The 72,089-nt window shown below is 44.8% G+C and overlaps 1 protein-coding gene and 1 pseudogene across 1 annotated transcript; one reads left to right on the forward strand and one right to left on the reverse strand.

Moving 5' to 3' along the window:
- The first annotated feature begins 10,847 nt into the window (after window positions 1-10,847).
- On the forward strand, window positions 10,848-16,951 carry LOC132832383 (nuclear factor 7, ovary-like). The gene is made up of 6 exons (XM_060850333.1): window positions 10,848-12,044; window positions 12,184-12,279; window positions 12,371-12,604; window positions 14,896-14,918; window positions 15,015-15,130; window positions 16,068-16,951. Exons 1-6 carry the CDS (start codon window positions 11,634-11,636, stop codon window positions 16,610-16,612), a joined length of 1,425 nt encoding a protein of 474 aa, XP_060706316.1. The 5' UTR covers window positions 10,848-11,633; the 3' UTR covers window positions 16,613-16,951.
- A 23,097-nt stretch (window positions 16,952-40,048) lies between these two features.
- Window positions 40,049-58,262, reverse strand: LOC132832930 (zinc-binding protein A33-like; annotated as a pseudogene).
- Between the last annotated feature and the right edge of the window lie 13,827 nt (window positions 58,263-72,089).

Here is a 72,089-nt window from a genome sequence, read left to right on the forward strand (position 1 = left end):
AAAGCCACCCAGAGAAGGGGGAAGCGACACCTATAAGTCGAATACGCATGCAGCTCTTCCGATGGTGAGGACGGGCGCAAGAAGGGTCGTCATCAGAGGAAGAGACAGAGCGCCCTGGGGAGAAAGGAGGGCAGCACCGCCCAGGAAGGAAAGGACAATCCCTCTGAGGGGACGGGTAAAAGCCTCCCCCTACCCAGTGAGAACCAGGAGGTACCCACCGGCCCACAGCTCCAGGTAACTGGAAGCAGCGGTCCTATGACAGCCCTGCTGTCAGACGGAGAACTGGTCAGTGCGGACCCTGGGCCCGATACGAAGACACCAGAGTGGGGTAATGGCCCCAGTGCGGAGCCAGACAGCTACCTCAGCCCTGGCAAGGTCCAGCAGTTTGCCTTCACCACGGGGATGCACACAGCTACCCCAGAGGGACAAGACCAGCAGCAAATGGACACTGTTAACCTTGTAAACTGTTAAAATGGGGTTAAAAATTGCCAGCATCAATGTGTGTAGCATCAAATCGGCTATGCGATGTGTTTCTACGATGGCCTTCCTGGCCAGCGTTAAAGCCGACCTCCTGTTTCTGCAGGAGTGTGGGATACCGCACCTCAGCAGCTACAGGAGATGGTCGAGCTTGTGGGCCCATGGGCAGTCAGTGTGGTCGGGGGGCAACAATAACCACTCCTCAGGCCTAGGGATCCTGTTGCGAGGAGGCAACTTCACCATCTCCGAGGTAAAGGAGCTGGTGGGCGGGCGCCTCCCCGTCGCGGACGTTAAATACAGAAATGCTCCCGTAAGACTAATCAACGTGTACGCCCCAGCGGATAAGAGTGAATGGTTGGCCGTCCTGCAACAGCTTCCACTGTTGCTGGCTCCGTCCAGGCCGGTCATTTTGGCCGGAGACTTCAACTGTATCATTGATGCAGATGGACGATCTGGCGGGGGGGACAGTAAACTGGACGCCACGGCCAGAGCCCTGATGGACACGGTAAAAGATGCCAAGCTGCCCGATGTCTTCAGCACCCGTGCAGATGGAGCGCAGCGTAGATACACCTGGTCACGGGCAGACGGGTCTATCTGCTCAAGGATAAATTACCTGTTTGTGTCCCGAATGCTCTTGGTCAGATCCACTGACGTCAAGCCGGTGTTCTCCTCTGACCACTGCCTCCTGCTGGCCGACTGTCACCTACAGGGTAAGGGAACGTGGAAGCTGAACACTAAGCTGTTGACCCCGGGAAACATTGAGGAGCTCAAGAGGGATTACGCAGGTTGGAGAACCGTGAAGCGTCTCTTTGAGTCTCCAGCAGACTGGTGGGAAACAGTAAAAGGGAACATCAAGAGGTTCTTCATCCTCAAAGGTGTTCAGGAGGTGAGAGAGAGTCGGGGAAAACTGTCCCAACTCCAGAAAAGTATGCAGAACCTGCTCCTGCTGCAGACGATGGGGGTCGATGTCACGGAGGACCTCAAGGAGGTGAAGGGCCAGCAAGCCTCGCTCTTTGCCTCGGAGGCCTCCAAGATAATCTTCCGGTCCAGGGTCCGCTCGGTGGAGCAGGACGAGACGTGCTCACATTTCTTCTTCCAGAAGGTGCACAAAGAGAGCTCTGTGCTCAGCAGCCTGAAGGAAGAAGACGGCTCGGTAACGTCATCTCAGGCTGACGTCATGAGGATCAGCAAATCCTTCTATGCCAGCCTGTATGACGCGAAGCCAACCGATAGCGCGGCCTCCCAGTCGTTCCTGTCCTCTATCACGGAGGTCCTAGATGTCGGAACACGAGAGAGGCTGGACCAGCCGCTATCTCTGGACGAGCTGACCAAGGCCCTTGAGTCCTTCGAAAAGAATAAAACTCCCGGAAGCGACGGCTTACCGGTCAATCACTATTCTGCTCTGTGGGATTTGATTGGTCAGGACCTGCTGGAGGTGTATGTCAGTATGCTTTGGGCAGGTACCATGAGTGAATCCATGAGGAAAGGCATCATCACCCTCATCTACAAGCGGAAGGGGGAGAGGGACGAAATTAGAAATTGGAGACCGATCTCACTGTTAAACACAGACTACAAAATCTTGTCAAAGGTCATCGCAAACCGGGTCAGGTCTGCTCTGGGAGCGGTGATCCACCCCAACCAAACCTGTGCTGTACCGGGCAGGAAGATCTCTGAGAGTCTCGCACTCCTCAGGGATACGATTGCCTACGTGCAGGACAGGGGCGCGGACATCTGCCTCATCAGCCTGGACTAGGAGAAAGCCTTTGACAGGATATCGCATACATATATGAGGGATGTCCTCTCCAAAATGGGCTTTGGGGAGGGAATCTGCAATTAGATCAGACTGCTCTACACCAACATTGTCAGTGCAGTCTCAATCAATGGGTGGGAATCAGATAGCTTCCCAGTCAGATCTGGAGTCAGGCAGGGCTGCCCTCTCTCTCCTGCCTTGTTTGTGTGTTGCATCGAGCCATTTGCCGAATCCATCAGGAAGGATGCGAGCCTGAGAGGGGTGACTATTCCTGGCAGCGGGGGCCTGCAGGTTAAGGCCTCCCTGTACATGGATGACGTTGCCGTCTTCTGCTCGGATCCGCTGTCCGTGCGCAGACTCATGTGCATTTGTGACCAGTTCGAACGGGCCTCGGGGGCCAAGGTAAACCGAGGGAAGAGCGAGGCCATGCTCTTCGGGAACTGGGCCGACCAATCCTCGATCCCCTTCACCGTCAGGACCGACCACCTGAAGGTGCTGGGTATTTGGTTCGGGGGGGCTGGGGCGTGCGCCAAGACCTGGGAGGAGTGGATCAGGAAGATGAGACAGAAACTAGGCAGATGGGAGCAACGGTCGCTCTCCATCGCGGGAAGATACCTGGTCATCAGGTGCGAGGTACTCTCAGTATTGTTGTATGTGGCACAGGCCTGGCCTATCCCCAGAACCTGTGCCGCTGCAGTCACCCGGGCCATCTTCCACTTCATGTGGAGATCAAAGATGGACCACGTCTGAAGAGACACCATGTACAAAGACCGGTGCAATGGGGGAAAAAACACTCCCAATGCCACCCTCGTCCTGGTGGCCACCTTTGTGTGTGGCTGCATCAAGCTGTGCATGGATCCCCGGTACGCAAACACCAAGTGTCACTACGTACTGAGGTTCTACCTGTCCCCGGTGTTGCGAAGGATGGGCCTGGTCTTGCTGCCGCGGAACGCTCCGAGTAGTTGGACCGTTCCGTACCACCTGTCTTTCGTGGAGAAATTTCTGAACAAAAACACCTTTGACCACAAGTCCATCAGGAAGTGGTCAGCACGTAGCGTCCTTGAGACCCTTCGGGAAAAGGAGAGGGCAGATCCTGTTGAGTGGTTCCCTGAGCAGACTGTCAAAGCAATTTGGCAGAATGCCTCATCGCCAGAACTTTCCAACAAGCACCAAGACATGGCTTGGTTGGTGGTGAGAAGGGCTCTGCCTGTGAGATCCTTTATGCACACCCGGACTCTCAGCCACACCGCACGCTGCTCTCGGGGCCGAGACTGTCACACACCTCCTTCTGGAATGTGCCTATGCAGAGGAAGTCTGGAGAGGAATGCAGTGGTATTTGTCGAGGTTTGTCCCGAGCAGTGCCGTGACGCGGGACTCCGTGCTCTATGGCCTGTTCCCCGGGACGCACACCGAGACGAACATCAACTGCGCCTGGAGGATCATCAACACGGTGAAGGACGCTCTCTGGGTGGTCCGAAACCTGTTGATCTTCCAGCTGAAGGAGTTGACCCCGACTGAGTGTTGCAGACTGGCACTTTCCAAGGTCCAGGACTACGTGTTGAGGGACGCGCTGAAGCTTGGGGCAGCTGCCGCCAAGGCGCGGTGGGGAAAGACCACCGTGTAAGGTCTGCCTGTCGAAAGAAGATCAGGGGGCCCATGCAGTCATTTGGGCTCTGCTGGCACCTCAGCTCAATATATGAGTGAGAAATGCACAGATCTGTATGTAATAATGAAAATTCTGAGCTGTGTATGTAAATGTGGAAATATGTATGGCATTACCTAATGTACAGTGTATCAAATTATTTAATGAATATTTTATGAATAAAGTATATTTTTCAAATAAAAAAAAATCTCCACCCCAGATCTCTCCTGCTCTCTCTGAAAAACAGCTTCTTCATCTCGCTCCCAAATGGTTTAGTGCTAATTGAAGTTTACCACCACCACCACCCCCCCATTCTGGACCCCTTCCCACTCCACCAATGGAGTCAGTCTCTCTGTATTTATCTGAATGAATCCTTTGAACAGTTAAACCGCATCAATTAGATCAGCCCTCCAATATTAAGCAGCGTTAATGCTCTTTATCCTCATTATTTAACTCTGCTTCCTTGGACCATGCTGATGACTTTGCCCCACAACCCTTCTTTCCTGATGAACTGTGCCCTGAACTGCACCTCATATTCCAGGTTGGCTCGAACTGAAGCATGGCTTCCTCAGCTGGTGCCAATGTGGGTGAAGGGCCACCAAATGTCACCACAACAGACTCACTGCAGCATTAACTCCCCCAGAGTCTGAGTGGACTCGGTTGATAGGCAGCTGCGGTGTGCTCAGTCACTGACCACTTCCTGCAAAACCAGCATTCGTCACTTTCAGAGAGTCAGGATCCTGCTGTGAGGATATACACAGCACACCAGAATCAGATCCATGATTACAGTATTAAAATTATTGAGTAGTTTGTAAACTTCCCTGTTGATTATGTGAAATATATTTGATGTGACAGTCCATGTTAGTTACATTCGGTAAAAGCATGGACAGTCCTTTCTGTTTAGGTTGACTCCTCTGGAAGTATTGTCGATATAATCGGGTGGAGACATTCAGCAGTGCTGAATCTGATCGTCTCGGCCTTGGATATCTTGAATGCGAAGCCTCTACAGCCTTCTGTGGTAAAGACTTTACAAATAAACACATAGAAAAAAGGAACGAGAGTCCTGAAAGCCTTCTCTGCCATTCAATGTGATGCTGGCTAGTCAGAGTTTGACCTTTATGCTACATTCCTGTATAACCCTGATATCAAGAACCTCTGACCGAAAAATATTTAAAGATTCTGCAGCCTCTGGCTTCTGAGAGAAGGAATTCCAAAATTTCAATCTTCTGAGAGGAAAAAAAAACAATGTTTTCTTGTCTCTGTTTTAAATGATAAACCCCTTATTTTTAAGCTATCACCCCTCATTCTTGATTCCCCGACAAGAAGAAACATCCTTTCAACATCCACCTGGTCACATCCCGGCTGGATCTTAGAGGAACTGAAGCATAACATCCACAATTTTTTATTCATTTCCTCTCACAGTGAATGATAATATTCCATTCGATTTCCTAAGTGCTTGTTGTATTTTGTTACACAGGCTTCAGCTAAATATCTCTTTGAGCATTTGAGTTTGGAAGGATTGTGGAAGAATGGTTGTATTTGAATCATGTAGCAACACCTAGATTTTGTTAAAGGTATCTCTGTGGAATACATTACTTTTTATAATAAATCAATAGTTTTCTATTTGTTAAAAGAACCTGGTTGATTGATCTTTTTATGTTAAATCTAACATGAACAGAGCATATGAGCGACACATTGGGAATTGGTTTCACAATTACATTGATTTTGTGACCTATGGAACAGAGTGATAAAGTATGGCCAGTGGCACTCCCCAACTTCAGTCACAGTAATCAACAGACTCATGCACAAGGCTACACAATTCCCTCTGCATCCCAGAGCTCTGCTTTCTCTGACCATTTAGATCATATGCTTTTTTCTCCCAATAAGGGAACAGTGTTATCATGGAAAAGTCACTAGGCTTGTAATCGAGAACCCCCAGCCAATGTTCTGGGACATAGCTTTGAATCCCGCCATGACAGCTAGTGGATTTTCATATTTTTTTAAAACAACATCTGGTCTTAGATAAAGCCCGTCTTCTGGTGACCATGAAAGCATTGTGGATTGCTGTGAAAGCCCATCTGATTAATTCGGAGATCTGCTGTCTTTACCTGGTTTGGCTTACATGTAATGCTAGATCACAGCAATGTGGTTGATTCTTAACCACTGTCTGGGCAATTGGGGAGAGAACGAAAATACAGGACTCACTAGTTATGGCCACATCCCATGAAAACATTTTAAAAATGGACCACTAGATCTTTAGCCACTCACTTTAACCTGTCTGCATTAGTTTGCAGCCTCCTGTATCCTCTTCACAACTTACTTTCTGATGTAATTTTGTGTCATTAGCAAATTTAGTAACCACATCTCTTGTCCTTTCATCTAATTAATTATATTAATTGTAAACAGTTGACATCCAAGCCCTGATCCCTGTGGCCCACCACTTCTTATACCTTGCCAGCAGAAAATAGGCCTATTTATGTCTACACCCTGCTTTATGATCATGAGTTAATCTTTGATCAATGTGTATATAAACCCTCTATACCAGGTAATAACCTGCAATAACCTTTGACGAGGCCCCTTACCAAATACCTTCTAGAAAGCTAAATATGCTTGATCCATTGTCCCTCTTTGATTATGATTAGATTCGATTAGATTACTTACAATGTGGAAACAGGCCCTTCGGCCCAACAACTCTACACCGACCCACCAAAGCTCAACTCACCTAGACCCATTCCCCTACATTTACCCCTTCACCTAACACGATGGGCAATTTCCCATGGACAATCCACCTAACCTGCACATTTTCGGAATGTGGGAGGAAACCGGAGCACCCGGAGGAAACCTACGCAGACACGAGGAGAATGTGCAAACTCCACACAGAGAGTCATCTGAGGCGGGAATTGAACCTGGGTCCCTGGCGTTGTGAGGCAGCAGCGCTAACCACTGTGCGCCATTATAACACATGTTGCCTCTTCAATGATCTCCAACAAATTGGATAATTAGGATTTATCTTTAAGAAAATGCTGTTGCCTTTCCATGAATTTTCCTAAGTTCCCCTCATAACATTGATAATTAGAAGTTTCAACATGAACCCTATCATAGCTATCAAACCAGCTGACCTGTAGTTTCCTGTTTTCTGTCTCCCTCCATTTACTATTTTCCAACCTAATGGAAACTTCTCTGAAAGTAGGGAATTTTCGGAAATTTAAACCAATCCACTAACCATATCACTCAGTCCTTCTTTTCAGACTTAAGAGAAAAGTCTAACAAGGCCTCGGCACACCGCTGTCTGCAGCTCCAATACTTTGCTGAGTATGTGTTTCCCAGCTGCAATTGCAATTTTCCTGAAATTCTATCTTCAATCCATTTCCTGATTTACAGCTTTCTTGGCACTGTATGTTGGCCCAACCAGCACAGCCATATCCTCTGAATGAATAAAAACGTCCATTTTGACGATGGTCCCCATATCTTCCCTACCAGAAGAAAGATATAAAACACTTCCAACTCTTCATTTTCCTTTATTAGCTCCCGAAATGTAAGTTCCTGAAGACAGGCATTCATTTTGTTTCTCTATATTTTAATATCTGTAGAAACTCTTACTATCTGCGTTTATATTGCTTATAGCAGCTGTGCTACAACATAGACAGTGAAGAGGAACGCTCGGCTGTCAGGCCTGTTGTGCATTTTGACAAGGAGGGCCACTGATATGATACATCTGGCCACTCTGTGGCTCCCACTTCATTAATCTTTCAGTCACAGTGGCAAAAACCTGTTGAGCAAGTGCAAAGGCTAAGGACCCTGTGCTTCCATTCCCTGGGTCACCTTCACTACCTCACTTGCAGCTTTACCCTCTTGTTCCTGAGCATTGACAACTCAGAAGACACTGCCCTGAGGGGTGTGACTGCCTCCTCATACAAATAACTCATTGCCCCAGCTTGATGTATCACCGCCATGACACAGGACCGATCCTGCCATATTTAATGTGTTTTGATTAGACAGATACAAACGTATGTACAAAATAGGAGTGGAAGTAAACCATTTGTTCCCCTGCTCCACCATTTAATGAGACCATGGCTGATCTGTTTGTGTTTCAATGTCACATTCCCATCTTCCCCAACCAGCCATGAATCCCTGCCGAACAAGAATCTATCCACCTCAGTTTTTGAGATATTTAATAATCCCACCTCCATAGTGTTCTGAGGCAGAGAGTTCTAAGGTCATACAATCCTCTGAGAGAAAAATATTGCCTTCATCTCAGAGGGTGAGCCCTAATTATAATGCAGTGACCTCTAGTTCTGGATTGACCTAGAAGGGGAAACATCCTTGTCCCCTTCACCTCGTCAAGATCATTCAGAGCCTGACATGCTTCAACTAATTCACTCCTCACTCTTCCTATCTCGAGTGGAAATAAGCTCAGTCTGTCTAACCTATCCTCAAAACTCACTCATTCCAGGTATCAATCCAGTAAACCTCCTCTGTATTGTCTCTAACAGATTTAAACTTCCTTTAAACAAGGAACCAAAGTTACACACAAAGGCTGAATCTCATCATATTTTGGCAAAGTGTTATTCTCAGTGGGTTTTCTTGGAGGGATTCTCTCTCTGTGAGCTCCAGCAGGTTTTCTCACACTACCATCCCAAATGTGCCTCATTAACTCCCTGCCCTGCCCATGAGGCACTGCACTTGTCTGGTATAAACTGGGCTCTGACACTCACTGTGGCCGGAAGAACTGGTCATTGCTGTTGTGTCTTCGGATACACTGGCGTCACTGTCGGCAGCACAATCTTGAGACCCCCAAAGTGACCCCCAAAAGGATGCCATCTTGTGAGCCACAAAATCCCCAGATCTGTCATTGCGTGGCCCTCCTTGTCAGAATGCATGATGGGTGTGACAGTCGAGAGTTCCCCTTCACTGTCTATGTCATGGCACAGCAGCTATTACCCAGAGCTTCCCACAGCACAGAGGTGACATGGTTAAAGCTGCCTGGTACCAACTGCATATCCCCCTCCCAATCACTGTTTCAGCATCAGGCCACACACCTCAATGGCCTGTACTCACAGCTTACAGGTTCCTGACGCTGCTGCATCCCCAGTGCCCACTGGAGGTCACATTCATCATGGGTCACTTTGGGGCTCAATGATGTATATCATTGATTATTTATGAATATTTTAATATGCTAAATTCATTGATGGAAAGGAACCTCTCGTATTGATGAACTCCGCAGTGTTGTGATGCAGCTGTCTCAGTTTGAGATGTGTGCAGTTGATGGTGCCCACACCTGGGCAATGCCAGCTGTGTTGTTGAACCCTCCTGCTCAGGCTGCAGCACTGGGGAAAGGAGGTGAAGTGGTGTAATCTGTCAGAGATGGCACCAGTCGCAGTCTTGGGACTTTTGTGGGTGGGCAGTTGGGAAACCCCACACAAGACCCTGTGGCCCCCTGGATGGGGCCAGTCACATGACTGTCCAACACAGCTGTTACCATGATGGCCACTGGGAGGTCCCAGGTCTCAGTCCAGCTGCTGGGTATAGTCCCGGGACATCCCCATCCAGCTCTGATACTGTGTCTCACTCATCCGGAGGAGATGGTATCGAGGACAAAGACTCTGGCCCTCCTCGGTCTGTGATGTATCCTGAGGAGCCCTTCAACAGTAACCTTTTCATGTGGTGGAGGCTATTCAGCCTCTGCCGCAGGCTGCTACTGGCCCAGGGTGCATCTGTCCCGTTGTTACATGTTAGCAACCACTGGGATGATACCGGCTGTAGCTGGCTCCATTGGTCACACTGGCAATGACTCTATGTCAGGAACATAGGAACAGAATAGGTTCTTAGCAATGGGTACAGTCAACAGTCCCATCTCAGAGAAATGGAAGCTGAACATGTTCCTCTATCAAGTGAGACAATTAGATTACTTACAGTGTGGAAACAGGCCCTTCGGCCCAACAAGTCCACACCGACCCGCCGAAGCACAACCCATCCAGACCCATTCCCCGACATTTACCAGTTCACCTAACACTATGGGCAATTTAGCATGGCCAATTCACCTAACCTGCACATTTTTGGATTGTGGGTGGAACCTGAGCACCCGGAGGAAACCCACGCAGACACGGGGAGAGTGTGCAAACTCCACACAGAGAGTCACCTGAGGCAGGAACTGAACTTGGGTCTCTGGCACTGTGAGGCAACAGTACTAACTACTGTGCCACCGTCCTGCCCCAATGTAGTGTCTGACAAGGAGGGCCACGGAATGACACATCTTGCCACTTTGACATGGGACCTTATTTCGAGGAGTGTTCCCCTGGTCAGACTGAAGAGAGGCAGCAGCTGCATGAGCCTGGTACCCTTCTCCCCCAGACCCACATCACCCACACAAACCATCATTGTATCTCAGAGAGTCTTCCATTATCCTGACAGTTCAGGTGGAGAAGGAATCAGCTCTGTGCCCCTTTGCACCCTCCCCTTCCCCACTGAGGCCATGTTGGTAGTGACTGACCATGAACCCCCTCCCACAGCATCCCAGGTCCTCCCATGCCTTACCGTCTCCTCCCTTGACAAATCAACAGTCCCCCCATCATTGTCCTTGACCCTTCTGCATCTCAGGCTGCAGCCTACAATTCCCAGCATTGATCCCTCCAGCTCCCTTCACTGACAGAACTCCATGTTAAGCCCTCCATGCCCCTCCCCATTGGCCATTCCCCCTGTGTGCAGGACTGACCAGGGCCCACTCCTCAGGCTACACAGAGACTGACCCCTAACCATGATCGCTCCAAGCGGCTGACTGACCATGGCCCAGCCCCTGGACTGTGATTGGACACTGTCCATGACTGACTGCACTGGGACACCCTGACTGACAGTGGCCTCACTGGACTCGACTGAGGACCACTCCCCGTCGACTTGGGGATGTGGTTGAGGCATATGCAGTCTGTCTGCTGTCCGGGCAGATGGGACATGCTCTCGGTGGGAGATTGACGTTGCACTGTACTGTACATTAGCATGTCCAGCCCCTTGACTGACTCCTGATGACAAGCTGCCTGGCTCTGTGTCTGCACCAGACTGTAAGGCAAGGCAGCAGGACTGGGAGCTTTAAAGTAGGACTGAGGGGGCAGAGCGCTGAAAGGGCAGGGAGAGGCTGGGATGCTGTGAGCATCCAGGGAGGTGCAGAGTGAGTGTGCACTGAGAGCTGGCAAACAGCCCTGAGGGAGCCTGGACCAATCCGCGAGCTGGGTGCCTGTCCCTGTGAGCAGTGTCCGTCTGCCACTCCTCGGCCGACAATCCCCACAGTTAGGGTGATGAATGGAGATCTGACACACTGTTTCCCCCAGTGAATTGTACATGTCTGCGTGTTCAGTCTGGAGCTGAGTGCAATGGAATCTCAGTGCCCACCCTCAGAACCTTTCCCTCCCCTGTATCCAACCCTCTCCCTCCAGACCAGCCTTAAATATGCTCACTCTTCAGGTATCTGCAAATTTCCTCACCTGGGTACAGTGATTCACAAACAAAAACAGGAATTACTGCAGTTTTGACATCCTCTGTGGAGAGAAAGCAGAGGTCCCATCTTGGATTCAGTGACTCTCCTTCACTAAACCTGTTTGTTCTTCATGTCGCTGTCTGTTTTGTTGTTTGTGTAAACATCGATGGAACTGAGGCACCCACAATGTCTTGAGTGTTGCAGAAACCACATTGTGAAGGAACTGAACTCCGGGTGTTCAGCTGCGCAGAAACATTGAAACTGAAAGGGATTTGAATCAGGAAGTGCTGAAGGTGAACATGGCTTCCAAACGGCAGGCCCAGAGTTTAACCGAGGACATAATGTGTCCCATTTGTGTGGATTTCTTCACCGATCCCGTCACACTGGATTGTGGACACAACTTCTGCCGCTCCTGTATCACCCAGAGTTGGGAAAAGCAGGCGAGCAACTCCTGCCCGGAATGCAGAGAGCAGTTTCCAGACAGAAACCTCAGGGTAAATCGGGCCTTTGCGAATCTGGCTGAGAAAGTTCGAAAATTAAGTGGGAAGCTGCAAGAGAAGGAAAGTAAATGTCTCTGTGAGCAACATCAGGAAGAACTGAAGCTGTTTTGTGAAACTGACAAGAAATTGATCTGTGTGATTTGTAGAGATTCCCAGGAACATACAGAACATCACTTCATTTCAATGGAAGAAGCTGTTGGAATCTACAAGGTAAAAGGAAACAGGTTTCACCCCCTGATTATTTCATCATATTTTCATGCTCTAACACGTCTACTCTGCTGCTACTTTTATTATAATCACAATAACTTTTATTAAACTTTTATTATTTTCGTTTCTCTCCCAACTTCAGGAGAAGGTGAAATGTTCCTTTGACTCTCTCACAAACAAGAAAGCAGCTGTTCTAGAAACGGAACAGAAACAAGGACAGAAGATTTCTGAAATTAGGGTAAGGTTTTCCTTTGTTGGTCTCTGGAATCTGGGTTAGTTCGGTTCATTAACCTTGGGACATTAATTATGTTCCCCATGTCATTTCACAGAAACAGGCAGGCAGTCTACAGGCCCACATCACATCTGAGTTTGCTAAAATGCACCAGTTTCTCACTGAGAAAGAGCAGTGTTTACTCCAAGATCTCAGGGAAGAAGAGGAGAAGGTTCTCAAACCTATGGAAAAAAATCTTCGACAACTTCAGGCGAATTTAAATTCCATTCAGGAGAATCTCTCAAAGTTGCAGAAACAGATGGAACAGAAAGATGAAATGTTATTTCTGAAGGTAAGTTTAGTTTGATTCAAAGTTCTCTGTCACTGCACGATGGGCCTGGATTGGGGAATAAATGCAGCATTTTCCCAGTAATTCAGAACTGAGTGAATAGAATCAAATGTTTTGTCTTTCCTGAGGCAGTTCAGCTGATTTTACTGAATGAATCAGCCTCCTGCAACATCAACAGATTAGCGGGAATATCTGCATTCCCCTGGGATGGGTTAGTGTGATCTTGAGACTGTGTTTGTCATGATTTCAGTTCTGCCCCAGTGTAATATTCTCCTGAAATTCACTTTGCAGACCAAAGTTCCCTGAAGTGAGTGTCTGTGTGTATCTGATGGAGTGGGTCTGAGAGACTTTGAGGGGATTTTAACATCAAAATGAGTAGGTTTGTGTTGGTTGGGAAATTAAAGGGTTAAAATTCTGAACCTAGCCTCTTGGATTAGCTCTGGCACTGCCCAATCATTAGTTGGATGATCTACGTACTGGCACAAAAACTCCCCAATGTGCACTTTTAAAAAATCCACGCCATCTAATCCTTTCACTCAGGCAATCCCAGTTAATGTCAGCAACCTGGAAATAACTCACAAGGATAATCCTGTTTATCTCCCGCCTCTCTGTAAAAACAAATTTTTTCCCTGTCCCCTCATATTCTAATTTTGTGAGTAGTACCAAGGGAGTGATGCACTGTCAGAGAGTCAGTACAGAGGGAGTGCTGCACTGTCAGAGGGTCAGTACAGAGAGAGGGCTGTACTGTTGGAGGGTCAGTGCTGAGGGAGTGCTGGATCAGTGGTGCTGGAAGAGCACAGCAGTTCAGGCAGCATCCAACGAGCAGCGAAATCGACGTTTCGGACAAAAGCCCTTCATGATGAAGGGCTTTTGCCCGAAACGTTGATTTCGCTGCTTGTTGGATGCTGCTTGAACTGCTGTGCTCTTCCAGCACCACTGATCCAGAATCTGGTTTCCAGCATCTGCAGTCATTGTTTTTACCTACCTGAGGGAGTACTGCACTGTCAGAGGGTCAGTGCTGAGGGGGTGCTGCATTGTCAGAGGGTCAGTACTGAGGGAGTGCTGCACTGTTGGAGGGTCAGTGCTGAGGGAGTGCTGCTTTCCAGAGATCTAGTCTTTCAAATGCAACAGAAGACTGACTTCCCAATTTCCTGGTATAGTTGATGTTGAAGATTTCCTGTCACTCTTTTTCAAGAAGGGAGAGGATTTATCCCCTTATTCTGAACCATATTTATTTCTCTGTAAACCTCACCATGGCAACGATACTCTTTGTTTGGACTGCTATTTGTGGGAGCTTCCTGTGCACAATTGACTCTGTATTTCCCACATTCTAGCAATGGGTACACTTCAAGTAGCACCTCATTGGCTGCAAAGTGCATTGAGGTGTCTACTGATGGTGAAAGGTGGGGAATAAAATGTATGCCATTCTTTCCAATCTCTGACTCAATCCAGTGTCTCAGCCCCTCTGATCCCCAAATCTCATCCATATCCTGCCACATGAGCTCTCCAGTTGAGAATTGCATTTTCCAGAATTCAGACTTCCTCTTTCAGTGGTCTAATTTCATCCTAATCGCGACATCTGAACATCCCTCCAACCACAAGCTCACCAGACCCAAACTCTGGTCTCCACATCCCAGCACCCACCCCCTCCCCAAAAGTGAGTCTCAAACACATTCCCTCTGATCCTTCCAGTCTCCCCTTTCCTTCCCCCTCAATCCCAGCCTCTGATCCCTCAGGCCTCTGATTTGACTGTCACTCCTTTGATCTCTCCCACCCTGCTATCCCCTGCCCCGCTGTAAGCTGTTGCTGAAACTCTCGCCACCTCACAGCCTCCCAATGTGCCTGGCAGTGCCCAGAAACAGAGACTGAAAATAAGGCAGGTCCATCTGTGGCATTTAGCAGTGTCAGAATTAAACCTGTTCTGCTGGGATTCCTGACCATAATCCAATCCCCTGTCCCCATTCCCAGTCCCAATGTCTGCCTAGCCCCATTCCCAAGAAAATTCCAGCCCATTGTGTGTCGCACTGAGATTTATGGGAATATTCAGTGTTTGGCAAACCAATCAGAAGTTTCAGTCTTTCCGGATGGTTCCACCCAGTCAGTTCTGGGATCATCCTCGTAATAGTTTTGCAGCATCTCCAGTCTCCCTGCCATTTTAGTCACAGCATCGTTCTGCCTGTGTGTCCGCAGTGGGGAGAATGGGCCATTCTCAGCAGCTTGTAACACGCATTGTTACTGTCTGGATGGAAACAGTCAGTCTCTCTCAACTCAGATTTGTGTTTGATTTATTTCAGGAGGAAACATCTCGGAAGAGGAGGTAGGACATGCTCTTTTCTGAAACTCTGCACAGTTTATAAAAGTAACACAGCGGCGCTGTTTGCTCGATTTCTAAACTGCTGTTTGATATTTGCAGCATTAGCGATGGAGGGAACGTGCTGTCATTAGCAGATGGTGCCCTGTCTATCGGAAAATTCACTGGCCTTTTCCAGTACACGGTGTGGAGAGAAATGATTGATGTCATTAAACCTGGTAAACCTGAGATTGCTTTACTTGGCCTGATGAATAATGAGGCCTGGGAATGAAGCTTTGTCTGTCCCTGCTGAGGGAGGGGAGGTGCTGGGGAATATGGAGTCAGCTGGTTGTCACAGTGGACATGGGGAGCAAGCTCTGGATTGGAACCCAATTCCTGAAAGTGTCCCCAAGGATTATTCTCAATTGTCCTGAGGAAATATTCCACTCCCCTGGACAAATGTCTTTTCTCCATGCAGGGAGAGTTTCAGGGAAGGGGGGTGTGTGTGTGTGAGGGATGGTGGGACATTACATTGAGATGCTGCTGATGATATTCCTCTGCAGATTGGTTTATGTTCCCATTCTCTCTGCTGAGAGTTTGAAATATTTTTTTTCCTCCTCTCTCTCGTTTCTCTTTCCCTCTCTGCAGTAGTTCCTTGCTTTTTAAAACCCTTCTTCCTCTCTCTCCTTCCCATGTGGAGTCTGTCCCTGTCCCCCTCTCCCCCATCGATCACACTGATTGGGGATGTGGGATATCGGAGCTGACACCTCCAGAGTTGAGATGGTCTCTCTTTGCCATATCAGAGCCTCTCGGCCCTGGTTCCTGGAGGGTTTGTAAAGGTCTGGTCCTCATTCTACAATCACTGAGAAGCCCAGGGCTCTGAGGGACACAGGATTCCTTATATTGGGTCAGGATTGAAGCAGGAAGCAGGATTGGGCGGCTGAGGGAAGGTAAAAATAAAACACAACGTGCTCCCGGTCCCTGCTCAGCTCTCACCGGGTTAGACGAGCAGAGTGATCCCGGAGGGTAAACCCTGATTCCAATGACACAACCTGGAGTCATTTACATACACCCGAATTCCCGGGAATGCCCCCAGTGAGCTCTTTATAAAGGAAATGATTTGAATAAAACTCAGTGAGAAACTCAGTTACTGACTGTTGTTTGTATTTCTCCCAGTTGCAGCCTCTCTGACCCTGGATCAGGACACAGCCCATCCCGAGTTCATCGTGAATGAGGACCGGACCAGTGTGAGACTCCGAGACAGTGCCTGTTCCTACATCAGAGACCACTATATGTTTGAGAGATTTGATCCCTCTCTCTATGTCTGGGGCTCAGAGGGATTCACCTCAGGGAAACATTACTGGGAGGTGGAGGTAGGAAAAGGGAGGGATTGGGCTCTGGGAGTGACCCGAGAGTCTACGAAGAGAAAACCGGGAACCATCCCTGATCCTGAGCCTGGTTTCTGGTGTTTGTGGAAAGGTCGCTCCGGTCGTTATTTTGCTGGTTCTTCCCCCTCATGGATCCTGCTCCCCCTGCCAATGCATCCCCAGAAGATCGGGGTTTTCCTGGACTGTGAGGTTGGAGAGGTGTCATTTTACAATGTGGACAACATGTCCCATCTCCACACTCTCACCCAGACTTTCACTGAGAAAATGTTTCCTGTTTTCAGTCCAGGATTTGATAGTGAACCGCTGAGAATCTGTGATATTGAAAATCACTGAAAGATCCATCTCATAATTTCACAGCAGAACAGACCTTCCAGTCTCCAGAGAGTCAGAGACCGGACTTATCCGAAAGATACACACAATACATCCCACCAAGATCCCCCCCCCCCTCCGAGAGTAAAACCCCAGTCTCCTGACCGTCCAACTGCACTCTCTGTCACAGGACCAGCATCCACCTGACCCCTGATCTTCAACAGGACCTGATCACACCCCCCAACATTGGCTTCACCCCCCCCCCCCCAGACACTGACTTCACCCTTCCCAACCCTGACTTTACCCCCTGATCCTGACTTCACCCACTGACCTTGACTTCATCCCCTGAGCTGAAAATGTGTTGCTGGAAAAGCGCAGCAGGTCAAGCAGCATTCAAGGAACAGGAGATTCGACGTTTCAGGCATAAGCCCTACTTCAGGAATTCCTGAAAAAGGGCTTATGCCTGAAACGTCGAAATTCCTGAAGAAGGGCTTATGCCCGAAACGTCGAATCTCCTGTTCCTTGGATGCTGCCTGACCTGCTGCGCTTTTCCAGCAACACATTTTCAGCTCTGATCTCCAGCATCTGCAGACCTCACTTTCATCCCCTGACCTTGACTTCACCCCAAACCTGACTTCACCCTTCACCTTGACTTCACCCCTGACCTTGACTTCACCCCCGATCCTGACTTCATCCCTGACCCTGATTTCACCCCCCGATCCTGACTTCACCCCCCGATCCTGACTTCATCCCTGACCTTGACTTCACCCCGACCCTGACTTCACCCCCCGACCCTGACTTCATCCTGACCCTGACTTCACCCCCAACCCTGACTTCATCCTGACCTTGACTTCACCCCCGACCCTGACATCACCCTCCCGACACTGACTTCATTCCCAGATGTTGACTTCACCCCCAGACTCTGACTTTACCCCCCGACCCTGACTTCACCCCCAAACAATGACTTCACCCCCCCGACCCTGACATCTCCTCTCGACACTGACTTCACCCACTGACCCGGGGTTCACACCCCGACCCCTGGACTCGCCCCCCTAACCACATCTTCTCCCTTGAGCCTGACTTCACTCCTGACCCCAGCTTCACCCCCCTCGACCACGACTTCACCTCCTGACCCTGACTTCACCCACCGACCTGGGCTTTAACCCTGACCCCAATTTCATCCCTGGACCCTGACTTCACCCCCTGACCCCTGATGATGACATGAAGTGTTAGTGAGCGCTTCCCTCAGTCTCCCTCCATCTTCCCTGCTCCGTCTTCAATCTGAAGAAGGCGGCTGCCTGGTGAGGATTGCCCCCTATATCCGAGCTCCCGTTAGTGGATTTTATTTCCAGGGGCTGGGAGGTCGCCCAGTGTCAGCATCACTTGGTGGAACCTTCTCCCCAGTGAATACAGGACAGCTACCCCAGATGTCAGGGTGGTCACCTCTCTCCTTGTCCATCATTTCAGTTCGATCACGCCTCTGAGCTTATCTCCTGCTGAGGGTCATTGGTTAGTTCCAAGGGGACAAAGCACTGTCCTACCGGCTCAGGGATGTCAATATGGAAATCGGAATCAGGGAGTGTGTATTTCTCGGGAGAGTGTGTATTTTCCAGAGAGAGAAAGGAAACAGTTTCTCTGCCAAAGTGGCCTCATGCTGTGTCCAGTAATTCCATGAGAATTGAATATTCATTCTGGGGAAGTCTTATTTGTTAATGACCCTACATTTTTTTTTACACAGGGACTAGCTTCATATAAATATTGCCTTTACAGATGTATTTCATTCCCAGCAATGTCTCAGTGAGTGTATCAAGGAGATAATGTATTTTCTCCAATTTTAGCTGATCAGAAAAGCAGGTCTTACATACACTTTACACAGAGAAGTATCACATACACTTCACACAGAGTAATGTCATTGAATAACATCAGGAATGCTTTTCCTGTCATTTATTACATTGTCTCAGTTGTATGAATAAATGTGTCATTATTATTTTATTATTGTTAATTAGAAACGTAGGCATTTCAGCAACAATGCAGTTTTAAAAGAGAATTATGTTAACTTTCTACTGTTTTCGTGAAGTGCATCTTTATCTTTGAATAAGGCGATCCCACTTAACTGTAGCAAGGTTATATTTTTCAAGCTGTTTGGGATCTTGAACATCCAGGTTTAGATATTCAATCTAGCACAGGTGACATGTACCAAGGTTAGTGACAGGTAGACTGTAACTGTATGTTGTGTGACTGTAGGGTTGTATTTAAAGGCTGTGACTGTTTGTAATTCAGTGGAGGGCCTTTGAGCTGCTCCCCACAGACATGTGAATAAACCGTTTATATCTTAGACTTGGGCTGTTAATCGTTGGTTCTGTTATTTAACACTGTCCACTGGGCCTTTCAAATGTTGTCATGAACAGGATCTAAAGGACAGAGGAGACAGAGAGGGAATTGAGACGGGTCACTGTGTGAGTATTGTTTTATTCACATGGAATCCGACTCGGTCCCATCCCAGCAAGTGTCAGGCTCCTGGGAATCAAAGTACCAATGGATCAACAAGAGGATAAAGGTGACGGGTAAACATTAGGGTGAAACAGTGATCTTGATGTGATTGCTGTGATAACGTAATTGATATCAGTTTTAAGTAACAGGTTCAGTCTCGGGAGAGACCAAAATAAGACTTGCATCACTGACACCAAATATCCTGAACAGAGCTGTGCAGATCGCTGAGAAAAGAGAATTCAAGTGGGGACCAGACAGTGACTAATTCCACATCAAAGAGCCATCAATTCCCCAAGTGCTACATGAACCGTGGGCAGGGACATTACCAGCTGGCCACTAGATCCCCTCTTCCCTGGGATAATTCCAGAAATAAAATAAAACTGTTAGAAATTTGAATGAGAAATAGAAACTCAGCAGCTCTGGCAGCGTCTGGAGGGAGAAACAGAGATAACCTTTTCAGTCCAGTCACTCTTCTTCAGAACCGATAGCAGCTGGGAAATGGTTATCCTTATGCTGATAGCAGGGGATGGGTGGAGTAAGCAGATAGGCACAGACGGAGCCCAGAGATACAGAGAGAGAAAGTGACGCAGACCAAAGGATGTTTAATAGCAAGACTGCAGTAGTTCTTACTTTTCCCCAGCACCCATGTCGTGTGTGTGCAGATGTGAGACACAGTGAATGAGGGGGAGTCGCATAGAAACCAAGAAATTACAAACAGGCCTGAACAGGTTAGAAACAGGAAGGATGTTCCTGATGCTGGGGGTGACCAGACCAGGGTTCATCGGTTAAGGATCAGGGATAACCTTTCATAGCGGAATGAGGAGAAATGTGTTCACCCAGAGAGTGATGAGCCTGAGGAACTCACTGCCGCAGAAAATGGGTGGGGCCGAAACATTGTGTTTTCATGAAGGAGCGACATATAGTTCATGTGGGAAAAGGGATCGAGGGATCAAGGGGATGGCTGGGTTAGGGGAGGGAGCTCAATGATCATCCATGATCACAGTGAATGGTGGAGCAGGCTCGAAGGGCTGAATGGCCTACTCCTCCTCTTCCCTTTTCATGTTTCTGTGTTTCTACACGTGACCAGGAAACAAGATGACGGGGAAGGCAGGGTGAAACAAAATTGTGGCGTCATATCCTCCGAAGAGGCAGGCATAGCTGGGACCCGCCTCATCTGCTCCCAGGAGGACCAGTTCCAATACCGTACAGCCCAGATGGCCTCCTTCTTCAAGGACCGCAGATTCCCCCCAGACGTGATCGAGGATGCCCTCCACCGCATTTCCTCCACTTCCTGCTCCTCCGCCCTTGAGCCCCGCTCCTCCAACCACCATCAGGACAGAACCCCACTGGCTCTCACCTACCACCCCACCAACCGCCATATATAGCGTATGATTTGCCGTCATTTCCGCCACCTCCAAACGGATCCCACCACCAGGGATATATTTCCCCCCCCTCCCCTATCAGCGTTCCGAACTCCCTCGTCAGATCCACACCCCCCACCAACCCAACCTCCACTCCCAGCACCTTCACTTGCAACCGCAAGATATGCAAAACTTGCACTTCCTCCCTTACTCTCTCCAAGTCCCCAAGGGATCCTTCCATATCCACCACAAATTCACCTGCACCTCCACACAGATCATCTATTGCATCCGCTGCACCCGATGTGGCCTCCTCTATATTGGGGAGACAGGCCGCCTACTTGTGAAACGTTTCAGAGAACACCTCTGGGACACCTGGACCAACCAACCCAACCACCCTGTGGCTCAACACTTTAACTCCCCCTCCCATTCCACCAAGGACATGCAGGTACTTGGACTCCTCCATCGCCATCCCATAACAACACGACGGTTGGAGGAAGAGCGCCTCATCTTCCGCCTGGGAACCCTCCAACCACAAGGGATGAACTCAGATTTCTCCACTTTCCTTATTTCCCCTCCCCCCATCTTGGCTCAGTCAAATCCCTCGAACTCAGCACCGCCTTCCTAACCTGCAATCTTCTTCCAGACCTCTCCGCGCCCACCCCACACCGGCCTATCACCCTCACCTTGACCTCCTTCCACCTATCAAATCTCCATCACCCCTCCCCCAAGTCCCTCCTCCCTACATTTTATCTTAGCCTGCTGGATACACTTTCCTCATGCTGAAGAAGGGCTTATGCCCGAAACGTCGAATCTCCTGCTCCTTGGATGCTGCCTGACCTGCTGCGCTTTTCCAGCAACACATTTTCAGCTCTGATCTCCAGCATCTGCAGACCTCACTTTCTCCTGGTCCATAATAGAGTCTGTAAGAGGACAGCGACCCCTGCTGGAGGAGATGGGAATGTGGGGATTGAAATTAAATGGAGGGAATGTGAATTGATACGATTAGATGGAGAGATTATAGAGTCATAGAAAAGTCCAGCATGGAAACAGACCCTTCGGTCCAACCCGTCCATGCCGACCAGATATCCCAACCCAATCTAGTCCCACCTGCTAGCACCCGGCCCATATCCCTCAAAACTCTTTCTATTCACATACTCATCCAAAAGCCTCTTAAATGTTGCTATTGTACCAGCCTCCACCACATCCTCTGGCAGCTCATTCCATACACGTACCACCCTCCGTGTGAAAAAGTTGCCCCTTAAGTCTCTTTTATATCTTTCCCCTCTCACCCTAAACCTATGCCCTCTAGTTCTGGACTCCCCGACCCCAGGGAAAAGACTTTGCCTATTTATCCTATCCATGCCCCTAATAATTTTGTAAACTTCTATAAGGTCACCCCTCAGCCTCTGATGCTCCAGGGAAAACAGCCCCAGCCTGCTCAGCCTCTCCCTGTAGCTCAAATCCTCCAACCATGGCAACATCCTAGTAAATCTTTTCTGAACCATTTCAAGTTTCACAACATCTTTCCAATAGAAAGGGGACCAGAATTGTATGCAATATTCCAACAGTGGCCTAACCAATGTCCTGTACAGCAGCAACATGACCTCCCAACTCCTGTACTCAATATTCTGACCAATAAAGGAAAGCATATCAAACACCTTCTTCACTGTTCTATCTACCTGCGACTCCACTTTCAAGGAGCTATGAACCTGCACTCCAAGGTCTCTTTATTCAGCAACACTCCCTAGGACCTTACCATTAAGTGTATAAGTCCTGCTAAGATTTGCTTTCCCAAAATGCAGCACCTCACATTTATTTGAATTAAACTTCATCTGCCACTTCTCAGCCCATTGGCCCATCTGGCCCAGATCCTGTTGTAATCTGAGGTAACCCTCTTCGCTGTCCACTACACCTCCAATTTTGGTGTCATCTGCAAACTTAGTAACTGTACCTCTTATGCTCGCATCCAAATCATTTATGTAAATGACAAAAAGTAGAGGGCCCAGCACCGATCCTTGTGGCACTCCACTGGTTACAGGCCTCCAGTCTGAAAAACGACCCTCCACCACCACCTTCTGTCTTCTACCTTTGAGCCAGTTCTGTATCCAAATGGCTAGTTCTCCCTGTGTTCCATGAGATCTAACCTTGCTAATCAGTCTCCCATGGGGAACCTTGTCGAACGCCTTACTGAAGTCCATATAGAACACATCTACTGCTCTGCCCTCATCAACCTTCTTTGTTACTTCTTCAAAAAACTCAATCAAGTTTGTGAGACATGATTTCCCACGCACAAAGCCATGTTGACTATCCCAAATCAGTCCTTGCCTTTCCAAATACATGTACATCCTGTCCCTCAGGATTCCCTCCAACAACTTGTCCACCACTGAGATCAGTCTCACTGGTCTATAGTTCAGTGTCAGGAGAGGTGATATGAAATAAAGAATGCAATTGTAAAGGGGGTACAGGTGGAACTGGGAATATATGTGCAGAATCTGTTGATGGTGGCAGAACAGTTTGAGAATGGGGTTACAAAGATTTCTCGGAATTGGAGTTTAATAAATAGAGACAGTGGGGACACAACAGGGAGGTGATGATGAACCTTTATAAAACACTGGCTCTCCCTCAACTCGAGGGTTGGTTCTGGAGCCCGGACTGTCGGAAGCTTGTGGAGGATTCAGAAAAGAAACAGTAAAGATTGACAGGAATGGTTCCAGAGGTGACGGTCTTCAGTTCCCTGGAGAGATTGGAGAAGCTGGGGCTGTTCTCCCGAGAGCGGAGAAGGGAGAGAGGAAATCAGATCGAGGTGTTCAATATCAGGAGGGAGCAGGACAGAGTGGAGAGAAAGGAACTGTTTCCATCGGCAGAAGCAGCGAGAACCACTGAACACTGAGATAACGTGAATGGCAAAGGAACTAATGACCAGAGGGAAAAAAATCAACTTTCTAACTGCAGGATGCACTAATTGAACATTTGAAAGTTTCACATCTTTAATGTCCTTCCTGAGAGTGAGTTGGAGACAGATTCAATTGGGGCTTTCCACAGTGAGTGGGATCAGCAGCTGAGGTGGAAACAAACCCCTGGAAGTGGGGGGAGAGAGTGGAGGGGATGTGGATCTTGTGGGAGCAGGTGAGGGCCTCTTGCAGAGAGCAGACCCAGAGACAAGCCACACCTTGTTCTGAATTCATGTCAGCTCCATAACAAGTCAATCGCTAGATCCCATCCTGTTTAATGGGATTCCAGCCTTATCCCGTTGTCGAGATGCTGCTTGACAAACCCAGACATTAAACTCCTGGACAGTCCGGCTCTCTGCTGTATCAATAGTTAATGATTCCCAGACCCCCTCCCCCACATGTTCCAGTTTTCTAATTCAGTCAGCCTTACAGCACAGAAGGAGGCCATTTGGCCCATTGTGTATGTGTGAGCTGTTTAGAAAGATCTGTCCAATTATCTCATTCAACGTGCAGTTTCCCTTGTAATTTCTCAAGAATTTACCCCATTTCCCAGTGAAAGTTCCTGTTGGATTGGCTGGATCACAGATTGATCCACACAATCCCAATCAAACACAAGGAGGGAGAGAGGGACCAGGGAACAGAGACACTGGGAGGTCACGTCAAACACAGGAGCAGAACTTCCTGGTGTTGGACATTCCTGGAGAAGTGACAGGGAATTAAACAACACCAACAAACAGCAAGATCTGATGGTGTTCTGACAAAGGCTTCACTGTTCAGATATCGAGCTGCCTGCTCTCTCTCCACAGTTACTGTCTGAGCTGCTGTGTGTTCCCAGGATTTCCTGATCTGTTCTTGTTGCTCTGTCTGCTGATGTCTCCTGTCTATGCCTTTCATGCATTAGAGATTTGACAGGAAGATTATGCACTCTACAATCCTGTGAAATAGAGTGTTAAGTTGCCTCACTGCCTCATGTTAACTGTTATTTCAACAACTTGGTGAAGTCTGTGTTTAATATTTATGTAGAAGATATGAGGGGCAGCCCTTCATCTGTTATTGAAAATAATAACTATTTCTGGTGATACTTCAGTCTTTCTTCTGATCTTTAGCCTCGCCATGTGGAAGTGACCAAACAGATTGAGTGACTTCCTTATGGGCTAACTTATTGGCTTGGCCAAATTGCCCATGATCAGGGTCAGCAGGAGCTGCCTGAAAATGGCTATGTCAGTTCCCATATCTTCTTGGAAATGGATCACGCAGTGACCACAGAAACATTTGAAGTATTGCATCACCAGTGGGTATGGGAATAATGGACTTCATTGTTAACTCCAGGAAGTAATTTTAATTTGATTTATTTTTCCTTTGAAGTTTTGATTTGTTGTTTCCATCAGTTAGGATGGCCCTTTCAAATGGATTCTTCATTGTTTTTGGATTCTTCATAGAAGGTATAAATTGACACAGACTGAAACTGCAGATGCTAGATTTTGGGCTGTGTCATTCTGTAATGAAATGGGTATAAAGATTCACCCTAGTTCTGTCATTCTCCACCTGGCTGTTTGGTGCATCATACTCCAGCGGTGAGTTACAGTGAATCCTCCACTGAAAAAGGTGTGGTTGGTATAATTTGTAGATGCTGATCATTGTTAAGATTATAATTCCCTGTTTAACAGCAGAAATTTTGTCTGATGTGCCAAACTGCTGGGACTTCCTGTTGCTTTGGTGATATTCATCTGTGTCACAAATAAAACTTAAATCAATTTTAATCTAAGCATGTGCAGCTGTGTCTGTTTGAAGAGCTGAAACAAAAATCAAATTATCAGCTGAAATTTAATGTGTTTGGGGCAAAACTATTATTCTCAGTGAAACCTCAGAAAGCCTGCTAACCCAATCTCCAGGAGTCCTGATGGAAGAAAATTCCTATCGGTAGTAAGTCCCCTTGCACTAGGGTTTTGGCTCCCCCAGGATAATTACATCACTGCACTTCCCACTGTGAGAGAACCCTACCTCTCAAGAACTGCCAGCCAATCGGAGGTTCTCAGCACTGCACGATAGTCAGGAGTGGCCACAGCTGCTGTTGCAGAAGGGCAGGTCCAGAGGGTCAGCGATGGAATTTTTGAAGACTTGTAAGTGGGGTCTGTGTGTGTGGGGGGGTGGTATATATGTGTGTGTATGTGTGTGAGGAGTGGTGTGTGTGTGTATGTGGAGTGGTGTGTGTGTGGTGTGTGTGTATGGTGTGTATATGTATGTATGTGTGTGTGTGTGTGGTGTGTGTGTATATGTATGTGTGTGTGTGTGGTGTGTGTGTATATGTATGTGTGTGTGTATATGTATGTATGTGTGTGTGTGGTGTGTGTGTATGTATGTGTGTGTGTGGTGTGTGTGTATGTACGTGTGTGTGTATATGTATGTGTGTGTAGGGTGGTGTGTGTATACGGGTGTGTGTGTATGTGTGTGTGTGGGGTGATGTGTGTGTATGTGTGTGTGGGGTGGTGTGTGTGTGTGTGTGTGGGGAGGTGTGTGTGTGTGGGGTGTGTGTGTGTGGGTGTGTGTGTGTGTGTGTGTATGTGTGTGGGGTGTGTGTGTGTGGGGTGGTGTGTGTGTGTGTGTGGGGTGGTGTGTGTGTGTGTGTGGGGGTGGTGGTGTGTGTGTGTGTGTGTGTGTGCGCGTGTGGGGTGGTGTGTGTGTGTGCGCGTGTGGGGTGGTGTGTGTGTGTGGGGTGGTGTGTGTGTGTGTGTGGGGTGGTGTGTGTGTGTGTGTGGGGTGGGGTGTGTGTGTGTGTGGGGTGGTGTGTGTGTGTGGGGTGGTGTGTGTGTGTGTGGGGTGGTGTGTGTGTGTGTGTGTGGGGTGGTGTGTGTGTGTGTGTGTGGGGTGGTGTGTGTGTGTGTGGGGTGGTGTGTGTGTGTGTGGGGTGGTGTGTGTGTGTGTGGGGTGGTGTGTGTGTGTGTGTGTGGGGTGGTGTGTGTGTGTGTGTGGGGTGGTGTGTGTGTGTGGGGTGGTGTGTGTGTGTGGGGTGTGTGTGTGGGGTGGTGTGTGTGTGGGGTGGTGTGTGTGTGTGGGGTGTATGTGTGTGGGGTGTATGTGTGTGGGGTGTATGTGTGTGGGTGTGTGTGTGTATGTGTGTGGGGTGTGTGTGTGTGGGGTGGTGTGTGTGTGTGTGGGGTGGTGTGTGTGTGTGGGGTGGTGTGTGTGTGTGTGTGTGTGTGTGCGCGCGTGTGGGGTGGTGTGTGCGTGTGGGGTGGTGTGTGTGTGTATGTGTGTGTGGGGTGTGGGTGTGTGTGTGTGTGGGGTGTGGGTGTGTGTGGTGTGTGTGTGTGTGTGTGTGTGTGTGGGGGTGGGGGGGGAGCGGTGTGGTGCCTGCAGTTGGTGAATCAGAGGGAAAGCCAACAGGAAGGGCAGGGGAGGCTCCTGTTTTGTTCACCTTGGTTCCCTGAATTGGGCTCAGGCTGTTGAGTACAAGGGATTCATCACTGTATTGACCTGCACAGCTTGTGAAACTCCATCCTTCTCTTATTGAAGACCAGTGTCAAGGGATTCAATCAGCCTGTGTATGGGAAGGATGTCATGAACTATCTCACCCTGAACTCAGTTGGTGAGAGCTGGGAAGGTGCTGGGATTTCCACCCTGCATTCCCTGCCCTTGTACAAAACTCATCTGGTTCTGAACCCATCTTGTGGGTACAGGGGTGATTGGGGAATTAATTTCTGCTCTGGAATCAAAACATTGAACTTTCAGATCCCATGACAACAAAAGGCAGCAGGGTTTGAATATACTGCTGCTTGATGCTGCACTAGTCAATCTTCACCAGGGTGAGGGAGGGAGAGGTCAGAATCCTGTCTGATCTCAATGGATCACGATAGGATGATGGGACAGAGATTTAACCAGCGGTTAGGCTTCAGTTGGTGATAGGAATCTGGTCTCAGATAATTGGTCACCGTGGTGATGAAAAGCAACATCCTCCACAGAAAGGAGACTTTCCAGTGTATCAGGAGGACAGGAGCTGGAAGCAGGGCAGAAAGAAAACAGAGCTAACGCCCTGAGTGTGGAAACCACTGCCGAATGGCTGATACCTGCTTCTACATCTTGTAGAATATGGGATCAATGTGGGATTCCCTGCCAGTGAAGGAGCTGCCTGGAGATGGCCACCACAAATTAACACAGGAGACTGCAACACTTTTGGCATCTTTTCTTTCACATCAGTGCCGTGATCATCAGACTACAAGACTATAAGATGTAGGAGACGAGGGGAGCTATTCAGTACATCAAGTTTGCTGTGCCATTTGATGAGATCAAATATGGTCATATCATCATGTCTTTTCCCCAACACCAGTGATTCCCTACGGATTAAAATGATGTCTATGTCAGACTTCAGTATTTCCCAGACAGTCCTTTGTGTTATAGAGTCATAGAGTCAAAGAGATGTACAGCACAGAAACAGAGCCTTCGGTCCAACCATCCATGCCGACCAGATATCCCAACCCAATCCAGTCCCATCTGCCAGCACCCGGCCCATATCTTTCCAAATCCTTCCTATTCATATATCCATCCAAATGCCTCTTAAATGTTGCAATTGTACCAGCCTCCACCACCACATCCTCTGGCAGCTTATTCCATACACGTGTGGAAAATGTTGCCCCTTAGGTCTCTTTTATATCTTTCCCCTCTCACCCTAAACCTATGCCCTCTAGTTCTGGACTCCCCGACCCCAGGGAAAAGACTTTGTCTCTTTATCCTATCCATGCCCCTCATAATTTTGTAAACCTCTATAAGGTCACCCCTCAGCCTCCAATGCTCCAGGGAAAACACCCCCAGCCTGTTCAGCCTCTCCCTGTAGTTCAACTCCTCCAACCCTGGCAATATCCTTGTAAATCTTTTCTGAACCCTTTCAAGTTAAGACCATAAGACATAGGAGTGGAAGTAAGGCCATTCGGCCCATTAAGTCCACTCCACCATTCAATCATGGCTGATGGGCATTTCAACTCCACTTACCAGCATTCTCCCCGTAGCCCTTAATTCCTCGTGACATCAAGAATCTATCAATCTCTGCCTTGAAGACATTTAGCATCCCGGCCTCCACTGCACTCTGCGGCAATGAATTCCACAGGCCCACCACTCTCTGGCTGAAGAAATGTCTCCGCACTTCTGTTCTGAATTGACCCCCTCTAATTCTAAGGCTGTGTCCACGGGTCCTAGTCTCCTCGCCTAACGGAAACAATTTCCTAGTGTCCACCCTTTCCAAGCCATGTATTATCTTGTAAGTTTCTATTAAATCCCCCCTTAATCTTCTAAACTCCAATGAATACAATCCCAGGATCCTCAGCCTTTCCTCGTATGTTAGACCAACCATTCCAGGGATCATCCGTGTGAATCTCTATTGGACATGTTCCAGTGCCAGTATGTCCTTCCTGAGGTGTGGGGACCAAAACTGGACACAGTACTCCAAATGGGGCCTAACCAGAGCTTTATAAAGTCTCAGTAGCACAACATCTTTCCGATAGGAAATAGACCAGAGTTGCATGCAATCTTCCAACAATGTCAAGGCCTAATCAATGTCCTGTACAGCGCAACATGTCCTCCCAACTCCTGTACTCAGTACTCTGACCAATAAAGGAAAGCATACCAAATGCCTTCTTCACTATCCTATCTACCTGAAACTCCACTTTCAAGGAGTTATGAACCTGCACTCCAAGGTCGCTTTGTTCAGCAACACTCCCTAGGGCCTTACCATTAAGTGTATAAGTCCTGCTAAGATTTCCTTTCCCAAAATGCAGCACCTCGCATTTGTCTGAATTAAACTCCATCTGCCACTTCTCAACTCAGCTTTGGTGTTGAAGATATTCACAGATTCATTACACTTTAAGAGAAATTCCTCCTCATATCCATCTGTTAATAAACAATTCCTTACTCTGAGATTATGCTCTCTGGTCCTAGAATCTCACACAAGGAATCGGCCTCTCTGCATTTATCCTGTCAGGCTTTCAAAGAATCTTACATGTTTCAACAAAGTCGTTTCTCAGTCTACTGAACTGCATTGAGTACAGGACCAGGCTAGTGAACCTTCTCTGCACTGATTCCAATGCCAGTATGTCTTTCATAGAGTCATAGCCATAGAATCACACAGCAATCCTTTGGTCCAAACAATCCATGCCAAGTATAATCCCAAACTAAACTCGTCCCAACTGCCTGATCCTGTTCATATTTCCTCCACACCTTTCCTATTCATGTGTTTATCCAAAAGCCTTTTAAATATTGTAACTGTACCCACATCCACTACTTCCTCAGGAAGTTCATTCCACATGTGAACCATCCACTCTTTAAAATAATTTGCCCCCCATGTCGTTTTTTCAAATCTTTCTCCTCTCATCTTAAAAATGTGCCCCTAGTCTTGAAATCACCCATCCTATAATTTCTATCAGGTCATCTCTCAACCTCCTACACTCCAGTGAAGGAAGTCTCAGCCTATCCAGCTTTTCTTTATAACTCAAACCTTTTGTACCTGGCAACATCCTGATAAATCTCATTTGAACCCTCGCTAGCTTAGTAATATCCTTCCTGTAATTGGGCAATCGGAACTGGTTGTGCCTCGCGCACGGTGTGCTGCAGTCTCCTGAACGGGGAGCAGACTTAATGGAAAACTCCGACCCCCAGAGGAAAGGCATTGAATCAATTAACCGAGTACTCAATTATCTGATAAAAAATAGTGCCTTCCCATCTCGTTTGGATATTCGAGCCTCCTCTGTCTTCCAGTTTGAGGAAGACCTCTCCTTTTTGATAATCCATTCGCCTTGAACGAACTCCCCACCTGATGATGCCTTATCTAAACACACAGCAAGTTCTGCTGAAGTGGGACCATCTGGGCAGTGCACTCGAAGGTCGGATGGTGCTTCCAGCTCCTTGGGTTGTACAGAACAAGCGAGGAGGGTGCTGATGTTATGGACTAGGCCAGACCACTCAACACATTCTTAAGCAGGCAGCCCCAGACCCTTATAATTTTGCAATTTGTTTCGGTAAGTGTACAGTGAAAATTACCCAGAGTAAGGTTGACCACTAGATTTTGAAACAGACAAAAAATTATTCACAAAAATACACAATGAAACACAAAGAACAGAATAAAGAACCCCTACAGAACTCAGTCTATCCAACTAGATTTAATGATGCTGTTCTGAATATACACAACAGCCCCAATAAGCAAACTCCCTTTAAAACCCAGTGTAAATGGAACACATGTTTACAGGTTGAAGTCAAGGGCAGAAAGAGAGAGAGAGAGAGAGACAAAAAGTTTCCACACTGCTCCCTGTTGAACTTCTCACCAGCTCAAGACTGAACTAAACTGCTCAGCTCAGCTAGAGAGCTGACCACTCCCCTTTCATTTTGCAGGTCACTTCTAAAACATGACCACAGTGGCCTGAAGTCTCATCTGTTTACATATAAGGAAAAGGCCTCTCAATACCCTTTAATCATTCTACCAAACCAGACTGACTGGAGCCTGGCCTGGGTTATTGTCCCTCTGAAAGAAATCAAGGTCAGAGTCCCTTTGAGCCAAGGAACAGCTTTTAGGAAAAAAGGACTAGCTTTGAGACACTAAGATGGACACCTACCCATTTCGCCACAAAAGAGAGTCTCTGAGAAAGAAGACACTGCAGTAATGGGACTGCCCGGTTAGTTAGTGTGTGAAACATTATCAACCAGGTTGTAGGGCACCACATCCTCTTCATCACATTTCCATCTTTAATCATTAATCCACCATGAGCTCCAGTCTCACTCGGGTTGTCCTCCTTTTCTGCGATCACATCATTTTTACATTAAAATGTCACTCCTTGGATGTCAGTGTCTAGCTGGATCAGCATTTATTGCCCATCCCCAGTTGCCCAGTGGTGGGGATGAGCTGCATTCTTGAACCATTGTTGTCCATGTGCTGCAGGTTGACCCACAATGCCTGTAGGGAGGGAATTCCAGGAAATTGACCCAGTCAAACTGAAGGAATGGTGATGTATTTCTAAGCCAGGTGGGTGAATGGCATTGGAGGAGAATTTGCAAGGGCTGGTATCTGCTGCCTCGGTACTTCTAGATGTAAGTCATTTTGGGTATAAAATGCACTGTCTAAAGATCTTTGTATAATTTCTGCAGTGCATCTTGTAGGTGGTACAGTTGGTTCTGCTATAACGCAGTCGTTCTGTTCTCTTGCAACCCGGTTTATAAGAAAATTGCATAATAGCAGCATCATTTTAAAATAATGGGACCGGAATCATGTAAAAACCAATACGCTCTTTAAAAGTTTGCATTATTGAGTGTCCCCAATTCATCACATTTGCATCGATGAAACATGAATTATAGTAGATCGACCTGTACACACTATTGAGTGTCATTGGTGGATGTAGTGAATACAGTGCCAATCAAGCAGGCTGGCTTTTTCCCAATATCGTGTCAAACTTCTTGAGTGTTGTTGGAACTTTACTCACCCAGGAAAGTGGGGTATATTCCAATACATCCTTGACTTGTGCTTTGTAAATGATGGGATCTGATTGAAACTTAAGCAATATTCAGAGGCCTGGATAGAGTGGGCATGGAGAAGATGTTCCCACTAGACTGAGAGACTAGGATCTGAAGGAACAGGCTCAGAGTGAAGGGACAACCCTCTATAACTGAGAAGCAGAGGAGTTTCAGCCAGATGGTGGTGAATCTGTGGATTTTATTGTCACAGAGGCAGTGGAGGCCAAATCATTTAATATATTTAAGACAGAGATAGATAAGATTCTTGGATAGTTAAGGGGATCAAGGATTACAGGGAGAAGGCAGAGAACGAGGTTGAGAAATACATCAGCCATGATCAAATGGTCAGCAGATTCAATGGGCCAAATAGCCTAATTCTGCTCCAATATCTTTTGGTATCATGCTGGAAAAACCTCAAGCAAAAATAGAAAATGCTGGAGAAACTCTGCATCAGATCTGGCAGCATCTGTGAAGACAGAACCAGAGTCTGATATGTATCACCAGGGTGAGTCAGTCACCAGTACTTTCTCCCCAGCAAATGATTTGGGGAAAATGAAAAAGAGGGCACTAGCACCACTACTTGACAAAAATCAGTAATGCAAGGAGTCCTGTAGTGTTTTATACCTTTTTTTTAATACCTGAGTGGCCAGGGCCAGCAGTTCCCTTCTCTTCAAGGACAACATCTACGTAATCAAAAAAGTGAAGGGGAGGGGAAGGGACTAAATTAAAATGGAATTTGAGGGGCATATAAAACATTCCACACCTTGTGGTGCCCGTCTCTCCCTGAAAATCTTGAGGGTGTTGATGGACGCTGCATGCTCCCTCTCCAGGGACACTCAGGCCCATATGTAACCACAGAAGAGGGGCAGGCAATCAGCCATAACAACCCCCTCCATGGCCCACTGCCTGGGCCTGATAATGGCCAGTCAGGCCAGGCCCAGGAGCAGACCCATGAGAAGACCCTCTGACCTGTCCTCCCCTCCAATTTCTGTTCTTCTGGCTTTTCCCAGTAGAGGGGGTAATGGCCTACTGGTATTGTCGCTGCATTGTTAATGCAGAGACCTAGATAATGTTCCGGGGATCTGGCTTCAAATACCGCAATGGTCGATGCTGTAATTTGAATTCAGTAAAAAAGAAATCTGGAATTAAGAATCTAATAATGACCATGAATCCACTGTTGATTGTCAGAAAAATCCACCTGGTTCCCTATTGCCCTGTCGGGAAGGAAGCTGCCATTCTTACTGGGTCTGGCTGACATGTGACTCCAGACCCACAGCATTGTGATTGACTCTTAACTGCCCCCTGGGCAATTATGGATGGGCAATAAATGCTGCCTAGCCAGCGATGCCCTCAGCCCATGAAGGAATAAAAAGTAAATGAGGATTTTTATCAGTTTAATGGATCAGAGCTGAAAAATGACAGAAACTGTTTTACAAGAAGGGAAAGTGGAGGGAAGCAGAGAGAGAGGGGGAGTTGGGGCCTGGATGTCCCAGAACAGTTGCAGAGGAGCTACTGTGGATGCTTGAGGATGGGACAAGAGCTACAAGAGAGGACAGCAGATGTCCAGGCAGGAATAGTCAGAGATGTAGCAGCAACACTGGAGAAATGAGTGGGACTGCAAGTTAATAATCTCCTTCATTCCAGAGAGTTGGAAGAGGGGGCTGTAGAGATAATGGATTCAATGGAGGTCATCTTCCAAAATTAGATTAGTTTTGAGATAGCCCTTGCAAATTCAAAGGTAGCAAATGATCACTCTTGAAAAGATGAGGGTGAGAGAAAATGAGGAACCACAGACCAGTTACCCTGACATCACTCAAAAGGAAAAGCCTAAAATCTATTATAAAGGATGTTATGACATGACACGCAACAATAGCAGCAAGATTGAGAAGATTCAGTATGGATTTATGAAAAAGAAACCATGTTTGATAAACCATCTTTGAGTTTTTCAGCAACTTAGTGGGAGAATGTGGGACGGGGACCTTGTGCCTTTGCAGTATTTGAATTTTGAGAAGGCTTTCGTTAAGATTCCAGAAAAAGGCAGGTTGAAATGGATTGAGAATTGGCTAATGGACAGAAACAAGAGAGGAGGAGGAGGAGGAGAAATAACTGGGTCATTCTGAGGTGAGTGTGCTGCGTCTAGTGGGCTACCACAAGGATCAGTGCTCAGACCCCAGCTCCTCCCAATCTATGTCAAAGGGACCTGGATATCCATGTTCATGAGTCACTGAAAGCTAACACACTGGTGCAGTAAACAATTAGGAAGGAAAATGGGATGCTGGAGTTCATGACAAGATTATTTGAGTCCAGAAAGAATTAAACCTTGCTGTAATTGTATCCAACCTTGGGGAGACTACACCTGGAGTATTGTGCTCAGTTTCGGTCTCCTTCCTATTTCAGCCCATTGGGGTAGGACACTGGAAATCCCACTCCTCCTCCCCTCCACCCACTGCACACACAAATTACAAACCCATTGTTGCTCCGTGAGGAGGGAAGAGTGAGAGAAAAGTCACAGATCCACAACAGAGAAGTGGCCCTAATCTGACAGGAAAAGAGCACGCTGACAAAGTGCTCTACTATCTTCAAAATTTGTGAAAAGATTTGTAGCTCAGGTGCTCGTTGTTGTAGTTCTGTTCGCCGAGCTGGGAATTTGTGTTGCAGACATTTCAGCCCCTGTCTAGGTGACATCCTCAGAGCTTGGGAGCCTCCTGTGAAGCACTTCTGTGATGTTTCCTCCGGCATTTATAGTGGTTTGTCTCTGCCACTTCCGGTTGTCAGTTCCAGCTGTCCGCTGCAGTGGCCAGTATATTGGGTCCAGGTCGATGTGCTTATTGATTGAATCTGTGGATGATTGCCATGTCTCTAGGAATTCCCTGGCTGTTTTCTGCTTGGCTTGTCCTATAATAGTAGTGTTGTCCCAGTCAAACTCATGTTGTTTGTCATCTGCGTGTGTGGCTACTAAGGATAGCTGATCGTGTCGTTTCATGGCTAGTTGCTGTTCATCATTAGCTGTCTTCCTGTTTGTCCTATGTAGTGTTTTGTGCAGTCCTTGCATGGGATTTTGTACACTACGTTGGTTTTGCTCATGCCGGGTCCTTCTCATTAATTAGATATGAGCACCCCACCCCAGTTACAGATTCAGACAGTCTTACAGCACAGAAGGAGATCATTTGGCCAGGTTTACAAAGTAACTCTGCTGTCTGTGGGGAACATTGAGAAGTGGTTCCTGATGGGTTTGTCGAATGTGATTCTCATTCTGAATAAACTGTGATGATCATGGTATCGGACAGCATAGGAAGAGGCCATTCAGCCCATCACACCTGTCCCAGTTCAGTGAAAGAGCCATCCAATCAGGGATAAGGAGGGATGGACAATAAACACTGTCCTTGTCAGTGATGACCTGATCGCAAGAATGAATTTGGAATGGGACAAGTTGGACAGGATCAATATTGTAAATTACACTCTCAAGTGGAGGAGTCTGTGTATCATCTCTACACAGAGTGTGAGAGGGTGCACTCCCTCTTTCATTGTCTGGGTGGGGTGAGATCGAGCTGGGTGTCATCAGCAGACATTTGGAATTTGACATGTTTTCTAATGAGGTGACTGAGAGGCAGCGTGTGGCTGTGAAATAGGAAGGGGCCAAGGACAGATCTTTGGGAGATTCCCGAGGGAACAGTGTTGGAGTGGGAAGAGACTCCACTGCAGGTGAATCTCTGGCTCTGACTGGATGGGTAACAATGGAACCAGGTGAGAGGAGCTCATTGCTGGTCGTGAAATGATTGTATTCAGGAACACAGTCAATCTGAGGTCAAGGCCCTTAAACCAGACACACCTACACAGTGTCAGTAAAATCAATGTCAACTTAATTTGTGACATACTTGAAACATACTCAGCAACATGTCACAGCAGGAAGAGGACATTGTACAACGCTCCCTCTCTGAGACAGTCTTACTTTTCGGGTACAGTGATCACAATGACTGTCTCTGTCCTGAGAACTCCACTAACCAAGGGTTCTTCTGTGCAGGCTCACTGCCATCTCAAAGAACAAAGAAGATTACAACACAGGAAGAGGTCCTTCGACATTCCAAGCTTGCGCTGATCCAGATCCTCTATCTAAACCTGCTGCCTATTTTCTAAGGAACTATTTCTCTTTGCTCCCTGCTCATTCATGTATCTGTCTTGACACATAGAGTCATAGAGATGTACAGCATGGAAACAGACCCTTCGGTCCAACCTGTCCATGCCGACCAGTTATCTCAGCCCAATCTAGCCCCACCTGCCAGCACCAGACCCATATCCCTCCAAACCCTTCCTATTCATATACCCATCCAAATGCCTCTTAAACGTTGTAATTGTACCAGCCTCCACCACATCCTCTGGCAGCTCATTCCATACACATACCACTCTCTGCGTGAAAAAAGTTGCCCCTTAGGTCTCTTTTATATATTTCCCCTCTCACCCTAAACCTATGCCCTCTACTTCTGGACTCCCCGACCCCAGGGAAAAGACTTTGTCTATTTATCCTATCTATGTCCCTCATAATTTTATAAACCTCTATAAGGTCACCCCTCAGCCTCCGACGCTCCAGGGAAAACAGCCCCAGCCTGTTCAGCCTCTCCCTGTAGCTCAGATTCTCCAATGCTATAGTTCCTGCCTCTACTACTTCTGCTGGCAATGCACTCCAGGCCCCCACCACTTTCTGCGTGAAGAATTTTCCATATATATCGCCCCTAAACTTTTCCCCTCTCACTTTGAACTCATGACCCCTAGTAAATGAGTCCTCCACTCTGGGAAAAAGTTTCTTGCTATCCACCCTGTCTCCACCTCTCATGATTTTGCCGGCCTCAGTCAGGTCTCCCCTCAACCTCCTTTCCAATGAAAATAATGCTCATCGACTCAACCTCCCCTCATAGCTAGCACCCTCCATACCAGGCAACATCCTGAAGAACCTCCTCTGCACATCTCCAAAGGATCCACATCCTTTTGGTAATATGGTGACCAGAATTGTTCACAATATTCCAAATATGGAATACAACTGTAACATGAACTGCCAGCTCTTGAACTCAATACCCCATTTCATTAAGGAAGACATGCCGTATGCCTTCTTGACCACTAGACTGACCTGCATTGCCACCTTTATGGAAAAATGGACCTGAACACACAGATCTCACTGTACATCAATTTTCCCCAGGACTTTTCCATTTACTGTATAGTTCACTCTTGAATTGCATCTTCCAAAATGCATCACTTCACATTTGTCTGGATTGAACTCCACCATTTCTCTGCCCAACTCTCTAATCTATCTATATTCTGCTTTTTTTCTGACAGTCCCCTTCACTATCTGCTATTACACTGATCTTTGTGTCATCTGCAAACTTGCTAATAAGGCAACCTACACCTTCTTCCAAATAATTTATGTATATCATAAACAACAGTGGTCCCAGCATGAATCCCGGGGGACACCACTGATTGCAGGTTTCCATTTTGAGAAGCTCCCTTCCACTACTACTCTCTGTCTCCAGTTGCCCAACCAGTTCTCTATCCATTTAATGAGAACATCCTGGACCACATGCAACTTCACCTTCTTCATCAGCCCACCCTTATCAGGGAACCTATCAAATGCGTTATTGAAGACCATGTATCTGACATTTACATCCCTTCCCTCATCAATCAACTTTGTCACCTCTTCAAAGAATTCTATTAGGTTTGAAAGGCATAACATTCCCTGCACAAAACCATGCTACCAATCACTGATAAACCCATTTTATTCCAAATGTGTATATATCCTATCCCTTACTATCTTCTCCAGTAACTTCCCTACCACTGACGTCAGGCTCACAGGTCTGTAATTACCTGGATTATCCCTGCTACCCTTCTCAAACAAGGGGACAACATTAGCAATTCTCCAGTCCTCCAGGACCTCCCCTGTACTCAAAGAAATCTGTTAAAGCTGCAACAATTTCCTCTCTCATTTCCATCAGAAACCTGGTCTACATCCCATCTGTACCTGGGGACTTGTCCATCTTAATGCCTTTTCGAATACACAACACTTCCTTCCTCCTTATGTCAATTTGACCAAGACTAATTAAAGAGCTATCCCTAACCTCAACATCCGCCATGTCCCTCTCCTCAGTGAATACCGATGCAAAGTACTCAATAAGAATCTCACCCATTTTCTCTGATTCCACGCATATCTTTCATCCTTTGTCCTTGAGTGGGCCAACCTTTTCCCTCGTTACCCTCTTGCTCCTTATAGATGAATAAAAGGCTTTGGGATTTTCCTTAACCCCGCGCACTCAGGATACCTCATGACCCCTTTTGCCCCTCTTAATTCCTCAGATTGGTCCGACATTCCCAATATTCTTCCAAAACTTTGTCTGTCTTCAGTCGCCTAAACCTTATGTATGTATCCTTTTGTCTCTTAGCTAGTCTCACAGTTTTACCTGTCATCCATGGTTCCCTAATCTTGCCATTTCTATCCCTCATTTTCACAGAAACATATCTCTCTTTAAAAGTGGAAATCTACATATCGAATGTGGATTTCTCTTCAAACAGCTGCTCCCAATCTACGTTCCCCAGCTCCTGCTGAATTTTGGTATAGTTGGCCTTCCCCCAATTTAGCACACTTCCTTTAGGACCACTCTCGTCTTTGTCCATGAGTATTCTCAAACTTATATAATTGTGATCACTATTCCCAAAGTAATCCTGTACTGAAACTTTAACCACCTGGCTGGGCTCATTTCCCAACACCAGGTCCAGTATGGCCCCTTCCCGAGTTGGACTATTTGCATACTGCTCTAGAAAACCCTCCTGGATGCTCCTTACAAATTCTGCTCCACCTAGACCTCTGGCACTAATGTTTGGAAAATTAAAATCTCCTATCACTAATGCTCTGTTACTCCTACATTTCTGTGATCTCTCTATCTCACCTCTATCTCACATTCACTGTTGGGAGGCCTCTAGTGCAATCCCAACATTGTTACCGCACCCTTCCTATTTCTGAGCCGTGCCCATATTGCCTCACTGCTCAAGTCTCCCATAGTACCCTCCTTCAGCACAGGTGATATCTTCTCTGACCAGTAATGCAACTCCTCCACCTCTTCTATGTCCCTCTCTGTCCCGCCTGAAGAATCAATGTCCTGGGATATTGAGTTGCCAATCATGCCCTTCCCTCAACCAAGTCTCAGTGATAGCAGTAGCATCATACTCCCAGGTACTAATCCAAGCCCTAAGTCCAACTGCCTTACCTACTATACTTTGTGCACTAAAACAAATGCACCTCAGACCACCAGTCTCTCTGCATTCATCCTCTGCTTCCTGCCTACTCTTCCCCTTATTTACGCTGACTTCATTATCTAGTTCCTTACAGGCTCCTCCAAAGTGTGAGATTCCAGAGAATCACTTACTGAAGGATAAGAATAGAACCAATTCTTGAAAAAATTTATAGCAATTTATTTGCAAAATTATACACACACTTCCTGACACAAAAGTTCCAGTTTCAGTTTGTGTCCATATATACATTTTGAGAAAATACCAGAAAGAATAAAATTCGCTTTAAAAGGGACAGTACAGACCCACTGCATCAAAAAACAAAAGAGCACTTTAAAGAAAATTTGTATCTCAGCAAAATGGCATTTCCAGGATTAATGAAATGGTCTGGTGCTCCTTATGCCCACCAGTCACTGAAGGCCTGATGTATACCCATGGACATCATGCGCCCAATCTCCAGGGACACCTGGGCACTGACCCAGCCAAGGAAGAGAGTCAGACAGTCAGAACCAACATTCCCCTCGACTGCCCACTGCCTGCACCTTGTTGAGGGTCACTTTGGCCAGGCCCAGGAGCAGGCCCATGAGGGTTCAGGCCCGATCTGATTCAGGGCCCCACTTCCCTGAGGCACCTGCTCACACGGTGACTCAAGGACAAGCCCCTTCCCTAGAATGAGTCTCTATCCCCCGCACCCATCACTGGAACCAAAATCACAGAGGATGGGGGCCTCCCTCTCCCCCCCCCACTAAGTGACCCTGTGTGTGAGATCTTCCCCTCCCCCCACACAGTGATCCAGTGTGTGGGATCTTCCCATTCACTCACCCAGTCACCCAGTCTGTGTGATCTTCTCATTCCCCCACCCAGTGATCCAGTGTATGGGATCTTCCCCTTCCCCCACAGAGAGGCTCTTTATTTGGATGAAGCGATGAATCCCTCATCCTCCTGGATTGTTACTCTCCGGGGACAGATTTTCAGAGGCTCTGTGTTTTTACCCCCATCAATGAGTCCCGGACTGAAGTAAGGATAGAGTTTCTCAGTGAATGTTCCAGTGAAAGTGTAGATATGGGTCTTGTTCTCTGAGTTATGAAAGGACACCTTCCCTCCCTCATAATCCAGATAGACTCGGATCTTTCTCGGACTCACACTCAGCTCTAAGCTTTTCCATGGTTCCTCACCAGCCCAGTATTTATTCCCTTCTCTCAGAATCAGTGACAAATATCCATTACCTGGATTCAGGTAGACATCCCCCTTCCTGTTGATGGATTCCTTGGCCACTCCCAAATTCCATCGTGTCTTATTCCCCACCTCCACCTCCCAGGAATGTTTCCCTGACATAAATCCCTCTGATCCCAGGACAAAGACAAGGAAATCAAATCTCTCCAGATTGTCAGGAAGTTGCTGCTGATTCCCAGTGTACATGACGGTGCTCAGGTCCTCAGACAGGAGAAGGGCAGGAGCTGCTGTATTAGGGTCCAAGGTGACTGGAGCTGGGAATAGAAGGACACCAATAAAATGTTCGCCACACTCACTGTAACTCTCACAGCCACTTAGTGACTGGGAATATCAACAATAACCCAGAATTAGAAATTCATCCCTGGGGAAAGAGTCAAACAGCACTTGGGGAAATGGGAAAAGACACACAGGGGAAGGTGTTAGCCAAGGGAATAGACCCTGCAATGAGGCTGAGGAAACTCCGTTACATAGAGGGTGTGGCAGAGAGAAAAAGAGATGGCATGCAACAGAGAAAGAGAAGGAAAGTTGTAGAGAGAGAGAAATAGTGACAGTGAGAGAATGTGAAGGAGTGTAACAGAAAGAAAGAGTGGCTTTGTGAGAGTGTGTGACAGAAAGAAAAAGACAGAACGACAGAGAGATAGGGCAGGACAGGTTATGGAGAGGAACAAAACTGTTCCACAGGTTCAAGTTGTAAATTGAATTCTAAGGTGAATTTTGATGGAATTTGAAAAAGCTTGCAGGAGTTGATTGGAGTAACTTGCTTGAGGCAAAGGAATATCTGGCAAGTGAGAGGCCTTTAGAAGTGAGATAGCTAGAGATCAAGGTCTATATGATCCTGTGAGGGGGGAGGGGAAGTTTGACAGGAATAGGGAACCTGGAAGACAAGAGATATTGTAGATTTGACCAGAAAAAAAAAGGTGATAGGGCTCATGTACAGGAGGCTTGGATCAAGGGAATCCCTGGAGGTATAGAGGGGATACAGGAGTTTACTGAAGACGGAAACAAGAGGGCAAAAAGAGGGTATGTGGTAGCCTTGGCTGAGAAGATTAGGGTGAATCCAAAGAGGTACTTCAAGTATATTGAAGGAAAAAGAATAACTCGGGAGAGAATAGGACCAGAATGGGCATGTATGTGTAGAACTGCAGGAGATGAGTGAGGTTCCTCAATGAATATTTCTCCCCTGTGTTTACCATGGAGAAAGAGAAGACAACTTGGGAACTTGGGAAGTTAGTGGTCATATCTTGGGGACAGTCCATATTATAGTTGAGGAAATGTTAGATTTATTGGAGTGCTTGAAGGTGGATAAATCTCCTGGCCCCGAAACAAGAACACTGCAAGAGGCTAGAGAAGAAATTGTGGGGGCCCTGGCTGATATGTTTGCATCATTGTTAGCCATGGGTGAGGTCCCAGAAGACTGGAGGGTAGCAAATGTTTTTACCCTTATTCAAGAAAGGCTGTGATGAAAAACTTGGGAACTATGGAGCAGTAAGCTTAACATCTGAGTTAGATAAATTACTTGAGAAGATTCTGAGAAATAATATATGCATGCATTTGGAAAGACAGGATTTGATTAGGAATAGTCAACATGGCTTTGTGCATGGGAGATCATGCCTCACAAATTTGTTAGAGTTCTTTGATGAAGTGATCAGTAAGGTTGATGAGAGCAGGGCGGCAGGCCTAGTCTATATGGATTTCTGAAAGCATCTGATAAAGTTCCATGTGGTATGTCCTGGAACGTTAGATTGCATGGGATCCAGAGGGAGCTGGCAAATTGGATACACAATTTGCTTGATGGTGGGAAGCAGAGGGTAATAGTGGATGGATACTTATCGGACTGGAGGCTTGTGACTAGTGGAATGCCTCAGGGGTTGGTGCTAGGCCCATTGCTGTTTGTTATCTATACCAATGATTTGGATGAGAAGATACAAGGCAGTAAGTTTGCTGCTGACACTAAAATATTGTGGTATTGTGGACAGCGAGGAAGGATATCAGAAATTGGAGCAGGACCTTGATCAGCTGGGGAAGTGGGCCGAGAAATAGCAAATGGAGACAAGCATGAGGTATGGTATTTTGGAAAGTCAAATCAAGGTAGGAGATTCATGGTAAATGATAGGGCTTTAAGAAGTGGAGTGAATCAGAGGCACCTTGGAGTTCAGGTGCACAGCTCTCTGAAAATGGAGTCACAGGTAGACAGGGCCTTGAAGAAGGCTTTTAGTGAGGCTGCACTTGGTGAGGGGCACTTTGTCCAAATGCCTTTCAAATATTGTTAACGTACCTGCTTCAACCACTTCCGCTGATAGCTCATACCTTATGCGTACCACCCTCTATGTAAAAATATTGCCCCTCAGGTTCCCTTTTATACTCTGGTCACTTTGCTGTCTGAAGCATGTTATTAAACTGGAAAGAATACAGAAGAAATTTACAAGGATGTTGCCAGGGCTGAATGGCCTGAGCTATAGGGAGAAGTTGGACAAGTGAAGATTTTTTTGCTTTAGAGCATGGGTGAGTATTAGAATGGTATAAGAACATGAAATGGCATGGATAAGGTGAATGCACTGAGTCTTTTTCCCAGGATTGAGGAATTGAAGACGAAAGGGCGTCAGTTTAAAGTTAGATGTGTAAGTATATAAGGAAACCTAAGGGGTAACTATTTTACATGGAGGATGACATACATAAGGAATGAACTACCAGCAGATGTGGTTGAGGAAGGTACCTTAACAACATCTGAAAGGCATTTGGTCAAATATATGGATAGAAAATGTTTAGAAGGATATAGGCCACGTGCAGGGAAATTAGGTTACCATAGAAGGACATTTTGGTCAGCATGGAACAGTTTGGACTCAAGTGCCTGTAGGACTCAATGTCTCTCTGACTCTATAGATTGTGACAGGGTTTCACGTAGCGGATGCATCAGAAATAGAGGGAGTGACAGACTGTGTGACAGAATGTATGGCAAAGAGAAGAGTAGAGAATGCGTGACAGAGAAAGAGAGGAAGCAAGCTATATAGAAAGAAAGTGTCCGAAAGATGCAGTGACCAGGAAAGATAAAATTACAGAGAAAGAGAGGAGCACAGAGAGAGAAAGAGAGAGAGAGTGACAGAGAAAGTGTGTGACAGAGAGTGACATTATGAGAGAAAGTAACAGTGTGAGAGAGTCAGAGAGAGAGAGGAAGTGATAGATAAAGAGAGTAACAGAAAGAGAGGGAGATATAGATTGTGACAGAAAGTTGTGCCATAAAGAGAGGGAGTGACAAAAAAAAATGTTTGTGTGTATGTGTGACAAAGAAAGAGTGCGGGTGTGACAGAAAGACAGAAAGAGTGCAACTGAGACAGGGAGAGAGTTGGATTGATAACGTGTGACAGAGAGAGGATGTGATAAAGAGCGTGTGAGAGTACGAGTGTGACAGAGAGAAATGAGAGATAGAGAAAAGGGAATGGGAGGCAGAGAGTAAATGATTGATTGGCAGGGAGAGAAAGAGAGAGAGACAGACAGAGGGAGAGAGATTGTCGGAAATGGACAGCGAGAGAGACTGCATATGACTGAGAGAGAAGATAAAGAGAGACAGTGTGTGTGACAAAAAGGAAGAGAGGGAGAGACATTATGTGTGACACGGAGAGAGAGAGAGAAGATGATGTGTTTGAGAGAAGGAGTGGGTGTGTGTGACAGGGAGACATGGTGTGTGTGTGACAGACAGACAGCGAATATGGCAAAGAGAGAGAGAAATGGTGTGTGTGACACAGACAGAGAGAGATGGTGTACGTGAGGGAAGGAGTGGATGTGTGTGACAGGGAGAGATGATGTGTGTGACAGAGAGAGGGACTTGCAGACTGGCCCAGCTCTGGGAGCTGTCCACCCCAACAAGGCCTTTTATCTGGAAGCTGTAGCCACTGACATCAGTTTAAGGGAAGTCTTGGGAACTTGGGAAGTTAGTGGTCATATCTTGGGGACAGTCCATATTACAGTTGAGGAAGTGTTTAGATTTCTGTAGGAAACAAACATTCATTTGTGACCAGTAACCCTTGTGTCCAGAGTCCAAGCAAACATGGAGAAGGGATTTTCCATCAGTGAGGGACATGTTAGACTGTGAAATATTTCATTGTTTTCTCTGGCACCCAGTCTCTGATATTACTGACCATCGCAATCCAATCTGACTGTTGTTAGACAAAACAATCAAAGAAAGAACAAGATCTCGTGTCAGAATAACCAGATGGACTTTATCGCTAAGTGGGAGAAACAATAGATGATCCTAAATTCACAGCTAATCTCAACTATCCAGGAGATCATCGCATTTGACATATGCGGGGTGACTGTGAAACTGAGGTAGGATTCAGGACAGAACCTGCCCTGAGACGTGACATATTTGTGTTGGTGGCTATAGTTTTGTGGAAGATGGATAAAGCCAAACATAAAATGTTGGGTCAATGATCCACAAAGGGAGGTTGAAGAAGCAACAGCCGTTCCCAATACTAGGAGTGTCCAGCAGGTAGAGCAGGTCACTGTGACTCTGTGATCAGTCAATTCTGTATTTTCCCAGAAAATTAACTGCGATGAAATTCATCAATTACAAATACAATTAAATATTTATTAGCTCAGTTTTACTCTTTATTGTGAAAGTTGTTGAAGAGCTGGTGTCAGGAAGCTCACACCCACCTGTATTAATCACTGTCAGCATCTTTTTCCACACTCTGTACTGCAGGGAGCCGATGTACTTGCCCACATTTATTAAAGGGTAAACCTTCTGTGGCTCTGGGAGAGTTTGCTTCACTCTGAAACAGGAGATAAAGGTCAGTGTTGGGTCATTCCAGGATGGGAGAGGAATATGTTTGAAATAAAAATCAAATCAAGGATGTAAATTTTACCTTTGCTGTGTTTCTGGAAATTTCTGTGGAACAAAAACAATTTAAATTGTTTGTGTTTAGAGAACATTTTATCACAAAAAGTCCCAGACTGGATTCCCCAAAACATGAACATTTTAAATTCAGGAAGTTATTGAACTGTTTGTTCCTGACATCACTGGACTGAGTTACTCCACAATATTACAAATAACTCAACCTTACTGCACAGAACAACTCATGGTAAATCCACATGGATGTCAAATTGCTGGAATTAGTTATTATTTACAAGAGTTGTAATCTGTATATGTCCTGGAGGCAAATGTTTCTGGGAATCTACACCAGGGTTGTCCAATAGAAATCACTGTCTCTCCCAGAAAGAGGGTGAAGCATCATTGTTAGTTTTATGTTCAGCATTGGGACTCTCCAAACTGCCTTTGAAACTTTGTCAGCATCTTTTTATATATATCTTAATGTACATACAATGTTACTGAAGCATTTCAGTTCTGTACAGTAGCATATGGGGAAACAAACAAGCATTGGAGTGGCACTTTATCCAGCAAACAAACCAAAGGCAATTCCTACTTGTACAGTACTATATCTGTCTGTATCTGAGGCATGGAGTGGGGGAGAGGTGGAATACAACAACATCAGCAGAAAGAGCTTAGATGGAGGTTTTTCTTCACTGCTTCTTGGTGGCAGTTTCCTCAAACTTTAGTACATCCCTCAGTCTGTAGTCCTGGATCTTAGAACATACCTGTCTGCAAATCCTGGACAGTGTTACTTCCTTGCTCTGGAAAACCAACAAGTTTCAACAGACTAACGACTATTTCTATGAATAAAGTATATTTTTGAAATAAAGAAAAGAGGTTTCTCTGTCTGTTGGAACTGTTGGGAGAGTAAGACTCCAACATTTGTTTATTCTCAATATGCAAAGAACCAAACTGCTTTATTGACAATGTATGTATATAAAGGGTTTTCATTAATAAAGTATATTTCCAAAATATTAAGAAAAAGATGAAGTGAAAAGATCCCAAGACACATTTCCAAGAGGTGCCCTGGAGTTCTCCCAGTTTCCTGGTCAACTCAGCCAACACTGTTAACACAGATTAGTCAGCATTTCAAAACACAAGACAAAATTAACAAAATCAACTTCTCAGGAGCTCACTGAATTTACTGGGAATTGTGTAAAATCAAATTGACTCTGATATAAATAGTTGTCATGTGGAGACACACCCCCCCCATTGTCTGAACATTTAATGCTCTAACTGCTGGGAGAGAGCTCTTTCTGTCTGTATATCTGAGCCCGTGGAGAACTCTCTCTGCTGGACAGAATTATTACAGTTCCAGTGAGGAAGGAGTCTAGCATTGTAAACATGATACATCCTGTTTGGAAACTGGACTGTAGTTCCCAATCTCTGAACATTTAACTATTTACCTGCTGGGAGAAAGCTCTATCTGTCTATGTATCTGACCCTGTGAAGAGTTTTCTCTCCTGGACAGAATCATTCCTTTCCAGCCAGGGACACTGTAAATATGCCGACTCAGGCGACTGACTGTGTGGAGTTTGCACGTTCTCCCCGTGTCTGTGTGGGTTTCCTCTGGGTGCTCCGGTTTCCTCCCACAGTCCAAAAATGTGCGGGTTAGGTGAATTGGCCAGGCTAAATTGCCCGTAGTGTTAGGTAAGGGGTAAATGTAGGGGTATGGGTGGGTTGTGCTTCGGAGGGTCGGTGTGGACTTGTTGTGCCGAAGGGCCTGTTTCCACACTGTAAGTAATCTAATCTAATCTAATCTAATGGTACAGCCTGGCTGAGGTTCCCAGTGTCTGACCAGCAGCTGGACTGGAAATGTACCCTCAGAGGAGAATGGTCTGACCATCCTGAGGGTTTCTCACTCTTTATGAAGCTGATTTTCCTCGTTGTTTATTAAAATATTCCCTTGTAATATTTCTCTGCACTGGATACTCTCCAGATTGTGTCATTTCTTTGTTAAAGATAGCCATTTGTGTTCTTGAGCATGACACGGAGAAAACGCAATGTCACGGGTCATTTGTGTGCTCTTACATGGTGAGGTTTATATTCCAAATTTCAATGACAGAGTCCACAAACTCTTCAAGACAATCGCAAAATAAAGGCAGAGGAGGGAAAAAAATAGTTACTGTTAAAAATATGATGCTGTCCTGTTCCCTCAGCTCTTGTTCAATATCCTGGACAATGGCTGAAAGTGACGAGATTTCCTCCATTGTCTTCTCAATCCTTTCTTTCATCTCCTGACTATTTCTCTCTTTCTCCAGTTTCAGGCTTTCCAACACAATCCTCTCTTCCTCATGAAGAAGCTGGTGAAGTTTTTCAAATTCAGCTTTAATCTGTTTCGCCAACTTTACACCTTGGTCCTTTGGGAAATAATCAGATTGAATAAAAACAAATTAGGAGATTGAAAATATTGTTCAATCTGAGCAGTTCTGTTCATAGCAGTGAATTATTGAATAACAACATTCCCAATCTTGTTCATTCACAATCCTGATAATGTGTAGATATACATATAACAGTTTTGTGAAGTGATTTATTCCATCAGGCAGTGAGATCCAGATAATAAAATTGATTTAATCAAAGTTAGAATATCAGGCGATAGTTTATTTAAAAGACGGAACTCTAACTCAAGTGACTGAATTCCTCATTGGATTTGTTGGTGACTATCTTGTTTTTCAAACCCTGAGTTTTGAGCTCCTTGTCAAATAGAAACATTGTCTCTGTATCGACATTTTCAAATCCTGTAATAATTTTACAGAATTCAATCAGGTGAGTCTTTTTTCTCTTTTGCAGAGAAATGACTTACAACCCGTTCAATCATTCCCAAAAGCGAGAAATTCTCAGATCCCGTTTAATTCATGCAATTTATAAAATGGAGACTGGATCTCTCCATAACACAATTCTGAATGGCTGCAATTATGTACAAAACATAGAACAAAGTAAGAAAAAAAAGCTACCTGAATGTGGGACAATGTTCTCTCATAATCACTTTTTGCAGCTTCACATTCCTTCTTTTTGTCCTGAATTGGCTTCAGGGAAGTTTGCAGCTCATTCTAAACAAAAATGTCAATTATTTAGTACAATTGCAGAAATACGTTCTCCCAAAATTAATCATCTGAACATTTTTTTTCTGGAAAAACTTCTGCCCCAGATTTAACAGTTTCTGAGGTAAATGTTTAGTGCATTGGTTGGTATAAAACTGGCATTTTATCTATGCCCTTGTCCAACCAGATGGTAATGGCCCTGTGTTTCACAGATATTGTCGAGGAACTGAGTGACACATACGGATTGTCATTGAGCATATTATTGCTGCTTGATAGCACTGTTGGTAATTTGATAGACTGGCCAAGAAAGACATGTTTACCTTCAGTGAGGGTTCAGTTAGTGAGGCATTGCACAGATTTGGGATGATTGGGAAAGGGATTAGATTAAGTATGAGAAAAATGTTCAGTCAATTAGTGGCATTTGTCCATGTTACCATCAAGAATTTACACTCAGGCAAGAATAGATAAACCAGGATTGTCCCTTTGGGTTGAGGGAGACTGAGGAAATCAAAGTGAGCTGTACAAAATTATGGGGTGCCTTAGGAGAGTGGATGGACAGCACATAACTCCCTGAGCAGAGAATTCATTAATTGACTTAGTGGAATTGATGAAAGTATTTGAGGGGAATTGAGAAATCTTTTCACAAATGTGGGAGCCAGCCATTTGGATACAAAATTGGCTTGAAGGTAGAAGACAGAGGGCGGTGATAGAGAGTTGTTTTCCAAACTGGAGGCCTGTGACTGGACACAGGGATTGGTGCCAGGTTCACTGTTATTTGTTATTTATATAAATTATTTAAATGAGAATTTAGGAGGAATAGTAAGTAATTTTGCAGATGACACCAAAATAGGTGGTGTGTGGGCAGTGAAGAAGATTATCTCAGAGTAAAATTGAACTTTGATTAGATAGGCCTTTGGGCTGAGGAATGGCAGAAGGAACTTAATTTAGATCAAAGCAAGGTATTGCATTTTGGTAGGACAAACCAGGACTTACACAGTCATTGGTTAGACCTTGGAGGGGTGTTATACAACAAAGTGATCTCGGGGTACAGGTTCATCTCTCATTGAAAAAGTGAAGTCACATTCAGAGAGAGAGTCTTGAAGAAGATTTTCAGAATGCTTCCTTTCATCAGTCAGATCACTGAGTACAGGAACTGGAATATCTTGTTACAGCTGTATAGGGTGTTGGTGAGGCACATTTGGAGTACTGTGTGCAGTTCCAGTCCCTCAACCATAGAAAGGAGTTGGTATGATCAGCAAGTTTGCAGATGACACAAAGATGGGTGGAGTAGCAGAAAGTATTAGGGACTATCAGAGAATACAGGAGGATATAGATAGACTGGAGAGTTGGGCAGAAAAGTGGCAGATGGCTTTAAATCCAGACAAATGTGAGGTGATGCATTTAGGCAAGTCTAATTTGAGAGTGAATTATATAATGAATGGAAGAGCCTTGGGAAACGTTGATGGGCAGAGAGATCTGGGAGTGTAGGTCCATTGTACCCTGAAGGTTCTGCACAGGTGGATAGAGTGGTCAAGAAGACATATGGTATGCTTACCTTCATTGGACGGAGTATTGAGTATAAAAGCTGGCAAGTCATGTTAAAATTGTACAAGACATTGGTTCGGCTGCATTTAGAATACTGTGTACAGTTCCGGGCGCCATATTACCAAAAGGATATGGACACTTTGGAGAGGGTGCAGGGAAGGTTTACGAGAATGTTGCCTGGTTTGGAAAGTGCTAGCTATGAAGAGAGGTTGAGTAGGTTATGTTTATTTTCGCTAGAAAAAAGGAGATTGAGGAGGGACCTGATTGACGTTTACAAAATCATGAAGGGAATAGACCGGGTGGATAGAGACAAAGTTTGTGAGAAGATTTGTAACTCGGGTGGTCGTTGTTGTGGTTCTGTTTGCCGAGCTGAGAGTTTTTCTTGCAAAAGTTTCGTCCCCTTTCTAGGTGACATCTTCAGTGCTTGGGAGCCTCCTGTGAAGCGCTTCTGTGCTGATTCCTCCGGCATTTATACTGGTTTGAATCTGTCGCTTCCGGTTGTCAGTAGCTGTCCCCTGCAGTGGCCGGTATATAGGGTCTATGTCGATGTGTCTGGTGATCAAATTCGTGGATGAGTGCCATGCTTCTAAGAATTCCCTGGCTGTTCTCTGCTTGGCCTGTCCTATAATGGTGGTGTTGTCCCAATCGAATTCATGTTGTTTGTCATCTGAGTGTATGGCTACTAGGGATAGCTGATCGTGTCGTTTCGTGGCCAGTTGGTGTTCACGGATGCGGGTTGTTAGCTGTCTTCCTGTTTGTCCTATGTAGTGTTTTGTGCAGTCCTTGCATGGGATTTTGTAAACCACGTTGGTTTTGCTCATGCTGGGTATTGGGTCCTTTGTCCTGGTGAGTTGTTGTCTGAGAGTGGCTGTTGGTTTGTGTGCTGTTATGAGTCCTAGTGGTCGCAGCAGTCTGGCTGTCAGTTCGGAAATGCTCCTGATGTATGGTAGTGTGGCTAGTCCTTTGGGTTGCGGCATGTCCTCATTCCGTTGTCTTTCCCTTAGGCATCTGTGATGGAATTGCGTGGGTATCTGTTTTTGTTGAATACCTTGTATTTTCCTCCTCAGAGAGGAGGAAAAGGACAACCAGCTCCCATTCCTGGACGTGATGGTACAAAGAACACCAAACGGAGAATTCACCACGAAGGTATACAGAAAAGCCATGCACACAGACCAAGTCCTGAACTATGAAAGCAACCACCCCAACACACACAAACGAAGTTGCATCAGGACATTATTCAAAAGGGCCACAACACACTGCAGCACACCTGAACTACAAAAAGAGGAAGAAGAACACCTATACAAGGTATTCAACAAAAACAGATACCCACGCAATTTCATTAACAGATGCCTCAGGGAAAGACAACGAAATGAGGACATGCTGCAACCCAAAGGACTGGCCACTCTCCCATACATCAGGAGCATTTCCGAACTGACAGCCAGACTGCTGCGACCACTAGGACTCATAACAGCACACAAACCAACAGCCACTCTCAGACAACAACTCACCAGGACAAAGGACTCGATACCCAGCATGAGCAAAACCAACGTGGTTTACAAAATCCCATGCAAGGACTGCACAAAACACTACATAGGACAAACAGGAAGACAGTTAACAACCTGCATCCATGAACACCAACTGGCCACGAAACGACATGACCAGCTATCCCTAGTAGCCATACACTCAGATGACAAACCACATGAATTCGATTGGGACAACACCACCATTATAGGATAGGCCAAACAGAGAACAGCCAGGGAATTCCTAGAAGCATGGCGCTCATCCACGAATTTGATCAACAGACACATCGACATAGACCCTATATACCGGCCACTGCAGGGGACAGCTACTGACAACCGGAAGCGGCAGATTCAAACCAGTATAAATGCCGGAGGAATCAGCACAGAAGCGCTTCACAGGAGGCTCCCAAGCACTGAAGATGTCACCTAGAAAGGGGATGAAACGTTTGCAAGAAAAACTCCCAGCTCGGCGGATAGAGACAAACTTTTTCCCAGGGTGAAGGATTCAATAACAAGAGGTCAAGCTTTCAAGGTGAGAGGTGGAAAGTTTAAGGGGAAACACACGGCAAGTACTTCACATAGAGGGTGGTGGGTGTTTGGAACGCGTTGCCAGCAGAGGTGGTAGAGGCAGGCATGGTAGATTCATTTAAGATGTGTCTGGACAGATGCATGAGTAGGTGGGGAGCAGAAGGATACAGATGCTTAGGAATTGACTGACAGGCTTAGACAGTACATTTAGATTGGCTCAGGCTTGGAGGGCGGAAGGGCCTGTTCCTGGGCTGTAAATGTTCTTTGTTCTTTGACATGATTAAACTGGAAAGATGCAGAAAATATTTATTAGGATGCCATCTGGTTTGGAAGGTTTGAGTTGGAAGGTGAGGCTAGATAGGCTGGAATTTTGTTTTCTCCCTGGAACAAAGGAGACTGGGGCTGACCTGATAGAGATCTATAAAATTAAGAGGAAAGTAGATAAAGTAGATAGTCCACAGCCTTTCCCATTTTGGGGGAGTCTAAAACTAGAGTATATAGGTTTAAAGTGAGAGGGGAGAGATACAAAGGGTCCAGAGGAGCAACCTTTTCACACAGAGGATGATGAATGTTTGGAATGGGCTGCCAGAGGTAGTGATGAATAAAATGTTGTCATTTAAGAATCATTTGGGCAGTTACATGGGTGGGATAGGTATGGAGGGATATGACCCAAACACAGACAAATGGGGCTAGATTAATTGTGAAAACTGGGCAGCATGGACAAGTTGGGCCAAAGGGTCTGTTTCCATGCAGTAAATCTTTATGACTCTATGACACAGAAAGTTGAGGGTTTGGAATTCACTATCCGTACGTGTGGGAGAGACAAAAACAATCATCATATTTTTTTAAATATTCCAAGGCTCGAGAACAGAAACTGGAAAGTGGGATCAGGACAGATAGTTCTGTATCAGCCAGTGCAGATACAATAGCCTGATCAGACACATTGGAGAAGAAGTAGGCCATTCAGCCCCTTGAGCCAGCTGTGCCATTCTAGATCAGGGCTGATCATCTACATCAGTGCTATTTTTCTGCATTATCCCATATCCCCTTGATGTCATCATTATCGCGATATCTCTGGATCTCTGTCTTGAATATACTCAGTGAATGAGCTTCCACAAGTCTCTAGGGTGAAGAATTCCAAAGATTCATCACCATCTGAATGGTCTCCCTCTGTGCTGTAAATTTCTGTGATTCTGTGGTTGTTGATGGTGTCCTGATTCATGGGGTTTCTTTTGAATTTAGTTCCCACATTTCCCTCATGTGCTAGACACCAGGCTCCCTGCACTAACAGCTCTGCTTGGAACTCAGTCACAGCAGGACACTCCCAGGAGGACAGTGGGACTCCTGCCTGGGAGTAGTCACTGTCACAGCAGACTTCTCCAATAGGTTGAGGAGCAGTAAAGGGAGGCAGCAGGTTCAGGGTTAATAGCCTGTCCAAGGGAGGCAGCCAGGCTGGCTAAAGGCACAGACGTGGTCTGAGACAGACAGGAGGGGGTTAACACAATAGAAATGAAAAGGGCCAGATAATGGTTGGAAGGGGGAAAAAGCACAGGCAGGGAAGAAGACATGAGGATGTGTTTGCAGTGGAATGGAAGAAGCAGAGAGGAGTTTGACAGTGATGGGGACACAGTGAACAAGGAAAGGTGGGAGCTACATTTTCAGAATGAAGAACTGAATGGGATGATGAGGGTGAGGGAATGCAGGAGTTGGACAAGGGGCAGTGTCAGGGTTAGGCTGGAATGGGCAGCTGGATGGGTCTGGGCTCAGGATGGTGATGCTCAGGGAAGTCAATGGAAACTTTGAAATAGGCTACAGGGAGAGAGAAGCATGGCAGAGGGTGGGGAACAGAGGAAAGGATCAGATCATCAAGTGTTACTGGGGAGAAATATCGGTTAGAGGGGGACGATCATGGTGAAGGTTACTGTAAGAATTGAAGATTTGCCATTTTCTCTGTAAATTCAAGATAATGTCCATCACAGAGAATGCATGGGGTGAAGGGGGAGGGGCCTGAGCTCTGGAGCTCAGTTAATATACACCTACAACATCTCAAACTGAAGGTATACTGGACATTGTGTCAAAAATAAGCTATCAACTGAAGTGCTCACTAAACATTGCCATGAAATAGACTGTCAGAACCCTGAACTCCCAGCCAGGGCTCTCAATGCAGTGAGCTCCCTCTGAGGGGTAACTCCCACGCAGCAGCTTTGGGTGGATGGAGGGAGGGAGGAGGAGGCTTGGCAGTGCTTACATGTGAAGCCATGCAGGAGCCTACACTGCCCCGGGACTCTGGATCAGGAGGAGATGGAGATGGATCCCTTATACATGTTCCTCTTTCCCAGGTTACAGGGCTGGGTCACTGGGACAGTGTATAGTCAGAGTGAGCTATGTGCCACCTACACGGAATGCACTGTCCTGGCCAAGGTTACAACCTCCTTTCACATGGCAGAGTGAAGAAGAGGAGAAGTAGTCATGGAGTGTTCAGGGTGGGCCGCTCCATTGTTGACGAGGGGGCAGGGCAGGCTCTCACTCACCATATGAGCAGCCTGAGAATGTCCCAAAGGTGCTGAGGTCAATTGTCCCGAGGAGGCTGCACTGTCAGCCATGGAGACCAGCTTCCACCTGCTTCCCCCATCTGTCTGTCTGATCTGGGACCAGGAAACTGTTCTCACCTAGAACACGGCATGTGACCTATCTGACTATTGAGATCATGTATGATATCTGAGCTGTTGTCTCTTAATAAGCGTAAGAAACTTAATGTGATAATCTTCCTTTGGATAATCTGACCCTCCTGATTGTTAAACTTCCACATCCTAATTTTAAAGCCTCTGTGTGGCCTTGCTTTGCCATTTTTCTTGAATTTCCCTCAGCCTCACAATCTTATCAGACACCTATTCTCATTGAATTTTGTCCTCTTGAACTGCTCTAACTTTAATTGCTCTCCCATCACAGGTAATGCCTTTAACTGTCCACTTCCCAAGCCCTGGAATGTTTTCCCTAAACCTCTTCACCTCTCTTTCAAGAAGATCAACCTAACCCTCCTTGATCAAGCTTCAGGCCTTTGTCCTCCTGCAGGTATATTAGGAATAAAGGAATGACTGGAGAAAGATTAGGGCCAATCAACAGTAGTATTGGGAAGCTGTGACTGGAGTCAGAGGAGATAGGGGATACACTAAATGAATATTTTTCATCAATATTCACCCTGGAAAAAGACAATGCTGTCGAGGAGAATATTGAGAGCAATGTAACCAGACTAGACGGGGTTAGCATTGCAAGGAGAAGGTGTTAGCAATTCTGGAAAATGTGAAAAAAGATAAGTCCCCGGGCCACATGGGATTCATCCAAGGATTCTGTGGGGAGTCAGGGAAGCTGTTGCACAGCCCTTGGCTTTGATCTTTGAGTCATTATTGTCCACAGGAATAGTGCCAGAAGACTAGAGGATCGCAAATGTTGTCCCCTTGTTCAATAAGGGGGTAGAGACCTGAAGAAGAGCTCATGCCCGAAACGTTGATTCTCCTGCTCTTTGGATGTGCCTGAACTGCTGCGCTTTTCCAGCAACACATTTTCAGCTCTGATTTCCAGCATCTGCAGTCCTCACTTTCTCCTCGGAGTAGAGACAACCCTGGTAATTATAGACCAGTGAGCCTGACTTCGGTTATGGGTAACGTGTTGGAAAGGATTATAAGAGATAGGATTTGTAATCATCTAGAGAGGGATAAGTTGATTAGATATAGTCAATACAGTTTTCTGAGGGGTAGGTCATGCCTCACAAGTTTTATTGAGTTCTTTGAGATGATGACTAAACAGGTGGATGAGGTTAAAGTGGTTGATATGGTATATATGGATTTCAATAAAGTGTTTGATAAGGTTCCCCACGGTAGGCTTTTGCACAAAGTACAGAAGCATGGGATTGAGGTTGATTAGCTGTTTAGATCAGAAATTGCATGGCTGGAAAAAAACAGAGGGTTGTGGTTGATTGGAAATGTTCATCCTGGACTTCAGTTACTAGTGCTATACCGCAAGGATTGGTTTTGGGGTCACCACGATTTGTCATTTGTATAAATGGCCTAGATGAGGGCGTAGAAGGATGGGTTAGTAAATCTGCGGATGACACTGAAGTCAATGAAATTGCGGCAGTGCTGAAGGACATTGCAGGTTACAGGGGGACATAGATACACTGCAGATCTGGGATGAGAGGTGGCAAATGGAGTTTAATGTGGAAAAATGTGTGCTGATTCACTTTGGAAGGAGCAACGGGAATAAAGAGTTCTGGGCTAAAAGTAAGATTCTTGGTAGTGCAGATGAGCAGAGATCTTGGTGCCTATGTACATAGATCTCTGAAAGTTGCCACCCAGGTTGATAGAGTTGTCAAGAAGGCATATAGCTTTTATTGGTAGAGGGACTGAGTTTCAGTGCCATGCGGTCATGCTGCAGCTGACCAAAACTCTGGTATGGCCGCGCTTGGAATCTTGTATATAGTTCAGATCGCTGCATTATCGGAAGGATGTAGAAGCTTTGGAAAGGGTCCAGAGGAAATTTACTAGGATGTTGCCTGCTATGAAGTGAAGGCCTTATGAGGAAAGGCTGATGGACGTGAGGCTGTTTTCGTTAGAGAGAAGAAGATTGAGAGGTGACTTAATTGAGACATACAAGCTAACCAGAGGGTTAGAGAAGGTGGACAGTGAGAGCCGTTTTCCTCAGATGGTGATGGCTATCATGAGAAGACATAATTTTAAATTGTGGAGTGATAGATTTCAGACTGATGTCAAAGGTAGTTTCTCTACTCAGAGAGTGGTTGGGGTATGGAGCGCACTGCCTGTAACAGTAGTAGACTCACCAAATTTAAGGGCATTTAAATGGTCATTGGAAAGATATATAGAATAGTGTAGGAGAGATGGGCTTCAGGTTATTCCAAAGGTCGGTGCAACATCAAAGGCTGAAGGGCCTGTACTGTGCTCTAATGTTCTATGTTCTAATATTACCTGATTTGACTGTGTCTAATTTTACATTATAATATTCACATGATTGATGTTAGGATATTTTATTAAAGGCACTGGTTAAATATAAGTTTTCGTTGTTGGTCTGAGATGATGCTTAGATGAAGGGAATCTTTCACCCTTGGCCCCTGGTTTCGAGGAAAGAAAGCGTCCGTTGAAAGATTGAGTAATTATTGAAAGATGCAGTTGTGGAGAAAATATAGAGAACCACCAGGAGATGCAAAGTGTTCTTCAAGAAGTAGGTGTTTTATTTGCAAACAAAAAACCGTGACACTGGGAAAGCAGATTCTCGAATGCCCCTGAAACTCAGGGTCCGTGGATTTTTATATTCTTTTTATCATGATTCTGTTAGCTTATCAGCATATCCAACTATATTAATCAAAATACCTCACTCTAGCTACACAATAAACCAGTGATGTTAGTTCCCATAATCTCTTTAGTTGTACATTCTACTTAATGTTATTCTAATGTCACGGTGAGATATTTATTGCTAACTCTGCGACAGTGATCTTTCCATTCCTGACTAACCTGTCATGATAGATATTTAGCTATTCCATCTGCTACAATAGTCTCCTGCCTCCAGCTGACTCTACTAACTATTAATAAGATATTTTAATGTCATGTCCCAAATACTTATTGTCCCAATCCTGTCATAATAACACTTAACAGAGAAACTTGCTTTATTACTTGTGTGACCTTTCAGCCTTAACCTTACTATGCTAATTGGTGTAAGAAAATTTCACTATGGTTATCCCATTTTGCCTTCCACAGAACACAAATTGCCAGTGGTCTTCATGCTTTAACCCTTCTCATGCTTTCATGTTCTTTATTTTCCATAATGCTCAAACCTGAACCAATGAACGTTCCCTGTTCAGGATTCCATTCTCTGTTTCTGTATATAATTTTACTCAGTGTCTCCTCACCTTAAACTCTTCAGCAGCTTCTTCCATTGGTAGCATTTCATGGTTTTGATGAATTTTTGAAATCTGACAAATCACACAGATGAGCTCATTATCAGTTTTACAGAAAATTTTCAACTTCTCCTTGTGTCGGCTGCATTCCTGCTGCATTTCACCACCTCCACCGCTTTTCACAAATGTCTCCACGATGTTGGAGAGAATGCGGTGGGATCTCAGGCTCATGGAGGAATTCTGCTTTCTACAGACTGGACAGCAGGCAGTGTCAGCTTTCTCCCAGTACTGGGTCACACAGGATCGACAGAAGCTGTGATCACAGTCGAGTAAGACAGGATCTTTATACAGATCATGGCAGACAGCACAGGAAAGATCATCTTCCATTATGAAAGATTAATCGCTGTATTCTGTGCTTGGAGTAAAATGGGGATCAGTGTTCAGTGAAATACTTTCAGTTTCATTTCCTGATTCCAGCAGCAACATTACAAAACAGATTTCAGAAAAAGGCAGGGCAATTTAGGAAGATAAACAGATCAGTTTGTTAATTTTTAATCAGCGAATCTGTCTGCCTCACTGGTCTGACTTTATTTCTGGTCTGCAAAAAAATTAACATGTTTTTCTTAGGGAGGACAAAGACAGAGCAGCTAAAGTGTTCAGTATTAATTTAACTGTGTTCTGACAGGCCTCTGGTCACAGCAGGCGTGAGTGCAATTGAGGGGAATTATTACAGTTTAAATAAGACAAGAGTTTCCTTTAACTGTAGAGCAGAGTATCAAAGTCTTTACTGCACAGTGTGATGTCAGTCTGTAAACATGATAAGAAGAATTTTGGAGGGGTCTGAGTGAAGTCTGCTGTGACAGGAAATCTAGGGAAATCATGTGAGAAGTGCAGTGAGGCCTTAACCCAATGTGAAGAAATCACATTTTACATCTGTGTTCCAGACTTTGAGTTGAGAATCTCGCTCAGGAGTGGCAAGATGTCTGTTAATTATTGTTTGTTATTGCCCTCATTAAATGTGAACCTGCCTTATTAATATGCACGTTCATATTCTTCCACTGAACCAGGCACTAAGAATTCCTGACATGAAAATCAGAGCGGATTCTTGGGAAGTCTCGCTCACTACTCGCTCCTCCAGACCGCCATCCTGGGCACCAATATCTCAGGACATACTCTCAGGCAGCAGCTGCACACACCCCACTTCTACAGACATTGACATTCAATATGTGCCAGCCTCTCTACAGCATCATGGCATAGCTCCCATCCACTTACAGTACGTGTTTTGGGTCACACCAGTAACTATCATTGGATCTCAGGAAATGTTCTCTGAGTGAACCAACTGTGCTTCAATTCCCAAATGGCATTTATGGAGTTACTAACACAGAATTGACAGAATTATTGAAATGCAGAAATTGAATTGTTCCATGATCAGTGCAGTCACTTTCCCAGTGAGGACTTTGGTAAGTAGGGATATTCAGTCCATGGGCTTGAGAGTTCAGTGGTCACCCTGAGTTAGAAACCAGAAATAAGAAGGCAGGGAAGAGAAGCTGACTACCTTTATCAAAGATTCCATTGTGTTTGGGGATTTTGTTACATTAAACCTGCGTGATGATTGTATAAATGGCTATATCTGCCTTCCAAGCAGTTGATCTGCATCTGTTGCCTTGCCATTGCAAAGTCTGAACTTTAATCTCAATCAGCAGGAAACACCCGATAAGAGATTACTTTGATCAGACATTGAGCTTGCTCTTAAATACTTGAAGCTTTCATTTTGTAAAAAGGCATATGCATAAAATTATTCCCTATTTTTGATAATGACGTTTTTCCATGAACTGCAGCATGGAACTGGGGCACAATTACTTGAATTCTCTGAGAATTTTACTTTAATGTTAAATCCTGAATGCTTCAAAAAGTGACATACTGTTCTCTCAGGGAAACATTCAACAGGTCCGGCAGCTTCTGTAGAAGCAGGAAGAAAAGATTAACATTTCAGGTTTACCGGAAGTAAACTGGAACCTCCTGAGTTTTTCATTTTTATTTCAGATCGACTCTTTCCATTTTATCCTTTCAATATTGCACATGGGGTTGATTTTGTGAAATACGGCTCAATTTTGAGTAAAATATAGTTGGGCAAAGTTCACAAATATCCAAACAACATTCTTTTTTATACAGAATTGGTTGTTTTATTTTTCAATCTAAATGTGTATCAATATGAGTGTGGAGTGGACAGACAGCCTCTCATGTTCCTGCTGTGTTTAAGGATCTAGATGCCTTAAAAGGCCAGTTAGTGGAGGTGAGGGGATACCCTCTGTGACCATGGCTGATGAATCTGTTACACAACCCCCTGACTGAGGCAGAGAATAGGTACAATGCAGCCCATTCTTCAAACAGGACCATGGAGGAAGCAGACACTATGGATGCTGAAATATGGTCTCACTGCTTGGACAGGTCTAGTGGGTACTTCAGTATACTCCAGACAGGATGTTCTATACAAACCTTCCATGTTGTACAATACATAACTGGAGGAGGCAGTGAAGAAATATGATGGATGCTGAGGAACTGGGAGAGTGTGACCAATCGAGTTCTTGCTAGCAATCTACATTTGTTGATCTTTTGGCTGTTCTCTCTCAACTGTTCACGTTTTCGCAGTCGTATACCCCCAAAGCATTGGATTGTGTCATTGGTTTTTAATATTGTTAATATACTAAATTTAAACGTGATTGGAATTTGGTATTTTTTGGGGTATAATTTAAAGTGATTGACCTAATTCAAATTTGTTTTTGTCTCGGGTAACTAGCTACACCAGCTGATGGACCAAAAGATTACATTGTATCTTATTTAGAACACTTGATTCTGTCAGGTAGTTCTGCTAGCTTTCTTAAAGGTACAGTACACTTCTACACCTTCATAACACAGTATCAAGTTCCTAGGAGCAATAGCAGACAAACTGTCCTGGACTTCCCACAGAGATGCGACAGTCAAGAAGGCACAATGCACTTCTTCCTCAGGCAGCTCAGGAAATTTGGCATGTCCAAAACGATTGTCATTAACGTTTACAAATGCACCATAGAAAGCATGCTGCCCTCCTGCATAACAGTTTGGTAGGTGACTGCTCTGCCCAGGACCATAAGAAACTACAGAAGTTTGGGTGCACAGCCCTAACTATCACAGAAGCCAACCTCCCATCCATTTGCATGTCTCGTTGACACAAAAAGGCTGCCAATATTATCAAAGATGCATCCCATCCCAGTAATGCTCTCCTACAATCTCTTCCTTCAGGCAGAAGATACAGAAGCGTGAACGCATACACCAACATGATGAAGAACAGCTTCTCCCCTGCAGTTATTAGACTGATAAATGGGCTGTCTAACTTCAAACAATGCTGATTTTCTGAATGTTGATCTTGTGTAATGCACTTCCTGTGTAGTGCAACGCGTATGCCTTACTCTGACTAAGTTTCTTTTACACCCTATGATTTATAAGTCCTTGCTTACTATGATCTGCTTGCACTGCTCACAAACAAAGCTTTTCACTGTACTAGGTTCACTTGACAATAAATTAAAACAATCAATCAAATTTATGAAAGGAAAATAACTTGTCATTTTAAAATAAACTGTGGTTTATCAGGTTTTTTGGAAATTGATTAATTTTGGAGAAAATAGCTAAGCAAAAACTTCAAGCAGATAAGAGATAAGATTAATTAATTAATAAGAAAATGTCACTTTGAGTGGACTCAGTGGCCCTATGTTTTCTCGGCAACTCTCTCTGGACTTGTATACATATCCAGCATTCAGAATTAGGAAATAGCAAGTCTCTCTCTTTAAGTCACTGCTTTTGAAAAGTTCCTGGGAATTTGATAGATTTTCCAAATCGCAGCATTTCAATCTAACTGGGAAAATCTAAAGTTGTTGACAACAACAATATGGCAACAATTTGGCGTTGCCAAGAGAAAAAAGTGAACATGAGAAAAATGAACATTCTTCTTTGTTTATACATCCATGACCAAACAGTGTTTTTTTAGAATGGTGTTCATTTATAGCCATCTTTGCTGCAGATGCTTGTCTTTTTGTTTTGTGTGTGTGTTTGTGTGTGTGCATGTACGCGCACGTGTCTCATTAAGGAGTTCTGGATCATAGTTTATGTGTTAACCAGAGTTTGTAGCTTGCCTCATGAATTAGCTGAAAATGTGTTGCTGGAAAAGTGCAGCAGGTCAGGCAGCATCCAAGGAACAGAAAATTCGACGTTTCGGTCATAAGCCCTTCTTCAGGAATCTGTAGAGGGAGGAAGAGAGCTTCTTCAAGGAAGGCAGCATCTGCAGACCTCACTTTCTCCTACCTCATGAATTAGTTTAGTTCATAATGAATTGACCATTTTGAGTTCATTTAATAAGTTTGGTGGATGTTTCTTTAAATTTGGATAGTAGTACAAGGAAGCAATTGGCTATTTTGTTAATTGAACCAATACATTAACACGAATGGTGTGAGTAGTGGAGGAGTGGGGTTGGATTCTCAGCACATTCCTCCCCTCACAAATATAACATTATAGAATTAAACTTTGATCCAAAACGCCACATAGGTTTTGCTTGGCCTCATTCTCATTTCAGTAACCGATTGTGGTCAAGTAGAGAACTTACTATTTACATTTAACTGAAACTTTCCAGTGGGCATCTGTTATCAATTGTGAAGCAACTTTCCCCAGTTCAATGTGGAGCTAACACAATGATTAACGTTGTTATCTAAGGTTAAAGTTCCTTTATTGGGGACATGTATTTGGAGTCAGATTTGATGCAAACAGAGCACTCTGATTGTACTTTTGTACCTTATTAAAGAACTTTTGCACAGTGATTCCTTGTTTGAAAACATTTAAAATGGTGGTGTCTGTGTTAAAGTTTTCAATGTTAAGCTAACTTGAGTAGAATTCAAAGGAAGGCTAGACTGGTTTTCCAACAGATGGGATGAGAATTATGGGATAGCTGAACACAGTATGGATGCGTTCAAAGTTCAAACCAGTGATTCTGGTGATAAGTGCAACTAGGTGTGGCTGGATCTATGGCAATCCGCTGGAATGGGAAATTGTATTAAATCTTGAATCATTCATGTGACAATTTAGGAATTCTAGGATATTAATACACCAATGTTTATGTATTCCTTTTCGTTATTACTTTGAGACTGATGGAAGTGTTTGTGAACATGATTTGAACTGAAGAATCAATGATCCCTTTGATCCCATTTATTAGAAAGAAAAACAGAAACTTACAACAATGAGACTGGACATTTCAAAGCCCTTTACTGATTTTAAAATGTCATGAAGAATTCATGTTTAACTTTTTGAGGATTTGAGCTTTAAGGGACTGTGTAATATCAATTTATTTCAGGTTCTGTTGGCTAACTGTTTTTTTGTTTCAAAGGTGAGTAATTGATAGGTCACTTTGAACATTAGAATTTGCTTTAACAAGGCATTTATTGGAAAATCAGAATGTTTCAGCTAATTACTGGCCTACTTTGCAGGAGAAAGCATGACTGGATTTTATGAATAGTGTACTCCATGTGCTTGGAGACTATTTGATTTTCTGTTAGGGAAAAGCATGCTGAGGAACAGTGACACAGCTCATCTCTCCATTTTTCTGAATACTCTTGTCATGTTCAAAGTTTGTGAGAAGATTTGTAGCTCGGGTGCTCGTTGTTGTGGTTCTGTTCGCCGAGCTGGGAGTTTTTCTTGCAAACGTTTCCTCCCCTTTCTAGGTGACATCCTCAATGCTTGGGAACCTCCTGCGAAGCGCTTCTGTGCTGATTCCTCCGGCATTTACTGACAACCGGAAGCGGCAGAGACAAGCCACTATAAATGCCTTCGCTGAAAATAGATAAAATATGAAGGCCACAGCTGGTCAAAAGGCTCAGAATATCTTGCCAGGTGACTGGGATGAAACTCCTACTTAAAAAGAAACTACGAGCAGTGAGGGTACAATGAAGATAAACTAACACAGTTAATGTACAGAGATGTCTTTCTTTGCACCAAATGTGAGAGTATCAGTGAAGAAGGTGCAATGAATTTCTGTTGAGTTAAGCAAGCTCATTCAGATCTATTGAATGTTGATTTTGTGGAAGTCTCCCTTCCTCAGAGTCAGAAATTTCAGGTTATGTACCTCCCTCCAGAAAACCTCCGAGTGTGAAGAGAAGAAATCCAGCTCCAAATCCAACAAATGTCCTTGTCGTGTCCTGAGACCCCTCCCAGCCTGGTTATATCATTGTCGTTGTTTCCAAGAGGATCCAGCCTCACCTCCTTTTCCCTGATAACTGTTAACACACAGAAAAGAATTTAAGTGCTTTGCGATGTGATCTAAAGACAACAATCTCTCCATCAACTATCAGCAAAACAAATGAGCTGTTCATTGACTTGAGAAAGTAAAGTGAAGAGCACAATTCTGTCTATATCAATGGTGCTGAGGTGGAGATGCTTGAGAATGTCACATTCTTAGGAGTGATGATCACCAACAATCTGTCCTAGTCCACCCACATTGACGTGATAGCCAAGAAAGTATACCAACATCTCTATTTCCTTAGGATGCTAAGGAAATTCAGCATGTCCACAAGGACTCTTACCTTTTTTAAATAAATGCACCATCGAAAACATCCTGTCTGGATGCATCTCAGTGTGGTATGATAGTTATTCTTCCCAAAACTTCAAAAAACTACAGAGTCATGAATGCAGCCCAGGTTCAGGAGTAGCTTCTTCTCAGCCATTATTAGATGCATGAATGGAATCTCGAGCCACAAATAATGTTGATTTTGTTAATGTTGATCTTGCCTATTGCATACCTTGGGCTATGTAACCTATATGCCTCTGTCTAAGTCTTTTTTGATTTGTTCATCCTTGCTTACTATGGTCTGCCTGTACTGCTCATAAACAAAGCTTTTCGATGTACTTTGGTACATGTAACAAAAAATAAATCAATCAATTAATCAAACCAGCCTTCCATTGATTGACTTCATCTATACTTTCCGTGACCTCTCTCACTCCAGTTATATTCTCTTCCACCCGGTAGAAGAGATAAGTGGTTGAATGGACAGATTCAAGAACAACTTCTTCTCTGTTATTATTATGCCCACTTTTGAATGGAACTCTCAAATGTTAATTCTAACCTCTGTCTGTGCACTTTCTCTGTGGCTATAACACTGTGTCCTGCTACCCTGATGCACTTTATAAGGTACAATATGTCTGTGTCGCATACAAAATGGCATTTTACACTGTATTGGTACATGTGATAACTTTTTTTTAGATTAGATTACTTACAGCGTGGAAACAGGCCCTTCGGCCCAACAAGTTCACACTGACCCGTCGAAGCGCAACCCACCCAGACTCACTCCCCTACACCTAACACTACGGGCAATTTAGCACAGCCAATTCACCTAACCTGCACATTTTTTGGACTGTGGGAGGAAACCGGAGCACCCAGAGGAAACCCACGCAGACACGGGGAGAATGTGCAAACTTCACACAGTCAGTCACCTGAGGCGGGAATTGAACCCGGGTCTCTGGCGCTGTGAGGCAGCAGTGCTAACCACTGTGCCACCGTGCCACCCTGAAGTCAGACTTAAACTCAAACTCATCCCAGTGGAAGATTTAATGAAGGCTTCCCTATTATCTCATACTCTTTCTTCGTCAGTCACATTTTGCTCATCATTTAGTCTCTGACCTCTTTGTATTGGCTTCGACATTATTTGAAGAATTCATCGAACATGCATCATGCACCTTTTTTTTGTTTTGCACCATGTCCTTTATTGCCCTAACCATCCAAAAGCCCTGGATTTCAAATCCCTGCCTTTCACCTTATTGGAATAAGGCACTGCTACATCTACCTTTCATGAAAATTAACTTTATCCATTATACTTTTCCCATAAGTGGATCCCCCCCTCATCCTGCAGAAGTTAGCTGCTTCAGCGTCGGCTCGCTTCTGGATCTGTCACAGGCCAGTTTCCAATGACAGTTGGCTCAACTCCAATCTGTTTCCAACTGCAAAGCATCAAAATCGAGCTGAGCGGCACTGATGGTAGGACGCAATCGAGATGTCAGAAACCTTCCCAATTGAGAATTCCTCTCTCTCAGGTTATATGTAGCCTGTTGTATCAGTTTCTTTTCATTCATGAATGAGATATTGTTGGCTGGCCAGCACTTTATGTCCTGCCCCTAAGTTGAGAACTGAAGGACAAAATTGTGAGAGGGATAAGCTTATAGTATCCAGCTTATACTTAAGGCACCAAATTGCAAAATCCGAGGACAGAATTCCTAAAGAGAAAACAGTTATTGAATTGTGTTCATTTAACGTACCGGCAGCTGCAATGTGAGCTTCTCCCTTGCCCTCACCACCCAAAAGATGTTCATAACTTTCAAATGTATACTTTGGTGTCGTGATGCATAATGCAGAATAGGAAAGTCTGAGGAGTGATTCTTGATCTATGTTGTATTAACTAATTATTGAATATGACCACACAGCCTCTAGAATGAAGCAAAGGGGTCAATCTAAAATTGGAGGAGGTTTATGATTCTCCTTCTCAACCTGACCACGGGAAGCCAGAACACCTGTGATGGGAAACATGCCAGCCACGAGCAACACTACAGAGGAAACCATTAGCAGAATGAATGATTCTGTTGTCTGCATCCAGTCTGGGGCAGCCATTTCTCCTGTATGTGGAATGCACCTTTACTTTGAAAGGGACAGGATGTTTGACGAGTTCTAGGTGAGTTCTGTGTCATGCTGCCCACCCAGGATCTTTGACCGCTTATTCAGTGTTTAGCCATTTATCACTGCTGTTTGCACTGAGCTGCATGCTGCAGTCAGTTAAATGGTTAGACAGCAGAAGGTTTGCATGTTACCTGCCTCAACAGGACTAGATAAGGACTTATCATGCATGTTAACTTTAAGATTCATGATACCAGGCATTTGAGAAATTTCAACAATTTTTTGATAATTTTTTAAGTTTGTTAAGAAGCAGCAGCTTAGTTATGATAACATGTTATTTAGACTAATAACGTATATTATGACAGATAAGAAAGATTCACCAATCCTGAAGCTTTTCTGTGGAATGGAGGAGCAGGGGCAGTGGTTTTGAAGTGGATGTCATTGTCCATGACTTGGTGCAGTCTTTGGTCATAACAGGTTTTGTTGTTCCCTCAGACTGAGGGAGGACCACTCCCAAGAAGTTGGTGACTCATTCCCCCAGATCCTCTCTCTCCCATCCCCTCCCCACATACTCTTTTTGATGGATCTTATTTTGAGGGCTGGTCAACTCTGTGTCACTCATTTGTCTAAGCCCTGTCAGCTAATAACCACAGGCAGCTATTCATAATGCCAAAATTGCCATTATCCCCTTGCCTATCTCCATCTCAGAATGAAACTTATTTTACCAATCAATGCTCTCATAAGAGAGCAAGTTGGCACCCAACAAATTTTTTGGTTACGCATGTAGAAGGGTAGATACTGTTGTAATAGTTAAATGAGTTCCTATGCTTGACTGGAAATGTTAAATGGGGAATATTAAGAGAACACAGTTTTAAAGGAGACCCCAGTTTCCAACATGCATCACAGTTCCACGCCCAACATCATTCCTTGAAATATTCTTAAATGCATTGTAAATCAGAAAAGCTAATTTTGCCTTTTTACTGATAAATCAATCAGCCACTGTTTTGTTAAACATCACCATTCACATTCCAGACTTTATTCACTGTTTTCCAAACCAGATCTTGACAACATTCATATTGCTTCTATGAATAAATGAATTATAAAGAGGAGGAGACCATCTGGCCCCTCAAGCCTGCTCTGCCATTTAATATGATCATGGTTGATCTGATTATTCCAGATTCCCACCCACCCCTGATACCTTTCACCCATTGATTTGTCAAGAATGTACCTACATCTATCTGAAAAGCATTCAAAATCTCTGCTTACATTATCTTCGCAGAAAAAGAGCTCCAAAGACTTACAATCTTTTGAGAGATTAAAAAAAACCTCATCTCTATTTTAAATGGACAAATCCTTATTTTTGAGCATTGACTCCTTGCCCCAGGTTCTCTCACATGGAAAAACGTCGTCTCGAAATCCATCCTGTCAAGACCTTTTATGGTCTGACGTAAAGACGATTAGTTCCCTGGAGTTGACGGGACATTTCCTAGGATATTAAAGTTAGTAACTATCAGGATAATGGATAAACAGCTAGTAACCTTCCAAAAAAAAACCAATTCTGGAAAGATCTCACAGGTTTGGAAAACTGGCAACATGACACCGCTGTTTAAAAGGGAAGGAGACATAAAACAGGTACTATAGGCCGGTTAGCTTCATGCCTGTTGTTGGAAAAGTGATCGAGTCTATTGAAAAGAATGTAGTAGTAGATGTAATATGATCTTGCAGATTAATTTTGGCTTTACAAAGATGAAGTCATGTCTGACAAATTTATCATCATCACTTGGAGCAGGATAGCAGGATAGACAAAGGAATGTGATGGATGTCATACATTTGGATTTTTAGAAGATACTTGGTAACATGCAACATGTTAAGTTACTTAATAAGATGAGAGCCCATGATGATGCAGGCAGTATGTTATAAGTTGAACCTGAGAAACTCCAATGCAGCTAATGGAAATCAAAGTTTGTGCGAACATTTGTTGCTCGGGTGCACGTTGTTGTGGTTGTGTTCGCCGAGCTGGGAATTTGTGTTGCAGACATTTCATCCCCTGTCTAGGTGACATCTTCAGTGCTTGGGAGCCTCCTGTGAAGCGCTTCTGTGATCTTTTCTGTGGCATTTATAAATGCTCGGCGAACACAACCACAACAGCTATTGGAAAATTGGACATGAAGATGATGCACAAATTCTATTTAATAAATTAGTGCTCAGCACAGACATCAAACAGGATGTAGGGGCAGTGTACCTTTAAGAGAGTTGAAAACCTAGCAAGGATTTAGAGAAGCCCAGAGATTCTGGAACAAGGTAACAGTGTAATATTGGGTTGAAGCGGCTAAGAGCTATGTTGCCAGGATACAAAAACAAATTTGATTTTGGTCATTCAGTTTAAATCATGCCCCAAGTTCCCAAAATCCAACCAAATTTGAAAAAAAAAATGTTTTGACAACACTAAGCCGATAAAATGATGCAATGTTTTAGGGTATAAGTATCACACATTTTGAACAGTTACCCAGAGCGGCAAAGAGCAGCTAGCACCAACAACTAGAAAGATTACTTGCAGAAAGATCTGTTCTCTTAAAGATACCATTATCTATCAAAGAGCTGTGAAGCATCATCCCTAAGAAGAAGAAAAGAAGACAGAGAAAAATCTACATAGAACACTTGACAAAGCCGAATAGTTTCAAAAATTGATTATATTTTTTGTAAATCGTAATTGGGATATTTTTTTACCAGACAAGTATTGTGGAGCAGAAGGTAAAAGATAAATTTAGAGAACGGAGTTGTAAATAGTTGTTATTAATTATTCTCTGTTAGACTTGAAAAAAATAAAGTTAATTTTTCCTTTGAATAGTCACTTTTTAGATAGTTCTTTGCCTCTTTTAACAGCTAACAGCATGGGATGAATATTTTCTGTGTTGCTGGTTTAAATTAGCAGAGGGGTTTACCCCATGTCATAACAGATTGGGGCTCGTCATTAGGCTTTGAACAGTTTGGGGATTGTCATCAGGACTTGAACAGTTTGGGTCTCGTATTCGTGATTTGAACAGGTTTAGACAGATTTGAATAGATTTGGGGTATGAAAAAGCCCAGTAGTTTTAGATAATTGCAGCTGAGTGTCCTTGATCTTTAAATAAAACATAGGTGAAACAATTTGATTAATTTTGGTGACTTATGGTTGATTAAATTAAACGTTAGAGAAATGGCTCTTAAAATTGCGAAAGAGATTCTAGGATTTGAAGTTGATTCTCAAATTTGCCAAGGAAGTCACAGTGCAGGTTGCTAAAGAAAGGGATAAGGGAAAGATGTGGTCAAAGAAGCTAAGCCAGTGCCATTAGTGAACGTAGTAAAGGAGAACCCAAGAAAAGCTGAGGAACTGAAGGAGAGTGCACAGCCTAGGCAGGGGCTAGGTATGGAGTTAGTACCTGATCTCTACAAAGAATTTGCTTCTGTGGGTAAAGTTTACTCAGAAAGAACAGGGAGAGAAGAACAAGAAGTTATAATTTTGAGAGACACAAGATCTAATCAGTCGCTAACAGTAAGAGATAAACAAATTTACATTCTTTCTGATCTGTTATCAGTAATTTGTGGGATAGATGGACAGACATTTAGCATTCCCCTATATAAGATCAAGTTGGAGTGCCAACTCAAGACTGGGGAAGTTACAGTGAGAGTGATTTACAGAGTGTCAGTTCCAGGAATTCAGTTTTGTTCTTGGGAATGGTTTAGCAGGGTCCAAGGTGGGAGTGACACCCTTTATTGTGGAGAAGCCCAAGGAAGACTAAGAAACTAAGAAGCTAAATCAGAAATATCCTGGTATTTTCCCAGTCTGTTTGGCAAACAAATTCAATATCATAATTTGCAACACGAAACAAAAAGTAAAGAGAAAGGTGCAGGAGTTGAGATTCAGTTAGTTGACACCCTGTTTGACATAATGGTGTCGGAAAAACCTGAACAGCCAGAGGATCAGTTAGAAGCATTTAGTCCTGAAAGGCTAAGGGATTTGCAACAGCCAAACAAGGTGGCAAAAGATATAATAGAGACCACAGCAGGTTAGTGCAGAGGAGAAATGGGCTGCAGTGCACCAGATTGTGTTGCCAGTAGCACACAGACGAAGTGTTATGGGTACCATATGAATTAACTGAAGGAGGTCACCTAGGGATATGAAAGACTCAGGCTTAGATACAAAATTTTTTTTATTGACCTGGAATGCACAAGGATGTGATCAACTTTACCACACATGTCATTCATGCCAAATGGTAGGTAAGCGACAGGTAGTAATCAAACTAGCACCTTTGTTGCCAATTCCCACATTTGAAGAACTTTTCATGTTGGTTATACTTGATAGTGTAGGTCCCCTCCTGAGAACTAAGAGTGGGAACCAGCACTTGTTAACCATAATGGATGTGTCTACCAGATTTCCGGCAGCAATTCCATTATGGAGGATCAAGGCAAAAAGGGGTGGTAGAGAAGTTAGTTGTTTTCTTCGCATGGTAAGGGCTATCCAGAGAAATTCAGTCGGATCAAGGGTCAATGTTTACTGCTAGGCTATTTAAAGAGGTTATGGATAGATTAGGTGTACAGCACTTTAAACATTTAAACTTTAAACTTTATACAACCTATCATCCTGAATCCCAGGTGGCATCAAACCTTGAAGACCATGTTGAGAGCATACTGTCGGGATTACCCAAATGATTGGGATAAAGGTATCCCATTCATATTGTTTGCCATTAGAGATGCCTTAAATGAATCTACTCAGTTCACTCCCTTTGAATTAATATTCAGGCATGAAGTAAGACATCACTTGAAATTAATTAAAGAAAAATTAACAGGACCAAAGTGGGAGATATTACCCTTAGATTATGTATTGGAGGTGAGAGAGAGATTAAATTGAGTGGGTGATTTAGCTAAACAGCTCCTAAAGAGGGTACAGCATAGAATGAAGTAGATGGCAGATAAAAACTCTGAAACTCAGACGTTTTCCTGAGGGGCTGATGTGTCAGTTCTGGTCACCAGTGATAGGAGATCCTTTCAAAGCCAGGTTTAGTGGTCCCTATCACACTGAGAAAAAAGTTGAGTCAGGTGAACTATCTAGTAAAGATGCCAGATAGGAAAAATGGATCAGGTATGTCATGTGAACATGCTGAAACCATATTATACCAGAGAGAAAAAACTGGAGAAGTAAGTGTTAGTCACAGCTTCACAGAGTGAGGAATCAAATCCAGATAATGTGGATTTTAATGTGCCTCAAAATAGATTTAAAAATGAGGAAGTCCTTGAGGAGTGGAATAAGTTAGTAAACTATCTGTCCCATGAGTAAAGAACGCAGTTGAAAGGTTTGCTACTGCAGTGTAAGGACATGTGTAAAATTAGATGGGGAAGATTAATGTTATTTTACTTAAAGTTAATGCAGCGAAAATTCTTCCAATAAAACAACACCTTGATCAACTTAATCCTTTCAAAGCCAGACAGGTCCAGAAGGGGATGGAGGTCATGTTTGACAAGGGTATCATTGAACCGAGCCACAGTGAGTGGAGTTTGCCGATTGTCTTAGTTCCCAAGCTGGTTGGGACTCAGCAATTTTACATGGTTTATCAGAGAGTAAACACCATTACAAAATTGGACTCATATCCAATTCCTAG

The sequence above is a fragment of the Hemiscyllium ocellatum genome, chromosome 35 (genome assembly GCF_020745735.1).
Source record: "Hemiscyllium ocellatum isolate sHemOce1 chromosome 35, sHemOce1.pat.X.cur, whole genome shotgun sequence".
Taxonomy (NCBI): Eukaryota; Metazoa; Chordata; class Chondrichthyes; order Orectolobiformes; family Hemiscylliidae; genus Hemiscyllium; species Hemiscyllium ocellatum.

Bases quoted from the DNA above. Each gene is read 5' to 3' on its own strand.
- LOC132832383 (XM_060850333.1), top strand. From the start codon at position 11,634: ATGGCTTCCAAACGGCAGGCCCAGAGTTTAACCGAGGACATAATGTGT. The intron at 12,280-12,370 runs GTAAGGTTTTCC...GTCATTTCACAG, and splicing joins AGAAGATTTCTGAAATTAGG to AAACAGGCAGGCAGTCTACA. The intron at 15,131-16,067 runs GTAAACCTGAGA...TATTTCTCCCAG, and splicing joins GATTGATGTCATTAAACCTG to TTGCAGCCTCTCTGACCCTG.